The sequence below is a fragment of the Asparagus officinalis genome, unplaced genomic scaffold, assembly GCF_001876935.1.
Source record: "Asparagus officinalis unplaced genomic scaffold, Aspof.V1 AsparagusV1_Un162, whole genome shotgun sequence".
Classification (NCBI taxonomy): domain Eukaryota; kingdom Viridiplantae; phylum Streptophyta; class Magnoliopsida; order Asparagales; family Asparagaceae; genus Asparagus; species Asparagus officinalis.
In genome coordinates, this window is record NW_017972428.1 from 87,154 (window position 1) to 144,121 (window position 56,968).

The window sequence follows — 56,968 nt, forward strand, 5'->3', positions numbered from 1 at the left end:
TACGAGGTTCAAAACCCTAAGGTTAACGCTGGTCAACGCGTAACCCTAGGTCAACGCCAGTCAACGCGTTGCGATCAAAAAGTCAACGTACGACGTTCGAAACCCTACGGTCAACGCTGGTCAACGCGTAACTCTAGGTCAACGCCAGTCAACGCGTTGCGATCAAAAAGTCAACGTACGACGTTCGAAACCCTAGGGTCAATGCCTATTAACGCGTAACCCTAGGTTAACGCCAGTCAACGCGTTACAGTTCAAAGTCAACTCGATGACATGAGCCAAACTCAACTCATCAGTTTTAGATTTGAGACTTCGACGACGGCCAGACGATAAACGTAGCGCCGGAAAGACTTCAGCTATTCGTCAAAGCATCGAATAGACTGAAAATCGAAGGAGTCGAGAATTGAAGCTAACTACAGGTCCTTCACGCCGACTGAAGGCTGGACCAATCACATCCAAAGTATTCCAGCCTCTTCTACAAAAGAAACGAGTCTGGAATGCTTTGGAGGGGGTATCTGTAGGCATCGAAAATTACCTATAGGTCTCCACGAACGGTTCAGTGTTAAGAAAAGATGATGAACGTCACTATCCAGTTTACAGAAGCTTGATTGACGTTGACAAACGCTTGAAGTGAATCGACGAACTACGTGAAGCATCGGAGTTTCAGAATAACGAGGATACGAATTGATCGAGAGCCCCGCATCGCCTAAAAAAGGTGCTACGCCCCTCGTGTTCCAGTTGATTCCACAGATGATCTAATCATTAGAGCTTATAGAACTCCTCGTCAGCTTTCCAACGCACTTGGAATCACTTAAATCCGAGTTCGGACGAAGAATTTACGGCGGAAACAATCAAAATAGGCATTGGAAATGTCTCAGGCCAAACCGAGACACCCTTGGGTGTCGTGTCTCGGCCCAGGATGAGACACCCAAGGGTGTCTCCAAGCTGTTTTTATCCCGTGCCTATAAATAGAAGCCCTGGAGCCTCATTTTTGCAGATCTGGAATTTTGAAGATTAGGCGAAGCCCTGCCGGATTGAAGACTGAAGGTGCACGGATTTCAGAGAGGAGGAGGAGAGATCGGATCGAGTTCTTCAACGCAAGAGAGAGAGATTCGTCAGATCTACAGTTTCCCGGATCCGTTCCTTAGGATTATCCCGTTGCGGTAATCTTAAGAAGAGTGATTATCTCGCTTCGCCGAGATAAGAGCTACAGTTTCTCGATCCCTTCGCGGATAGACGAAGTTCTACCCAATTTTTCAGCAAGTAGATCTGATCGACGGTGGTCCACGGATAAACCCCAGCACAGGCAAAGATCCTACGCAAGCAGAAGACCGATAAACGATCTCTGCGTTTGTTTGATAAAGTTGTAAACTTTTTTTATTTTCATTGTGTAAGGAGATCTTATAAAAAGATCAACTTTTTATTTTATTCGAGTTTATTGTAACGACTAAAGTTGTAATAGATTCGGTAGCAATGAAAACAATGAAGAAATCAACTTTCATCGCAAACAATAAGTACTTACTAATTTTTGTTGCATCTTTCATGAAAAATGTTTTTTCAAATGGGACGAAGTTGTTAAATATGTTCTCCAAGTGAAATCCTGTTGCCGCTTCTTTGATCGATACGTCTTTTGTTAATACTAATTCAAGTGACTTGTGGATACTTGGATAAGCTGGGTTTATTCCATTCTCTTCTCCATTTGAAATGAAAATAATTTGATTTTTTCGAAGCATATCTATAAACTTTTCGATAGTCTCTCCGTACATTACTCCTTGTATTTTGTTACCTTGCAAATATTATTAAGACAAGAGATCAATGCATGGAAAATATAATTAATTAATAGTAAGTTATATATTATATTTTACTTAGTTATATGTTAACAGAAAACATGTGACTGGAATTTCTGTTACTCTGTATTTGACATTGAAATTTTTTATCAGATTTACTTCTATCTTGCAAAGGAGGTTTTTTTACCCTTCTCTTAGGTTTCTCTTGTTGGAGTCTGATTATTATTTTTTATATATTACATTTTTATTGGTACTGCTACTGTTCTGCATTAGATAATGAGGCTTTATTTAGATTTGGGAATTTTTATTTAGCTTTTGAGGACTTATTATATATTCTTTGTCGCGCGCCTTTGCGGAAGCCTTGCACGAACTCACAACGAACCTGTGATCACGAGTAGAAGAAAGCCAAACACTTGCACAAACCAAGCCAATTACGACAAATCAAACCAAACACAAGGATATACGTGGTTCGGCAATTGCCTACGTCCACGGGTTCAGGATGGGGAGATTTCACTATATGGAGGAGAAATACAACGGGTTACAACTCACAAAATCACTCAAATATAACCCTAACCAAAGCTCTCAACTCCCTCACAATATCTCCCTCTCAAAGTGCTCAAAACAATGCTAAATCTCTTCTTTTCTCTCCTTAAGAAACCCTAAAAAACGTGGTCCTATTTATAATAAAACACAATCCCAAACAAAGGAGGATTCCTCAACAAATAAGGATTCTAAAAACGAGTCTGCCACACCCTGCACCATGGGTGTGGCAGAGGGTGTGGTGCAGGAGTGGTGCAGGACAGATTCTGCCACACCCTGCACCGTGGGTGTGGCAGAGGGTGTGGTGCAGGACAGACTCTACCACACCCATGGCAGACACCACACCAGGGTGTGGTGGAGCCTGTTTTGAGTTATTCTTCACGTTTTTCACAATTCCTTCGCCGTTTTCACAATTCTCCACCTCGGCAAAGTGTTCCCAACAATGAGCCGACACAAACATGAGCACCAATGTGTCGTCTCTCCAAACTCGGCTACACCAATGTGGTTGCCTACGTACCCCCTCTCCCAAGGGATCAAGCCGCCCGTAGTTCATCCAAATGGCCGCCAACGGCCTCAACAATTACGAATGTGCAACAAGTTTCGACAATGATCAAACTTGTTGCTCGGAACCACCTTAGTGAGCATATCTGCCGGATTATCCTTCGTGTGGACTTTCACAATTTCCACATCGCCATCTTCAAGAACATCCCGAACGAAGTGATAACGAACGTCAATGTGCTTCGTCCTCGCATGAAAAACCTGATTCTTCGCCAAATATATAGCACTCATGCTATCGCAATGAATAGTGACGGATCGCTGCGATATACCAAGTTCTTCCAAAAGTCCTCGAAGCCAAATAGCCTCCTTCACAGCCTCCGTAACTGCCATATACTCTGCCTCCGTCGTAGACAAAGCCACCGTCGACTGTAAGGTGCATCTCCAACACACCGGCGCACGGGTCAAAGTGAACACATACCCCGTAGTAGACCGGCGCTTATCCAAATCCCCGGCATAATCCGAATCAACATAGCCAATGCATAGCTGCCCACCTGTAGTGTCCCGCTCATAAACCAAACCAACATTGAGCGTACCTCTAATGTACCTCAAAATCCATCTCACGGCGTCCCAATGACCCACTCCTGGATCGTGCATGTATCTCGACACCATGCTCACCGCCTGTGACAAATCCGGCCTCGTACATACCATCGCGTACATCAAGCTCCCAACTGCGCTCGCATATGGAGTCTTCGTCATCAACTCACGGTCTTCAACTGACTTCGGTGAAAGGCCAGCTGAAAGCTTCAAATGGGCTCCCAACGGTACACAAACTGGCTTCGTATCCATGCTAACATGGAATCGCTGTAGAACCTTCTTCAAATAAGCCACCTGTGTCAAACAAATCCTGCCCTTCTTCTTATCTCTGCCGATCTCCATCCCTAAAATGCGCTTCGCCTCGCCCAAGTCCTTCATCTCAAACTCATTCGAAAGCTGAACTTTCAACTCATCTATAGCTGACCTGGAACTAGAAGCAACCAACATGTCATCGACATAAAGCAACAAATAAATGTACGCACCTCCTCTCAACTTGCGAAAATACACGCAAGGATCAAACTGGCTCCGAGTGTACGAATGACCAAGCATAAAACCATCAAATCGCCTATACCACTGTCGAGGAGACTGCTTCAAACCGTATAGCGATTTCTTTAGCCTGCAAACCAACTTATCTTTCCCTGCAGCTCGGAATCCCAATGGCTGAGTCATATATATTTCTTCATCAAGATCACCATGAAGAAATGCTGTCTTCACATCCAACTGATCTAACTCCAATCCATACTGTGCCACCAAAGCTAGCAAAATCCGAATCGACGAATGCTTCACCACCGGAGAGAAAACCTCATTGTAATCAATACCTTCCTCCTGTGCATAGCCCTTCGCAACCAACCTAGCCTTGAACCTCACTGGAGTGCCCTCAATGCCCTCCTTCTTCGTGTACACCCACTTGCACCCAATCGCCTTCCGCCCCTTTGGAAGCTCTACAAGCTCCCATGTATCGTTCTTGTGAAGAGACTCCATCTCCTCCTGCATAGCCACCTGCCACGAATCAGCCTCCGAACTCTGCTCGGCCTCTCTGAATGTAGTAGGCACCATCTCATCGATACTCTCCACCGGAAGTGCATATGCAACTGTGTCGGCATACCGTGCTGGCACCCGTATGTCTCTCCTCTGTCTCCGTGCCGCAATAGAATCCTGAACCTGAGCCGTCGGTCCCTGATCCTGCTCATGAGTACCCGTATCCTCCGCATCACCGTCGTGCTCGCCTGGCGTCACCTCAGTCGGCACTCTCATGGATACTGCACTATCTGGACTCTGTGGAGCTGCATCAATCTCCACCACCTGCGAAATCTCCTCTGTCGGGTTGCTCTCCACCTGATGAGAGCTGGGAAGCTTCAAGATAGAAGCCTCATCGAATGTGACGTCCCTACTCAGCACAATCTTCTTATCAACTGGATCCCAAAGCTTGTATCCCTTGACACCACGCTTGAATCCTACAAATATGGCCTTCCTAGCTCGAGGTTCCAACTTATCAGTTCTAACATGATAATATGCAGGGCAACCAAATACCTTAAGCTGGTCATAGTCATGTGCTGTCTCTCCCGACCACATCTCCATAGGGGTCTTCCCCTCAATCGCAGATGAAGGCAGCCTGTTAATGAGGTGGCTCGCATAAGAAAGTGCCTCAGCCCAAAAGATCTTCTCCAAACCACTATGCGCCAATAAACATCGAATCTTCTCCAGCAAAGACCGATTCAATCTCTCCGCCACCCCATTCTGCTGCGGTGTATGACTAACTGTGAAGTGCCTCTCTATGCCCTCGTCTCGACATAGCTGCAGAAAGGGGTCTGAGGTATACTCGCCGCCGTTGTCGGATCGCAACGTCTTGATCTTTCTCCCAGTCTGCAGTTCCAATCTCTTCTTCCACTCCACAAACAAATCTAGGACTTCACTCTTATGCTTCATGGTGTACACCCAACATCGCCTAGAATAGTCATCAACGAACGTGACGAACCAATGTCGACCACCAAGTGATGCCGTCTTAGTGGGACCCCAAACATCTGTGTGCACGTAGTCCAAGATGCCCCTCGTCCTATGAATGGCCGTCCCGAACTTCACCTTCGTCTTCTTGCCAAGTACACAGTGCTCACAGAATTCTACTTTACCACTCTTGGCTCCCTTCAAAAGCCCCTGCTTGCACAATGCCTGCAGTGACTTTTCACCTGTATGCCCTAGCCTGTAGTGCCAAAGTCTGCTCATGTCCGCCTCTGAAATCGCCGAAGCAACCTGGCCAATCTCGGTGCTCCCCTTCAGATAATATAAATTATGATTTCGGACTCCCTTCATCACCACCAAAGATCCCTTAGTAACCTTTGCTACAGCATCCTCAAAGGTCACCCTGAATCCCTTCGCCTCCAAAGCCCCCACTGAGATAAGATTCTTCTTAAGTTGAGGAACGAATCTCACCTCCTTCAGCTCACGGACTACTCCATCGTGCATCCGAATCCTCACAGTACCTATCCCACGAACGCCACAGGATTGATCATTTCCCATGACCACAACACCCCCATCGAGTCTCTCAAATGATGAGAACCAATCTCGCCTAGGAGTCACATGATAAGTAGCGCCAGAATCAAGCATCCACTCCGATGCATCCAAATGGTTCACCTCCGGAGTAATCAAAAGAGAAAAGCTCGAATCATCGGAATCATCGCCTTTCGCAACATTCACCTCATTGGCCTTCGGGCCCTTATTCTTGCTATTCTCCTTTTCTTTGACTTTCGGGCAATCTCTTTTCCAATGTCCCTGCTCCTTGCAGAATGCACATTGATTCTTTCCAAGCTGGTGACGACCTCTTGACTTTGACCTCCCTCTGTTTCCACCTTTCTGATATGAGCTTCTACCTCTCGCCGACAAGGCCTCTCCTGAAGTACTAGCGCGGGAAGTCTCCTTATCCTTCCTCCTCAAATCATAGTTCGTCAATGCGTTAGTCACTTCACTATAAGTGATAGAAGATCTCCCGTTCAGCAACGTAAGCACGAAGGTATCATACTCCTCATCCGGTAAGGAGCCCAAAAGAATAATAGCCTTGTACTCATCTGTGATCTTCTCATCCACGTTCGCCAAGTCCGACAACAACTTAGTGTAGTTGTTCACATGAGCCGCAAGCGAGGTACCTCTGGACATCTGGAATCTGAATAATGGGTGTGGCAGAGGGTGTGGTGCAGGACAGACTCTACCACACCCATGGCAGACACCACACCAGGGTGTGGTGGAGCCTGTTTTGAGTTATTCTTCACGTTTTTCACAATTCCTTCGCCGTTTTCACATTCTTTTCATGAAATTTAATTCAATTTATGGCTCTTCTAGTGTATCTTCTCCTCAACGATAACCACTTGAAAATTCTGAGCTAGGAAAAAATATGATGAGATTATCAACTTGCAACATGTGTTATGCTAATCCTCATGCTTTTTTCAATGAGCTGAATATAAAAGTTATGAATTTTTTTTGGCTTCAAAAGTTTGTGTTAGTTGTAATAATTTTTTTCGAAAAATTTTCTGGTTTTAGTTTATTCGACCGAAATTGTATTACTCTAACCGGCCCCTACGTATGATACATGTGGATGTTACTTATGATGTGAAGTGGATACTGGGAACGACAGATACATATCTGATTCTTTACTAACATGATGTGAACTGCAATGTTCATAAATTTGGCGCAAATAGTTCTGTTATTTTATATTGTATTTGTGATCTTCATCCTGTTGTCTTTAAGTAAGGAGTTCATTTATCGTTGTTCTTGATAGAGTCTACTAAAATTTTAGTTATCCTTTATAGGTTGCAACTATCTTTCAGAACTGTGCTACTCTGAAACTGAAGTAATGGCTTTTGCTTCATCTATTGGTAGTGTTGCTTTCATTAGTCAACAACAGCAAGGTTTATGGAAGGGGGATCAGTCACTGTTCAGTCTTAGCCACTCACGATGTAAAATATTTGAGAGAAATGATAGGTCCAGGTTCCACTCTCTGAATGTTAGAGCTGCTGCTGTCAAGCCTGAGATAGATTTTACAAATCCCATGAGACCAACTAATGAAGCTGATACATCAATGACTCGCATTTATAGAATTTTTGGCAAATTCTCAGCCATCAACGGGTTTGATAAGCCTTTACCGACTACCGTTTGAGTCGGGCATCTAAAATTTGAAACTCTTGAATGAGTAGAGTTTAGAAGAGCTTTCAGAGGACTGGAACTTGAAGAAGAAACCAGACATTTTCTTAGTTCACCACATTTGAAGGACATCCTTGATGTAAAGTCAAGGCCGACTACTTTCTCGCTTGTTAGCAGGTAACCAAAGGCAATATTGAACTGCATATTTCTTTTAGTGTTTGTGTGTGTTTGCTTGTGCTGGCGTGAATTGAGTGGGTGCACTTTTTCCACCTACTTAGTTGAATATGATTAGGGAACAGAAGAGATGCCGGAACATTTCTTCTGTATTTTTCATGAATATCACCCCCGCCCCCTCTTTTTAGTGGAGCATATGTAATATATGCATCTCTTATGATGATACACTTTTTTCCCCCTAGAAGATGGCAATGGTGCACTGCATGATATGCAATTGGGCTATGTGAATGATGATGATAGAGCACTTCTAAAGGTCTCTCTCGTAAAGATATGGAAAATTCTTGTCATTTCCTTAAATAGTCATTATTTTATTTGATTTAGCCATTTACTTGATAATACACACTTGGAAAACAGGAAGAACACAAGTAGTTTATATATCTTTCTAGCGACTTCCATTTGTCTCCTGGCCTAATTATGAATCTGCAGAGCAATTCCCTGTCAAAATACTGGGGTCAAAGGGTTAATTCACTTGCCTCCTGTGCTATACAAATTTAGCAATCAAATGTTTCATGATGGCTCTTCATATTTGGCCATCACTTGCCTCTTTGCTTGCAATTAATTTTCGCCTGTGCACCAATCTATCTTTATTCTTCAAGGATCAAACATTATTAACCTGATAAATCTTTATCGGAGTTAAAAGATTTTAGAAACATGTCCTATCCCAGTGTAGATATTTGGCATTCTTTCATATAGCGAGGTTTCTTGTAGGTGTAGAGACATGTGAAGTTATGTGTTGTAGTTACACAAAGCAATTCACAATAGATTTATTAAACTGTAGATATTGTTTACTTTTGACTATAGCCACATCAAACTGTTATAAGGAATAAAAATTTTACGAACATTATACATTTCTATTAACTCTGTTGCTTATTATTTACATTAAAACTTATATGGTTAAACTTCCACTAAAATAAATGTAAGCTCACCTTGGAATAAGTTTTCTGTTGTAGCCCAAGTATTTTGTTGTTATCTTTTTCTTTTTGTTCTATGCTGAAAAGCAATGACCATTTATCTACTGCTGTATATTTCTTGTCCTAATACTGTACTGCTTTCTATTGTTAATATGATCCATTTCTATTGTTAGACTCTAGCACTGGTCATCATGTTCCATTTCTCCTTTTAAACTCGTTCATAACCTCTGTTCTATTTGTTTCAGGTTATAAAATTTGCTTCACCAACTTCTGCTGGAGCTGAGTGCGTTGATCCTGAATGCAGCTGGGTAGAACAATGGTATTGTAATTATAAAATTAATATATTTTTCGAGTGAAGGTGCTTGATTTTGTCTGCTTACAAAAGCAATTGTGTTTTTTTCATTAGGGTTAGGATTCTTTGACAAATCTATATGTAATTATTTTTCAAGTGAAGGTGCTTGGTTTTGTCTGCTTACAAAAGCAATTGTGTTTTCATTCATTAGGATTCATTAGGGTTTGATTTAGAGATAATGCTAAGTTTTGATAGTTATGATAGTTATAATAATCTGTTATTACGGGACTCATGCTCACGACTAAGTAATTTCTCACGAAATTTTTCATTAAATTAAAATATTTAATATTTTAATATATAAGGAATTTTAATATTTTAATTAATTAAAATATTTTGTTGTTTTAAATCATATCATAATCTATTGATCATATGCACTATGAATGCAAACAAACAAACAAATAAATCTACGAAAAAACATAAACTAATTAAAAGCATGCAAAGAAAAAGAAGAAAAAGAAGAAATAAATATAATTAAATAAATCTAAATTAAAATAATATCAAACATTAAGATTTATCTTGATATATGTTAGACCTGCAGCAATCAAATCTTTATTCCTCTAAATTCTGCATGAAAAAAAAACTAATTCAAAGCATGCAAAGAAAAAGAAGAAGAAGAAGAAATAAATATAATTAAATAAATCTAAATTAAAATAATATCAAACATTAAGATTTATACCTTGATATATGTGAGAACCTGCAGCAATCAAATCTTTATTCCTCTAATTCTGCATGAAAATTGAATAATTTTGAAAAAAATATCAATTTCCATAAAAATTAATTGCAGCGTAAAACAAATATCACCATTAAATTAAATACACAATATATTTAAATAATAATCATGAAAATAAAAAAACCATACATGTTGAAGGAGACGGAGAGTTACTATGAAAATTGTGTAATTTCTTAGTATATATATAGGCATGAGGTATTACATGTGATAGGATAATAACTATAATTGGAGTTTTATTAGGATTTGATCATAATTAGAATATTTTAAATGTCGTTGTACTGATCACAAAACCCCGTGTTATATTAAGGTTCAGATAATGTTCATGAATTAGCCCAGGTGCTGATCCTGAACACTTTTATTTTAAACGGGATTTAAAGTTCATGAATGTTAAATGTCGTTGTACTGATCCTGGACACTTTTATTTTATAATCTGTTACAATAAGGTTTTAAAATACATATGCTAAGTTTTGTTGTGGCATCTATTCGGTTTTAAAATACATATGCTAAGTTCTGTTGTAATTACAATTTGAATATTGATAGGATAGTTCAAACTATATAGGGGTAAATTTGTCTACAGAAAGCTTTCCTGAACTCGTGCTTTTAAAGGGAGTATGATAAATAAATAGATTATGATATTCGAAGTTGTACTAAATTTTTGCGAACATAATACATATTAAAATATTTCTACCAAAGCACGTTCTGGTTCCATGGTCTAGCGGTTAGGACATTGGACTCTGAATCCAGTAACCCGAGTTCAAATCTCGGTGGAACCTTTTTTGTTTTCTTCAAAACTTTTCCTTTGCAATCATCTGAAGGGGAGCTTAATCGTGTACGTGGGCGGGTTTTGCTTAGTATTTCGCTTCACCTACTGGAACTGCATACCTTTCGTTTCCACAAAGTGCTGCTTAGACATTTTTGGTGCCCATTTTTTAATCCGTCAAAAAAACTTGGAGATAAAAGTTGCATTCGTAAGTCAGATATTTTTGTTTTTTACTCAGCCAAACATGTCGATTATAATCCACTCAAAAATAGCCAAGAACCCTAGATTATTTTTTAGTGAATTATAAATCAAATAATCCACTCAACCCATGCAAAAATAGATTATAATTCACTTTGGCCAAGTTGCCAAACATGCTCTAAGAATATGATTTGGCAGTGAAAGCTCATAATTCATATCCGCAACAAGATCAAAGGATGCACATCAGATAAGGATATAATATATATTAAAAAAATATTGGTAACAGATAAACTGGAAAATATACAGGTCATTAATACACAAATATTCAAATGAATCAAATTTCTCTAATGAGAATTCATCAGGTCATATAATCATTTCCTCACTTAAAGTGTGTTTGAATTTTTCTATTAAAAATGAAGAATAAGAAGAGAAATTAATAATTTTAAATAGTTCAATTGAGTGTCATTCCGATGTATTCTAGTCGGCTAGGACGCTCGGCTCTCACCCGAGAAACCCGAGTTCAAATCCTTTTTTTTAAATACTTTTTTAAACGGCCTATTTCATGACTAAAGTTTTTTTTATCCTTGGAAGAGAACTTTGATCCAAAACTTGAGAGTATATTCAAGAAACATGTTAGTTGCATTGATCTAATGTCAATAAATCCAAAGCATATGCAATAATCTAATCTCACTTTTGATCTTTCTAATTAGCAAGCCAAGATCAGGCTTAGCTTTCTAATTAGCAAAGCTAACATCAGAATTATACTAACTGAGAAGTTCGACGTAAGAGTTGCCAAAATGAATGCACAGCATTTAGCTCCCAATATATAGGAAGCGAAGGTTACTCTAAATTCCAAAATCTAAGTTTCTTTATATTTGGAGCAACATTTAGTCAAGGAGTAGGTTAGATTACTTTGACTCAATAACTAGGAAACTAACTCGAGTGTGCTTGAAACGATATGTAGATGTTGTTTTCTAGTTTCACTTTATTTATAACTTTCATGTGGTTTTCAATTTTGTGAGGATTATGAATGATTCGATGCAATTATTATTTGGTAAAGCTGGGAACTTTGCAATTGTTAACTTGATTATCAGCAAGTACTTTGAGATTGAATTTAAGCCCCGTTGCTTGCATGCTTTCATTAAAGGAAGCCAAAGGCGTGTAATTTAAGCCTTATAACTGTTGGCTTCCTAGATGAATAGAGAACTGATTCATCCACGTAGACGTTTCAAAATAAAGAATAAGCAAAGAATTAACTTGATGTATCACTTTATTTTATAATACACCAAGCTATTGAAGAAATTACAGAAACTCAGAAGAATCAGTCAAACCAGGCGCATTCGTGCACAAGGCTTCCTGTGCGTCTGGTAGGAGGTCGGTCGACCGGCCCGGTCGACCGCAGATGATTCGGTCGACCGGCCCGCTAGAGCTTTGTTTTAGGGTTTGGTCTGAGAGATTTGTAACCCTATTTGTATTCTCTTGATTTCTAGTAGAAAGAACTCCCCCCTCCTTGCCCCGTGGACGTAGGCAACTTGCCGAACCACGTAAATTGTGTGTTCTTGCTGTGATTGTGGTTTGCATATTGTTTGTGGTTTAGTTCGAGTTATTGTTCGTGTTGCCCTAGAAAGCTTCCGCCGCGCACAACAATTGGTATCAGAGCTAGATCGACAACATGGGAGATGCAAGCACGTCAGGTTCGTCTCTAACAAAGGCGATACAGAGTCTGAGCATCAATAACACGAAGATTGATGTTCCGAAGTTCGATGGCAAGATCAATTTTGGATTGTGGAGGTGTCAGGTGATGGATGCTTTGGATGCACAGAATTTGGAGGAGACTCTTGAGTTAAAAGAGAAACCCGCTGAGTTGGAGGATAAGGTTTGGAGAAAGATGAACAGTAGAGCTTGTGGTGTTATTAGGTCATGCTTGACGCCGGATCTTATTTATGATGTTATGAACGAGACGTCGGCGAAGAAGATGTGGGAAACACTCAATGAGAAATATCTTACGAAGAGCATTGAGAATCGGCTTCACTTGAAGAAGAGATTTTACCAGTTCAAGATGAAGAGAGGGGTTTCCATCAGGGAGCATGTCAACAATTTCACTAAGCTACTTTCAGATATGGCCAATGTTGATATTATAGTTGAGGATGAAGACAAGGCGATGCTACTTCTGTGTTCGTTGCCCGAAGATGATTATGGTACGTTCGTTCTCACTATGATCAATGGAAGAACTACAGTTAGCTACAAGGAGGTGACCTCAGCTTTGGTGAACTATGAGTTGAGGAAGAGTGATGGTGAACCCTCCGAGAAGGCATCGGGAGATGCGTTAGCAGTTCGAGGCCGAGATCCAAACCGTCGTCAGTTTAACCGCTCAAAGTCAAAGAATAGGAGTGCCTATAAGAGTGTTGGTAGAAATCAATGTCGGTATTGTAAAGAAGAAGGACATTGGAAGATTGACTGCCCAAAGTGGAAAGAAAAAGCCGGAAAGAATAAGGGGAAAGCTGCACAAGCTTCAGAAGTGAATGTTGCAAAAGCTATTGGTGAGCATTCAGATTCAGATTCTTCAGGCTATTCATGCCCTGCTTTACCGTCGGTTTGCTATGCGGATTCCACGGAGTGGATGATGGATTCGGGAGCTACATATCACATCTGCCCTAAGAGGGAGTGGTTTTCTAGCTTTGAGGAGCTGGAAAGAGGGGATGTCGTGCTTATGGGTAATGATCACGTATGCCCTATTGGTGGTATTGGTTCAGTCCGGATCAGGATGCATGATGGTGTAGTGAGGGAATTGAAGGAAGTGAGGTTCGTGCCGCAGTTGACGAAGAACATCATTTCTCTTGGGACTTTGGAGGCAGCAGGATATCGAGTGATCTTAGAGGATGCTACAGTGAAGGTCACGAAGGGTTCTATGGTGGTGATGCGAGGTGTCAGGGAAAACTACCTATACTACTTGAAGGGCAAGACAGTTACAGGGGGTCTGGCAGCTTCTATCACTACAGAGGAGGACACTACCACCTTATGGCACATGAGACTTGGACACACAGGAGATAAGTCCCTACAGTCATTGGCTAAACAGGGGCTATTGAAAGGTGCTAAGACCTGCAAGATGGAATTGTGTGAGCATTGTGTACTTGGGAAGAAGACTAGAGTGAAGTTCGGCACCGCTGTTCATAACACCCAAGGTACATTGGATTATATTCACACGGACGTTTGGGGTCCTTCCAAGAACACATCTCTTGGTGGGGCCAACTATTTTGTCACTTTCATTGATGATTATTCCAGGAGGAATTGGGTATACCCGATGAAGCATAAACATCAGGTCCTGGATATTTTTGTGGAGTGGAAAAAGAAAGTGGAGCTGCAGACAGGTAGAAAGGTGAAGACTCTACGTTCAGATAACGGTGGAGAGTACAAGAGTGATCCGTTTCTGCAGTTTTGCCGGGATCACGGCATTAGAAGACACTTCACAGTTCGAGAGACACCGCAACAGAACGGGGTGGCTGAGAGATTGAACCGTACCTTGCTGGAGAAGGTGCGGTGTATGATGACGCAGAGTGGATTGCCTAGATCTTTTTGGGCCGAGGCGTTGGTTTATGCGAGCCATCTTGTGAACAGGTTGCCGTGCACTGCGATAGACGGGAAGACTCCTTTGGAGCGTTGGTTTGGTTCGGTGGCTAGTGACTATGAGTCGCTTCGGATATTCGGGTGTCCAGCTTATTATCATGTCAGTGATGGCAAATTAAATCCGAGAGCGAGGAAAGCAGTCTTTGTGGGATTTAGGGATGGAGTCAAAGGCTTCAAGTTATGGGATCCACAGGACAAGAAGATAGTTATTAGCAGAGATGTCACATTTGACGAGGCGTACATGATGAGGCCTCGAGCCCCTCAGCAGGTGGAGGGAGACCAGACAGGAGAGATATCGCAGCAGGTGGAGGATGATGTGACTCCACCCACTCCAGAGAACACTGTATCCATTGAGGCTCCTACAGAGGTGACACTGGGAGGAGATGAGATGACAGATGGGCAGATACAGGATACAGTAGATCATGGGACTCAGGAACAGGGTCATGTTCAGAGGACCATTGCAGCAGATAGACCGAGGAGAGAGATTCGTCGGCCAGCTAGGTATAATGATGTCATGGTCGCATATGCATTATCAGTGGAGGTCGTTGATGATATGGTTCCAGCCACATTCAGGGAGGCAGAGTCTAGCCCCGATTCGATCAGGTGGAGGGAAGCTATGGAGGAGGAGATGCGGTCTCTTCAGAAGAACGACACTTGGACACTTGCACATCTACCTAAGGGTAAGAAAGCTATTGGTTGCAAGTGGGTATATGCGAAGAAGGAGGGATCTTCTATTGGGGACATTCGGTTCAAAGCCAGATTAGTTGCCAAGGGATATGCACAGCTTGAGGGCATTGATTACAACGAGGTATTTTCACCCGTTGTGAAGCATTCGTCGATTCGGATTTTATTGGCGTTGGTGGTACAGTTGGATTTGGATTTGGTCCAGATGGATGTGAAGACAGCCTTTCTACACGGTGATTTAGATGAGGAGATCTACATGACACAACCACAGGGTTTCAAAGCTGCAGGAAAGGAAAATTTGGTTTGTAAGCTGAAGAAGTCTCTTTATGGTTTGAAGCAGTCACCAAGACAGTGGTATAAGAGATTCGACGGCTTTATGATTGGCCGAGGGTACACGAGGAGCCCATATGACCCATGTGTTTATATGCACAAGCTACAGGATGGTGAGCTCATATATTTGCTTTTATATGTTGATGATATGCTTATTGCTTCCAGGAATTCTTCAGCTATTCGAAAGCTGAAAGAGGAGTTATCATCCGAGTTTGAGATGAAGGATCTTGGAGAGGCAAAGAAGATATTGGGTATGGAGATCGAGCGAGACAGGGTGAAGGGGAAATTGAAGCTTACACAGAAGAGCTACTTGCAGAAGATGTTGAAGAAATTCAGCTTTGATGGCAATGCAAAAGCAGTTAGCACACCATTGGCTCCCCACTTCAAGCTTTCAGCGTTGATGTCACCTGTTTCAGTTGAGGACAGAGATTATATGTCGAAGGTCCCATATGCTAGTGCAGTAGGTAGCTTGATGTATGCGATGGTGTGTACGAGGCCAGATTTGTCACAGGCCGTGAGCATGGTATCGAGATACATGCATGACCCCGGGAAGGGTCACTGGGAGGCCGTGAAGTGGATTCTACGGTATGTTCGAGGCACCGTGGATGTTGGTTTAGTATTTCAGAAGGATGAGAAGGATGGGCAGGCTTGTATTGGATATGTGGATTCAGACTATGCTGGAGATCTAGACAAACGCCGGTCTACGTCAGGTTATGCTTTTACATTGGCAGGTGCACCTGTATGTTGGCGTTGCACGCTTCAGTCCACAGTGGCTCTCTCTACTACAGAGGCAGAGTATATGGCAGTTACTGAAGCAATTAAGGAGGCTTTATGGTTGCGTGGATTATTGGAGGACTTGGGGATTGCTCAGGAGACTATTCGCATATATTATGATAGTATGTCGGCTATCTACTTGGCGAAGAACCAGGTTTATCATGCGCGCACGAAGCACATCGACGTCAGATTCCACTTTGTACGGGACGTCTTGGATGATGGAGATGTCATATTGGAGAAGGTCCACACAAATGACAATCCTGCAGATATGTTGACCAAAGTTGTTTCAGGAGTGAAATTTGGTCATTGTTTGAAGCTTTTGAACATCCTTCAGTGCTGAGGCCTTTGGAGGCCATTAATATGAACTACGTTCGGCTTGATTCCTTGGGCAAGAGGATACGTAGGCAGTCTTTAGATGCAGCCGGTTTGATCAGTTGATCAAGATGGGGGGAGATCGTGTTTCAGCTCGCAGGCGGCGGTCGACCGGTCCGGTCGACCGCATTCGTGCACAAGGAGATCGGTCGACCGGCCCGGTCGACCGACGGTTCTCTGGAGTTTGGGTTTTCTACTGGATGGTGATCGGTCGACCGGGCCGGTCGACCGGAATTGATCGCGGTCGACCGGTCCGGTCGACCGACGAAGCGGATATCAGTTTTTCTGGTTTTCGACCCGGTTCGTTTTGTAAGTTCTATATATACCTAAACCTGTTTGTTTAGGGTAGAGGTTGGACGAATTTGAGCAGCCAAAGAGAGAGAATCATTGCATCCAATTGTAAGAGAGCTTTGAGAGATCTAGAGTTTTGTTTTAGGGTGTAGTCTGAGAGATTTGTAACCCTATTTGTATTCTCTTGATTTCTAGTAGAAAGAACTCCCCCCTCCTTGCCCCGTGGACGTAGGCAACTTGCCGAACCACGTAAATTGTGTGTTCTTGCTGTGATTGTGGTTTGCATATTGTTTGTGGTTTAGTTCGAGTTATTGTTCGTGTTGCCCTAGAAAGCTTCCGCCGCGCACAACAGCTATAAGTTTTTATTGACTGTGTTCACAATGAATAAGGTTTACTTGATTATAATCTTATCTCTAAGTATGATAATAGAGTCAGTCATCTTCGTATCTGACTATCTCTATGTTATAACTTTGATGTAGCATGGAGAATATCGATGTGCTTCCTCCAGTTAAGGATGATGATTCCTCCTCTTGAAGAGCATGGATATTTAAAGAAGATAAGACGATGATTGATTGTTTATCGAACATGCGTAGAGAGGGTAAGTGGAAATATGATGGTAACTCTTCCTCAGGGTACATAAAGCATCTAGAACGTCTTCTAGAAAGAAAGATATCAAGTTACTGTCTGCAAGTTGCTAATATCGATTCAAGATTTGAGAAACCTGAACAGAAAGTTTTATGCAATTCTAGAAATTAAGAGACAAGCTGGTAGATTTGGCTGATAATCAAAAGATGGCGAGGGGCGAACGTTCTGCGTATGCTGAATGGATTAAAGTAAGTCATTGTATTCTTTCCTTCTAATTAATTTTCAATTTGTTTCTGGTCTTTTTTTTAAATGTCTTATGAATTTATACAACTTGTTTTATCCATCTATCCATATTACAGTTTATCTTCCTCACTTTCTTCAATACCAGTGCTTTCCCATGTGCGCACATAAAAGTTATAGTCATGCGGGATCACCGTAATTATATTGCAACTTCACAAGATAAGTTTAAAAAAAAAAACCAGTGTTAAGTTGTGTTCATGTACATATATAGCAATGCTGCTTGCTCACTACCAAAACTGTTAAGTTGTGTTCTTATTTCTTGAACCTTTTATGCCCTGATCCTCTGATTCTCCTCTTTCTACCCTTCAAATTATCTCGTCAAGCCAACCAATTCCAGTATGCTTTTCTTTTATTTCCCTTTTTCTTTTGGCTTATTTATTAAATGTTTGACAGGCTATCTGCTATATTGTCTCGATCCTTTTCGCTTCTCTGATATATTTCACTAGTACTGAAGAAATGAGCACTTGTTGTTACCTGCGATCAGGCATCATATGACAAATAGTGTATTAAGAAAACATTCACAACCATCTTTCATTCCAGTGATATGGAATTTGTTTGTTCATGCACCAAAATTTAATTATTAAGTGCCATTTTATTTCATGTCACTTTGGCTTATATTTATGCCTCGAGAGAGTCATCAGACAAGAAGTTAGGATCTGCGTGGTGTTAGGGATGTATATTTAAGAACCGGAGTGTATCTCTCAAATACAAACACCTTCAGATTCCATGTCTAATTTCAGACATAGTTGTGTAATAAATAGATGGAGAGTTCCATTATAAGAAATCTCAAGCTTAAGTTAGGTAAATTATAAACAATAGTATATCTTTCGTTTCTAGCTTGTTTAGAATGTTGGTGAAATCAACTTGAAGTTTGTCTCACAGGCATCAATTTTTACGGTTTGGAAACTGTTCCCTTAAACTGATGTACTCATTTTGGCAACGATCAAACTGGTTTAGCCATTAAACTTATCTTTTGCTTTGAATAACATACTGAATGTGTTTCATATTTTGTAGAGCCATAAAGAAGCATCTAGGACTATACAGGAAGCCCTGTCCTCTATTCGACGCTATGCCAAGAATAGGGCCGCCTGCGCTAATTTTGCATGGGCTGCAGATCAGGATGATCAGGACATCAGTAGCAATGATACCTCATTTGCTTCTGCAATGAATTATGAGGCTTCTGGGCAAACAAAAGGATGGGGCTTCTGATGCAGGTACTTCTAACACTCGAGGTTTATAAATAAAAAAAATGAATAGCAAAAAGAGACTCGCAAAGGATAGAGGAGTTGATATGCTTCAATTAAAAATTAAGAATGTGATGGGGATGATTATGGAAAGTAACGAGAAGTAGATTACACAAATAGGGGCTGCTTTTGGAGATGACAGAAATGGTAAGGAAGGATTGCACGATGAATTGGGCAATGTGCTAATTAGGTGGTCTATGACAAGCTGAGGAAGAATGAATGATAGTCTCTACACTTGACTCTTTCCACTCAATTTCTTTTGCTATAGATGCAACCCAACACCCTTCAACAAAGAAAACACAAACATGTACCAGAAAAAGAAAAAGAGATGTCAATACTCATACCAAAAGGGGTTAAAAGTTAACGGTTGAATTATTATCCATTTTGTTAAGTCATACCAAACACATGAATAGAAAGAAAGTTTCCCTTGATAACTTTTCAAGGATAAACAATTACCTTGTTAAAGTTTAACCCTCATTCCGTTACCCATGCACCAAAACAAGCCCTTGAAAGAGGTATGAGATAACTTTTCGATCATGTACGCTTATAATCGCTGGTTTCATTTCTAGAAACATAGTCCTCTCAGATCCTCTTAGATTATGGACAGCTCTTAGATTATGGACAGTTATGAGCATTGGTTGCATCCCCAAATACATTTTCAGCGTCCTTCGTCAATTGATAGTAGCATATTTCCAGTAATAGAATTATAATGCAGAAATACATATTGTTGTTAACTTTGTTTCTCCAAATATCTTTGTTCATTTCTCTCTTAACTTTGTGCGCGAGTTACTGCCGAATTCCTTTTCTAATTATTTTTACAATAGTTTATAAAATTTATCTATACGTTGACCAATAAAAGATTTCCAATAGTTTAAATATGATGCAGAAATTGATGTATTAATGCAGAAAATCATGTATTAATTGTTTCTCCTAATAACTTCTTAATTTCTTAATTTTCTGTGTCAGTTTTCGCCAACTTCCTTTTCTTTTCCATTTATTTTTACAAGTTATTCTATAAAGTTTTATGTGTGTACAATCCATGAATGGGGTACACAAGATTTATGCATAAATTCTGTTTCAGGAGTAAAAGTTACATGAGTTCTGTTCAAAATGATAGACAGTAAAGGACTCAAAATTAGTTGCAGTTTCCTATATTCAAAGAGATCAATGCAATAAGCAACTCACTAATAACTTGAATAAAATAATTTATATTGAAAAGCAATGCTAGAATCACCAACAAATTTAGTTGTATCTCAGATAAAAATGAAATGAAAATGTGACTCGAATTTGTTCACAAATTTAGTTGTATCTCAGATAAAAATGAAATGAAAATGCAACTCGAATATGTTCAGAGTTTACCTGCAGATTATCTGAAAGTAGCTGTGTTTAAAAAGACTTATCAATTTTTCAACAAGCAATTCAACCAATATTCTCTCTCTATCTAAAACAAATACTTAATAGGTATCAAAAACTACGATTGTTTAATTTAATTACAGATGTTCATTTACTCCTTAGACAAGAGTATGAACACAAAAACAAACAAACGCTTATCATCAATAGATGACTTTCCCTTCCTCCATAAAAAGACAGTAACCATTCAAAATGAAGCTGAAGAAGCCTTCAACTTCTCTAACATCTTCAGTGCTGGTTGATTCAATGCCACATTTCCAAATTCAATGCTTGAGTATTTCTTGTGCACTGCTCTCAATTTACTCTCAGGTGCAGTTGAGTGAGACTTAAGCAAAATTTGAGCGCAATCCCTGCACAATGCAGCAAAATTGAATTAAGAAAAATTCGCAAGACATAATTTGGACTTATACAAGTTGTTAAGAAAAATTACAGCAATTGGGGCTCAGAGAAGCCAGTATAGTGCTTGAGGGATTCAGTCCAAAGAGGACTCTTCTTTAATGTGCATCGAGCTGCATAGACTGCTGAAGCCGCAACCGTTGAAGGAGAATACATGATCATAGAGTACTGTATCAGACCCAACTCAGCAAAGAAGTAGACCATATGCTCCATCTAGAGCAATAAATTGAAAAGCAAACGAGTAATTTTAGCACTTCAAACTAAATTGAAGATTGAAGATGAAGAATATGATACATTTTAATTTTTACCTCTTTATCGCACATCGCAGCTTTTATGAAGCGAACAAGGAACACATACGGAGTAGGAACAGTAAGGCTCCATTCAAGCCTGTTGAGAATTGATTTTTCCATGGCCAGGATCTGTTCTTGGCTGTAAGCTCGGTCTGATATGCATATGAAATCCTCTACCTATGCCAATAAAATGCACAGTTTATTTATCATTGTTGCTAGGTGAAAATGTAACAACACTTTGCAAGGAAAAAGCACAACAAATTTACATTGCATTGGAGAAAAAGCCAGGTATATAGTATAAGTGATTCATAGTGCCATAGAATCAGAGAACTTTACTGACAGTTATAGAGTAATATAAGTGCAACAAATTTACATATGCAGAAAAGTATCAGGTATAATTAATGGGGAAAAGTTGAGATAACTACAATAATCTAAGATTCCTATTACAATAGAATCAGCCAACCAGAAGAAATACACAGTTCAATTTACTGGCAGTCGTGGACTCATTTATGCTGCAAAATAGTGATAGCAGTAACTTGTGAATTTTTTTGGAACGTATCTAGCAAAATGAAAGATGTAACTCGAGAAAAGAATCAAAGAACCGAGAGCAAACATACCTGTGGAGCCCAAATTTCCTCATACTTGGAGGCAATGAGCATGGAACTCACACCAACAAGCTGCAATTCTCTCCTCAGAACTTTTTCCATTGACAAATATCGATCAATTATATAGAAAGTAAGGTAGAGAGTCTCTGGCATCAGCTCAAATTTGTGATGCACTTCAATCAGCCAGTCTCCAAGAATGGCCCTCATTTTCTCATTAATCTCTGTCTGAGAGTCTATATAGTCATGAGGCCTGCTAGATTGCTGCATAGATGTTACAAACAATCACAGTCAATACTTGAACAGGCAAAATTGTGGTACAATCACCTAAAATGAATGAATAATCAAACCTCAGAAAGCTTATAAAACTTGTAAAGATCCTCAACATAGTCAACAACAGCGAGTTGATCACCGATATCTGATGCATCAATGTCTGGGATAGAATCTTTGAGTTTTTCAGAAACACCGCAAGCAGCCTACATGAACCCAAGATAGATGCAAAAGATTAACTCAAAACCTTAAACATGGTATTGATCTAATTATCTACTTTACTTTGTTACTCTAATTTCTTTCAAATTTGGTTTTTTTCGTGGGCTAGGCTATTTTAGGAGCATTACCTTTTTAATATTTGATTTAAATCCACGTCCGGTAAGATTTGAATCCAAAAATTCACTGACAATTTGTATCGCGTTATAATTTTATACTCTACCAATTACCCATTGACCTGCAACTTTCTATTTAAGTCCGTTACTCATTCTAATTCTTCCAAATGTGGGACTATAAATACAGATCATTGATCAAGAACAAAAATATTTTTACCTTACTACGAGCACTAAGCACCGAGCTCATCGTGTTGATCTTCTTCCTCCCATTCTTCCTACTTGCATCAGGTCTTTCCTTCAAATTCTCATGGGTATCGGGACTGATCTCAATTACAATCTCAGGCTTGGGCTTGATTGCAACTGCCTTTTGCTTAACTTCTTTGATATGGGCTTTTCTTATATCTCCATCAACAGCAAGAACCACTGGCTTCTGCGCAAAAATTACCATCAAGAATTCAATTATAAATTTCTTGAAGAAAAAAGGGTGTACTCAGTAGGCCCCCAAACTTTCAACATTGTTAACAGAAAACCCAACTTCAACCATTAATTTCAGAAAACACCCACGAACTTCTGATAAAATTTCAGAAAGTCCCCATTATATGCCATTGGGAGTGTACGTTTAAAAAAATTGCAAATGTTTGGAGAGTTGATTGACATTTAGAATGCTTAGAGGGTTAATCGACATATAGAATATTTTAAGGGTTATCAAGAAACGGGTCTAACTTTAGGGGGGTTATGTGAAATCTACCGAAAAACAAGTTATGGAAATAAATTTACCTTGTTCTGGACAGCATCAGCTTGAGCATTCGCTAGGAGTTGAGCACGAAAGCTTCTGCGAATAAAGATTGGTACTAATTAGAGGATAAGAAATTGAACAATAAAAATTTTTTGATTGTCAAAAAAAACAGTACCTGGTAATTGGACGCGAAATTTGATGCAATGGCTTCCCTTCGACGATGGCAGGCCGAGCGCCGACAACATTGCCTATGTCTCCGAGGGGTCGGCGATTCTTGTCATCTTGAGCAGCAGCAGCATTCTTGGCTTTTGCTTTTGGTATACCTCCACCTTAAAATTAGGAAATAAAATTATAATCCATAAAAAATAATGGGAAATGAAGAAAAGTAGATGAACCAGATAGAAAAGATCATAAAAAATTAAAAAGAGTGTACATCCTCACAATTTGACAAAGATTAGCGAAAAAAGAGCAAAAAGGAATAAACCCAGATGGAAAAAGAGCAAAAATGATTACTATTGACAAATATTAGTGAAAAAAGAACAAAATGACGAAACCTAGATAGAAAAAGAACATAAAAGAGTAAATGATAAGTGAAAAAGAACAAAAGAGAACTAAAATAAGGAAAAAGCATGAGCCCATATTGCTAAAAAAGCCTCTCTTGTGAAACAGATTAAGACCCATTATAGGGGGGGAAATCCCAAAAGAATTTCAAATTTCAAATTAAAGAAATTGAAGAGCAGAATAAAAAAGACCCACATCTCACATTGCGTGAAGAGGGCACAAGAAGCAAAAATTACTGGTTTTTTTTCCTCAGTAATCAAAAACAGTGAAAGAAAAGAGAAGGTTCAAAAAAATTTCCCCTTCTCTTCTCTCTCTTCTTTCTCTCTCTCCCCCTTTCTATTTCTCTCTCTCTGACTGTTATTATTATTATTTTATTACTTTGCAATGATCTTGGGGTTAATTTAACAAGGGGGACTTTAATCTATAGGAAGCGAACGAGAGGCGGTGTGCCTCCAACGGTCGAATTTCGTTTGAATTCTCAACGGTCATATTCCTCTAGACTGTGAGTCTGTGATAACGGGTTTGGTAGGGTTCACACCCCGGTTCCACCCATTCGCATAACAGAAATGCTATTTGGCTCGCGTTTAAACTCGCAAAAACAACTCGCGCTTACGTGGAACGAGACAGCTCAGCACCCAGCACCCGTGACCTTCTCTTTCTTCCCCAATTTCTGATCTCTCTCCTCACTTCAGAAAAAAACCCCAAAAGAGAAGGAACTCCCCCTTCCCAACCCTAGCAACCCAACTCCCCTGTCGTCAACTCTGTCGTCCGACGTCCGCCGTCCGCCGTCACACCGCCGCCATCACATCGCCGCCGCCTCCTGAAGCAGATCCGCTCCTAGACTGGTCGCCGCCGCCCCCTGAACCAGATCCGGTTGCCGCCGCCCCCTGAACCAGATCCGCCTCCATCGTGACTGGTCGCCGCCGCCCCCTGAACCAGATCCGCCTCCACTTCAAAACAGGTACTTTTCCTCTTTTGAAATCCATCAAAAACCCTCCAAAATCGTGCAAATTTCACCGCTTTAACTCTGATTTGATATGATTTCTGTTTGCCTCTTGTTTAATTGAAATGGTGAAAATTGTGTGCAAATTGTTTGACTGAATTCTTGGTGCAAATTGTGAAAATTTAACCAAGTTTAACCAAGTTTCAACTCTGTGTTGTGTTCATTAAAACTCGTTAACAAGATAAAAATTCGTGGGTCTTTCCGTAAAATTTTCCGCGGGTCATTAAAACTCTGTGGATATTACTGGTTAATTGATCTTTCCATCTAGTTCCTTTACTGGTTAATTAAAAATTCCTTTACTGGTATGTTAACTCTTTGTTCAATTTCTGCCAACTATTTTTCTGTAAAGTTTATTGATGATCAATTTGAACAGGCATGGCAGATATTGAAGAGTTTGATGATTCAGTTGGTGATGACTTGAATAATGACTCGGTTGATGAGAGAGATGAGTTGCCTCAGCACACTGATCAACAGATTGAGCAAAATGAGCCGAAAATTGGGATGGAGTTTAATGATCCAGATGAATTGTTTGAGTTCTGCAAAAACTATGCAAAGATAAGTGGGTTTCCAATTAAGAAACATACAAGAAGGAAGAATGAAATGGGCATTGTTAGAAGTGTGACCTTAGTATGTGGTCGAGCTGGCAAACATAATAGTACTTGTCAAAATCCCCTAAAACCACAAGCAAGCTACAGAGTTGGGTGTAATGCAAAGATAACAGCTAGGTTAAATCTGGACGGAAGATGGGAAATATCTGTGGTTGTTCTGGAGCATAATCATGGACTTAGCCCTAGTAAAAGTCGTTTCTTTCGATGCAACCGAAAAATTAGTGCACATGTTAGACATCAAATTAATCTGAATGATCAAGCCGGAATCAAAATGAACAAAAATTTTAGCTCACTGGTACACGAGGCTGGTGGATATGAAAATATGTTGTGTGATGAAAAGGCTTGCAGGAACTTGGTTGATGAATCAAGGCGTTTACGTCTCGGCGAAGGTGATGCTTCAGCGATTATGAAATATTTTTCAAGGATGGTGGCAGAAAATTCAGGTTTCTATTTTGATATTGAATTGGATGAGGAAGATCATTTGAAAAATGTATTTTGGGCAGATGGTAGGAGCAGAGAAGCTTACAAAGAGTTTGGTGAGGTCGTCACTTTTGATACCACATACTTAACAAATAAGTATGATATGCCATTTGCACCATTTGTTGGCGTTAACCATCATGGACAATCAATTTTACTTGGATGTGGGTTGATTTCAAAAGAAGACACAAAGACTTTCATATGGCTATTTACGAAGTGGGTTGAATGCATGGATGGATGTGCTCCGCAAGGGATAATAACTGACCAAGCAAGAGCCATGAAAAATGCAATTGAGATTGTTTTTCCAAACACTAGACACAGATGGTGTTTGTGGCATATAATGAAGAAGTTGTCAGAAAAGTTAGGAAGATACACTGAATATGAGGCCATCAGTTCTACCATGAAGGGAGTGGTGTATGACACACAAAGTCCACAAGAGTTTGAAAAACAGTGGAATGAAATGGTTGACATGTATGGATTGGAGGATTGTGATTGGTTAGGTGAATTGTACGAGGAGAGAAATCGATGGGTTCCATGTTTTGTCAAAAATTGTTTTTGGGCAGGAATGTCAACTACTCAGCGAAGTGAAAGCATGAATGCTTTTTTTGATGGATATGTCAATTCAAAAACAACTCTGAAACAGTTTGTTGAGCAGTATGAAAATGCATTAAGAAACAAGGCGGAAAAGGAGATGCGGGCCGATGCAGAGTCATTTTCAAAGGTAAAAGCTACTGCAACAACTTATGATATGGAGAGTCAAATTCAGGGAGTCTACACTTTAGCAAAGTTTAAAGAGTTTCAAGCTGAATTCACGGGAAAGATATATTGTGATATTGTAACCTATCAGGAGGGAGCAGGGGTGCTTGAGTATGTCATTCGGGACTTGACTTTGCGGTTGGAGGGCGGCAAAAGGATTCCTAAATTCTTCACAGTATCCTTTCGTGAAAAGGACAATGAAGTTCAATGTAGTTGTCAGTTGTTTGTGTTTAAAGGCATAGTATGTAGGCATGCCCTTACCATTCTTATCCGTCACGAAGTCAGCTTTCTTCCGGAAAAGTACATTTTAAGAAGGTGGAGAAAGGATGTGAGGCGAGCCTACTCGAAGATGAAAGTTAAATTTAATACTTGGGTTGTCACACCTGAACAATTACGCTATCGCGAGCTATGTCTTGCATTTAGTGAGGTTGCTGATCTTGCTGCTCAAAACAACCATGAATGTGAGGTTGTTAAAAAATGGATAGACACCAAATTTAGAGAATTACAACTTGCTGAACCAAGTCAGAAAGGAAAAGAAGTACTGATGAATCATGATTTTGTGGAAGAAGAAAAGGAATATGAAAAGGAGGAAAATGAAAACATATTGGATCCTCTCTCTCAGACTCGTAAAGGTCGGCCTAGGCAAAACAGAATTAAGCCAACAAGTAGGCGAAGAAGGAAGAAAATTGATCGAGATGCTAATATGCCCATCAACAATCCATCACAGTCTCAAGAGGGTGTTCTTTCCTACACACAAGATAGCATGGTTTCGAATGCTTACATGCCACTACCAAATACTATGCATCAATGGGGGATGTGTTGGCCGGCACAACAATTAACAAATGAAAATATTTTGATGGATTTCAAAAGAGGAAAAGTACCTGTTTTGAAGTGGAGGCGGATCTGGTTCAGGGGGCGGCGGCGACCAGTCACGATGGAGGCGGATCTGGTTCAGGGGGCGGCGGCAACCGGATCTGGTTCAGGGGGCGGCGGCGACCAGTCTAGGAGCGGATCTGCTTCAGGAGGCGGCGGCGATGTGATGGCGGCGGTGTGACGGCGGACGGCGGACGTCGGACGACAGAGTTGACGACAGGGGAGTTGGGTTGCTAGGGTTGGGAAGGGGGAGTTCCTTCTCTTTTGGGGTTTTTTTCTGAAGTGAGGAGAGAGATCAGAAATTGGGGAAGGGAAGGGGGAGTTCCTTCTCTTTTGGGGTTTTTTTCTGAAGTGAGGAGAGAGATCAGAAATTGGGGAAGGAAGAGAAGGTCACGGGTGCTGGGTGCTGAGCTGTCTCGTTCCACGTAAGCGCGAGTTGTTTTTGCGAGTTTAAACGCGAGCCAAATAGCATTTCTGTTTTTTTAAAGACGAGTGATTTTCAAAATAATTATGACTATCAGTCTTATCCCTTATTATCCATATACTAAGAATTCAAATAATTGGTGGGTAAGCCACTCCCACGACGTCAACATCAAATAAAATTCAGCAAACTCAACACTTACCGATGACAATATTAAGGGAAAATTGTGTCGAGGCCCCAGTATGAAAAAAACCGATGTGACCAGCCCCTTAAATTTTTTCCCATTGTCGATTAGATCCAAAAAAACTCAATTAACGTATTTGAGCGCCTCCACATCAGCCGTATAGAGAAAAGATAATGTATTTCCTCATAAACCCTAAAATGTCATTCTCCTTCCCGATAAGACAACTCCCCACAATCGTACCTGCATAGCGGATATATCGCGTCCTATTAACGGCAATCTGATGGTGAAATTGGAGGAAAATTCCCCCCATTTTTCTCTATCATGAGCAATAACGCTTTATGTAATTTTTAGGGCTTTTGCTCTTCAAGTATGAATACTCCTTTTGTCCTAAAATTCTCTCCATTACTCCTTCTATCTTCCCTTCATTAATGTCTAAAAATGCTATCATCTGCATGGTATCGTCAGGTGATAAAATAGTTTTCTTAAAGAATTAACTCTTCAACCACCATGATGAAACTGAAATTTTATGCATCGTAGAGGTTAAAAATTCCATACGATTGACATTCAAAGGTGAAACAAACGACAACTTCAGTTTTGCGATTGAGAACGAAGATAATTTGTGGTCTATGGTGGAATATAACCGTAATATTGGGTTATGGTCATATGAAAGCTTTTCAAAAAGCAGAATTCGACTTTTCATAACAAGTAGCAAGTTCCACAAGACCTGTAAGTTATCAATTTTTTTTAATTTGTAATTTATGTTTGAACATCTTGGAAAGATGAAAGTTTAAATAAATATTGGCTAAGTGTGATTTCTGTTTGAAATTTTTTAATGTTAAGTTCAATAGGTATGATGTTAAGTCTAATGAGTTGGAAGTTAAGTCTAATGGCTTGTATGTTAAGTCTATTTGGTTGAATAATAAGTCTATAGGTGGAATGTAAGTGCAATAGATTATATGTTAAGTCTAATTTATTCAATGTTAAGTATAAGTTGTTACACATTAAGTCTAATGTGTTATATGTTAAGTCTAATTGGTGTGATGGTAATTCTAATTGGTTCAATGTTAAGTCTATAGAGTTGAGTATTAAGTCTAATCGATTGATGTTAAGACTAATTGGAAGATGTTTTAGTCTAATGAAAAACATGTTAATTGTAATGAAAATAATGTTAAATCTAATCTGTTAAATATTAATTCTAATGAGAGGAATTTCAAGTCTAATGAGTTGAATGTTAAGTCTATTCGGAAGATTGTCAAGTCTAATAAGTTAAATATTAAGTCTTGTTTGTTAATTCATATTGGTTCGATATTAAGTCTTGTTTAGTTTTTATTATTTATTTAATTTTTATTATTTGTTGTTGATTTTGTGTTTTGTTTATTTTCTATATATTTACAACGTTGCCCCCACTTTGAACTCAAAAAATAAAGATTGTGGTCCGCCGACGTCAACATGTGTTTCAGATAGTATTCCCGATGATAGTCTGTCTGGGGACAATGTTATGATGATTAATGGCATGATTAGCAATTCAGAGAAAATTTTTGCTTGGTGGCACATTGCTTTAATTTAATAGAGATAATCGTTTGACAATGTGATAGAATTAAGATTAATTTTGCTCTACTATTCAATGGCCAAAAAGTTTAGTACGAATTTGAAAAGAATGAACCAAAACGTATTCGAGTTTTTTTTTCCCGATTTAAGGAAACCAAAAGTTACCTATGGCTGTTATTTGCCTGTCCACCTAGAAATGAAATTAGACTTGCTATAAAAAAGTGCGCGAATAATTACACTTGTGGGCAACATGATAATAATGCCGGTCATTCAAGAACCTCTCAAAACTTCATTGTGACCCAGTTACAACCTTTGTTGAAGATCTGGCTAGACATATGCCCTATTAATTTTCAAAAAGAGTTTCTAAGTTAGTATGAGCTAAGAGTCGAGCATAGTAAGATATGATGGGGGTAAAGAAAGAGCACAAGAACAATTATATGGTGATGCTTATGAGGCCTATGATCAATTATGATGGCAAGAGATAATATTTTCCATATTAATGTGCAAAAAGCATTTAATTTTTTAAGTTTTAATAGTTAAGTATTTTCTGTGAATTCTTTTAATGTAAAGTATAAGTCAATTCATGTTGAAATAGAAGTAACTTCATGTTAAATTGTATGGAGTATAAGTAATTACATGCTAAGTCTAATTATTTCATGTTAAATGCAAAACATTGATGTGAAGATTAAGCAATACCATATTAAATCTAAACTATTTCATGTTAAGTTTAATTCCTTTCCTGTTAATTGTGATGTAACTACTGTTAAGTCTAATTTGGTTCTTGTTAATTTTAACATTTATTTTTAAATTCACCAAATAGTCGATATGTAGACAATGTTAAGGAGATAAATCTAGGTAGCTATATTCATGTTGAACAAAGTGAGGGAATGTTTACAAGACTATGCATTTGCAATGCTGCTTGTATAAATGATTTTTTGCGTGGATGTCGACCACTTATATTTTTGTATGTGGCCTTTCTGAAAGATGATTCAAAGGTATACTCCTCACGGTTGTAGCATACAATGGAAATTAAGGGATATTTTCACTAGCCTATTGCACATGCGATCAGAAAAATAACATTAATTGGAAGTGGTTCTATAAGGTTTGTGATATATACTCTATGAAAGGCTAGATTCATACAATCCTCCACATCAGCTAATTATAATATCAGATGCGTATAAGGGAATTAGAGAAGCTTTTAGAGAATTTTTTCAGATGCCCTACTCTAAATGTGTTCTACATATCGTGGAGAATTTCAGATTAAAATTGAAGGATTTGGGACTAAAGTCGAAGGATACTCATGTATTGGAGAATCTATTGCAATTAGCTTGTTACAAGTATACTAAAGCAGAATGGAATGATTATATGGACGACAATAAACTGATAAACGAAATGGCATATAATATTATCACCAAATACACTCCAGAGAACTGGGAAAACGTGCTCTTTCCTAGAATTAGGTAAAGTATAAGTCATCTCATGTAAAGTACAAGTAATTTTCTTATTAATCATAGCTCATTTACTGTGAAGTATAAAAGAATTAATGTTAAAGTATAAGTAATTTAATGTTAAATCAAAAGTTAGTTCAAGTAAATTCATGTTGAAGTATAAGAAATTTCATATTAAGTATAATTAATATCATGTTAAGTGTAAATCGTTTGCTATGAAGATCAATTCATATCATCATAAATCTAATTTACTTCCTGTTATGTTTAAGTCATTTCTTATTAATTCCAAATCGTACTTGTTAACTCCATATCACTTCTTGTTTATTGTAAGTAAATAATTGTTAAATACATTTCACATCCTACTAATTGTAATGAATTCCCTGTTAGTTTACGATATGGACTTGTCATCTCTAATGTTGCTGAGTCCTCCAACAAGTGAATACGTGAGGCTAGATTGCTATGGATACTACAAATGATGGACAAATTTTCAAAACCAACCTATTTGGATTTTTATTCCCAAAAAACGACCCCATTCAGTTTTATTTGCAAAAACCGACCTGGTTTCAGCCTCAGCGCTGAAACCAGGTCGGTTTTTGAAAAAAACTCTCCGAAACTTCACGGGAGTTGAACTCCCGTGAAGTTTTTTGAACTATGAAACTTCACGGGAGTTCAACTCCCGTGAAGTTTCGGAGAGTTTTTTTCAAAAACCGACCTGGTTTCAGCGCTGAGGCTGAAACCAGGTCGGTTTTTGCAATTATTTTTGAATGGGGTCGTTTTTGGGGAATAAAAGTCCAAATAGGTTGGTTTTGAAAATTTGTCCTACAAATGATAGAGTATATACGTAAGTAAATTATGGTTCGCATGAATGATTGACGAGACATGGCTAAAAATTAGAATGGATTTTTTTGTCCTAAAGCTGAGCTTGTCCTCAAAGAGAATATAGAAAATGGGTGCCCATTAGATGTGCGTCAATCTCATAAAGGATTATATGAAGTACAATCTCACAAAACTTATCAAGTGATTTGGAGCATAACACATGCACGTGCCAGGCGTGGGATATAACTCGTATGCCTTGTAAACATGCATGTGCAACTATTATGTTTATGAATAGAGATATTTACCAAATCTGCGATTGGTTTATGATGGTTGAAACTTTTAAAAAAGTTAGGAGCCAATCCTTTACCTCATCCCTGATTATGAGAAGCGCAACATACCATGGGATCATATCTATATCTTACCGCCACTAACAACAAAAGAAAAGGGAGAAATAAAACTAGACGGTTCAACAACAGAACTGTTTATACATGGCCAGTTAAATGCTCTCGATGCCATATGGAAGGTTATAATCGTGCAACATACAACAAGCATGTCGCTGATTAAGTGTTTCGTAGGCTGTTAAGTGTTTTGCTTGTATAGTTATATACTATGTATTTTTATGTCATTGGCTGTTAGTTCTATGTCAAGTGTTTTGTAGGATGTTAACTTATAAGTAATTTCATATTTCATGTTAAATGCGATTTGTTTGCTATGTAAGTAATGTAGTTCATGTTAAACATAAGTCATTTCATGTTAAGTATAAGTCATTTCATATTAAGTCTACATAATTTCCTACTAATTTTCAGTACTTTGTTGCTAACTCTAAATCACATAATGTTAAATTTTAGTCATTTTTTGTTAAACACAGTTCACTACCAGTTAAATATATGATAATGAACCCATACCACTCCCTATTAAATATAGTTAATTTTCGATTAAATCCATTCCACACTTACTCTTAAATGAAGGTAATTTACATGAATCTAATTAGGATTAACACTAACTTAATTATACTTAACATGAATCTAATTAGACTTAACATGAAAAAACTAAAACTTCATAATAAATAATTTACGCTTAATAGGAGATGAAATAGACTTAACATGAAATATATTATACTTTACATGAGGAATTATACACCTTAACAGAAATACTTAAACATGGAACAAAAATCATTCATATAAATTTTACTACCTTAAGGGCCTGTTTGAATTTGTAAGGGGTGAAGGGAAGTTAAGGGAAACTGAGAGAAGGGAAGGGAATGGAAGGGAAGGGAATTCCCTTCCCCTTGGTTACACCCCAATTTGGGGGTAACAAATTTTATACTATTAGGGGGTGAACCAAGGGGAACTAGGGTGAATTAACTTAACAGGTGAATGGAAGTGAATGGTTCCCCTAACTTCCCTTCACCCTCATTCCCCTCAATCCAAACAAGCCCTAACAATTTAAACATGGAACTTACGGGACTTGGTTAACTTTGACTTGGATTTAACAGAAATACTTTACCACTTCGCTCACGAACTGTGATCGACAATGAAGATTTTGCTTTATTTTTTTTGCTTAGACCGTCTTTCATGACCGCCATCGTCTTGCCCCTGCCGTCCACTCGATGAACGACTTTGAAATCGTGATCAAGTTCTTTCTTAGACAACATTTTCGCCGCGCAAACCCTACTCTAAATTGAAATTCGGTAGAGAGAAATAAAACTTGAGATTTTTGGGTTCCGGTTAATAGTAGAAGAGAGAGGGAGAGAGTACTTGAAAGGAAGATATACTTGGGGCCTTGGAGACAAATTTCCCTAAAATATTAATCTCAATACAAAAATATGTGAATCAACAGAAGCTGCAGCAGTAGCATCGAGGATACCTAGCCCCCGCCGTTGTCGCCGACCAAGTTCCAATGGTACTCATACTATTTCTCACTTTCAACTTCCTTAAAAAAAGTAGGAATTTGGTAAAAATGTTTGCTTTTTTGTTTTGTCTGTTTCAGGCCTCGCAATCTCAATCTTTGCTTAGGTCGGCGATCTCGAGCATGGAGAAGGCATATTTGAGTAGGAATCCGACCATAAGATCTATCATCGAAGCTGTGAGCTCAGCCGATGGAGGTCCTGTTTGCTACGATCACTTCACTTTCCGAACACTCGCGGTAAGAGATTAAGGATTCATCTTCAAAAGGTACATTTTGTTTTATTTCTGGGTTTATAACAAAATATTCATATGGAACTACTTATAAACCCAATTTCTATTTCAGTTGCTACAGTTGTTGTATATAAGTAGGTATATTTGGGTGAAAGGTGCTTTATTTGTTGTATGAGTAGCTTTATTTGGATTTTAGAAATAATTCAAAAAATATATTTTCGGTTTAAGAATGATTTTTGGATGGGGGTGATTTTAAAAATAACTAAGGTAAAACGATGAGTTTATATGCAAAAAGAGGCCGTAAAAGTTTTCCTTGATTCTATTTTGTTGTTTATATTTTTTTTGAGTTTGAAGATAGATGGTCATGGGATTGATTCCGTTGCAAAATTCTTCTTGGATTGTGGTTATACTCAACGAGACGAACTGAGGTTTCCAGCAAAAAAGCTGAAATGTTTTTGGTTTGCCCCTCCGGAGACCGAGTATAGTAATACTATTAGCTTGCCTTTGCCTCGGGTTTTTATTGCAGAGCTTCTTGTGGATGAGTTGAGTTCTCAAAGTCAGGTATTCACTGTCAACAAATTGCAATCATTTATAGTTTCTATGCTTTTTGTTGTGATATTGTGGCAAATTTTAGTTTCTAGTTTCATGTTTTTCTTTTCATCGATGACTATTGCTTATGCATATAGGAAATAATAAGAAAATATGTTAAGATGGATGCAAATGGAAACAAATATGCGGTCCTCGCAAGTATTTTGGGATGTTTAACCTGGGAGAAACCAACATTTGCTGATTATCAACAGTTATCCAGGTAGACTTTTCTTTTTTATATACTTCTATGTGATTATCCAAGAGTAGTTGTGCATGCATTCAGTCATTCTATATGTTTGCTTTGGAATATTGAACAATATGTCGAAGAAAGTTGATGTGAGTATTGATGTACATTGCTATTGCAACAACTCAATAACTCGAATTTTAGGTGACGTTGTTTTGTATATGGCATCTGAGCCCTAGGAGTAAGAACTCCTTGTTCAAGTCCTGTTTTAAGCATAGTGTTAACTGGATGAAGTGGTCTTCCAAAAGGTCATCATTATTGAGTTGATAAGAGTAGTAATATTCTGTTGTTCTTGTTCTTTTTAATTTTCCAGGGAAAGTGAGTTTGCTGCATGGGTACTTGTTCATGGTTATTTAGTGAATCATTTCGCTATATCTGTTCATCGACTGAAATCACATATTAGGAGCATTAGAAATCTTAATCAGTTCCTCGAAGATCAAGGGTATATATTAAACTCCGAAGGAGGGACACTGAAAGGTTTGCCACCAAACTTTTTTTTTCTCCTTTTTCTTGCGGTTTGTTGCCCACTATTTTCATTAACCTTTTAGGAGCTTCTATGTAATGTTCACAGAGTAATCTCATTTATGGATGTTTTACATGTATTTATTATTCATTCACCTGGAAATACTATGAAATTCTCTCGGATTTCAGTAATACAGCATAAAATATGTGCTATGAAGCAACAGAAAGATGCATATTATATTATATTTCAATTTCAATTTGTTGTTTGACTGGACCTGAAAATTGTCATAGTTTGGAAATATATACGATTCTCAGATCTTTTTGTTTTTGCCTTTTGCAAGCAGTGAGCCCTGATGGCCTTCTGTTGCAGAGTTCAGCTGTGGCTGATTCGACCTTGTTCACTTTTGCTGATGGTGTTACTGAATCTGTTCCTTGTTCGTACATTGAATTTGCAGAACGCCTTATATTGCCTCAGAATGAAAAATTAGCAGATGAAGAGGTTTGAATTCTTCTCCTCTCTTTACATCTTCGGTTCACATTGCATCATCCAGTCTTTTTATTACTATTACTAGAGTAACCAAGACGGTAGCTATGTTCTTGTTTCCATACAGGATCATGCTCACTTGTTGAGGTTTCAAGTCTCAACAAAATGCTGCTCTATCGTCTAGCATCGTAAATAGTTTCCTGTGTTTAAGAGAACTGTCTTTGTTTGGTGCAGATCGAGGAGTTTCATAGACGAGATGGTTTTGATGTGAGCAATGCCTACGGAATCATGGAGAGTACAAGGATCAACTTTCAAGAAAAGCTGCATAAATGAGATTACCAACATCAGCATCATAGCCATGTATCCTTGCATAGTTGCATGTATATAGGTCTTCCTGTATACGTAAAACTGTGTTTGGACATGTAATATGCAATTCAGTAAGCTATAAAGTACAAGCCATCAATAAAACTTGTACTATCCTATCCTGTTATATCTTCAACATCTATTTGTTCATACAGTCTTGTCTTGCAGTTTCATAAACTGATATCCTGATTTCCGATTAAACTGTGTGTAGTTTGTTATTTGCTCAGATATTTGTCGATTTTATTTTCTTCGTCTATTGCTTGGACATTTGCGTAGAAATGATTTCTTTCATCTCATAAATGTGTGCATCAGCACAAAAGGATCTCAGGTGGTAGTACTGCCAATTCTGATGTAAAATGGTGAGGATTTATCATTTTGCTGACTCCTTGCTTCACCCTTTTCTAACTTCCTTACTTTGAAGTTCTATTTTGACAATTTGATACCCAAATTCGATGCCTAAAGCCTTAATTTGTCTCACTTTTTCCAAATTCAAAAAACTAAATTTTGTAAGAAATTTTGTATCCCATACCGTTTGTATGTTGAGATTCTCGAACAAAATAAACATCAGTATTTTGTAATTTGGGGTGTCAAATTATCAAAATAGACTTCAGGGTGCAGAGTTAAAAAGGGTGAAACACTATTTGTGTGACATTTTGCAGAAACTCTTCAAACTTCAGTGGGGTTAGTTGAGGAAATTGGAAACGCTTTGGGAGTTTTCAGAAACACCCAAACATAAGTGACAATTTTAACATTTAGAGGGTTATTGCAAAACCGGTCAAACTTAAAGGGGATTTTGTTAAATTTACCCTTATTTGTTTGAATTATTGTGATGGATTGGTGCTCTCTAACTACCACTTATTAATTACAAGTCAAACATATATTATATGTATTAGAAACATAAACTCCGACTCATGGCCTATTATATAATCAGCAAACTCAGCACATCTTATATAATCTAAGTTCAAAAATATGGAGTCATCATCATCAGCGGCAACAACAGCTTAGAGAATCCCCGTTCCCCATTCCTCTCCTATAGTATTAACACTATTCCTCTATCTTAATTTCTTCAACAGTTATAAATCATGTTAAAAAAAAAGATTACGTTTTTATCTATCACAGGCTCAATCGTTGCTTAGGTCCGTGATCTTGAGCATGGAGAAGGTGTATTTGAGTAGGAATCCGACTGCAAAATCAATTATTGAAGCTGTGAGCATGGCGGAGGGAAGTCCTGAGTGCTATGCTCACTTCACTTTCCGAACACTTGCGTTAAGAGATCAAGGATTCATTTTGAAAAGGTACATTTAGTTTAAATTTTAAATATTCATATTGAGTTATTTATAAGCTCAGTTTCTGTTTCAGTTGCCATACTGACCTTTAAGTTGCTATAGTTGTTGTATAAGTAGGTATATTTTGTGTCAAAGTTACTTTATTTAGTGTACCAGTAGCTTTATTGGGGTTTAAGACATTATAGTTGGGTTTAAAAATAATTCAGCATATATATTTTGAGTTTAAGAATGGTTTTGGAAGTGGGCGAGTTTAAAAATAAATCAAGTTAAAACTTTCCTTTTATAAACAAAAAACCCTTTTAGTTTTCACTGAATATTATTTGTAATTTAAATATATATATTTTTCAATCTGCAGGTAGATGGTCATGGGATTGATTCCATTGCGAAATTCTTCTTGGATTTTGGTTGTACTCAACGAGATGAGTTGAGGTTTCCAGCGAAAAAGCTTAAAGTTTTGTGGTTTGTGAAAGACCCTAGGGGGGTTGAATAGGGTTTATGCTAATTTAATCCCGATTTTATGCCAATTAAAAACTTTCTTGATTAATTAATTCTTGCAAAAGATATATGAATGAGTTATGAGCAAGAATGTAAATTACAAGCACAAAATAAATATACACAAAGCAAACTCAAACACAAGATATGATCACGGAGTTCAGGCAACCCTTAACCTACGTCTCCGCTCCTCACCTCAAGGAGATCTCCACTATATCGACACATCTGGTTTGAAAGCCGGAACTTCTCTACACACTCGGTTTTTTAGTTTACCGAAAACTCTACAAAACACTCACAATGTACACACACAAACTACAATCTTAAGTGTTAGTCCTCACGTATCGCCTCCTTCAAGTGCTCGGCTTTACTACCTCTCACTAGGCTTTACTACCGACGTCACTCCTCTTGGTATCGACTATGTCCTCACCACACACTCCTTTCGGTGTAAATGTGTATTACAAAGTGATACTCACAAATGAAGCTCAAATACAATAATTTATTCTCTAATATGATACTCACAAATGAAGCTCAAATACAATAATTTATTCTCTAATAATGAATGAGAACACAATGAAGCTCACTCTCACAATATCACTCACCACAACCCACAATATAGTGTATGTAATCCTAAAAGCTCAATAGGGATGTGTATGTGATAAATGAGTACAAATAAAATCTAACTCAAAAAGAACTAGTAATAAAATAGATATGAAATTCAAGAATAAAATGCTAGATAATTGAGTTAGGGAAACTTCTCTATAAACACAAAGAGTGGATGATGAAATGTTGAGGATGAATTCCTCAACCAAAGATATAAGCTCCTCTTTGTGAAAACCAAACACCAAACTTAAAATAAACTAAATCAAACTTTTAAACTCTTTTAAAACTTGTTTAAAACTCTCTTGGGTAGTTAAAATAGTTAATGCAAAGGGGTATTTATAGGTTTGAAGAAACCAGCCCAAGAATCCAACAAAAACACTTAAAAATATTAAAATAATCAAAGCTGGAAACTAACCGTTACCATGCCAACAGCTAGTTACAAGTCGACTTAACAGAGCACATAAGTCGACTTGGCAGAGGAAAATAACATGCAGAAGAACAATGTATAAGTCGACTTATGATCGACTTTCTACAAGCCGACTTACAACGCTTGACAAATAGACTTGGTCGAGAGAAAATGCACATCCCAGGGCAGTTCATAAGTCGACTTATCCCACCTGATAAGTCGACTTATGAACATGCACAGGGACTGTGCATGTCCAAAATCAGACTATTGAGAGGCCTTAAAAAATAGTAAATAATTTTTTAAAAATATAAAACTTTGGGAAAAGTTTATAATCATGAATACAAACATGTTGAAAGAAGAATTTTTCAATTTGCATTTATCATTTGTAAAAATCACTGTATTCTGCAAAAACACTAAAATACGTGTTTATGTAAACATGTGATTTTTGATTTTTTTGACTCAAAACAAGTTTTGAAAATTTATGGAATATTTTTATGGACATAATAAAATATGTTTATGATGTATATATAGTCCAAAACATATTAACATAGAATTTGCATAAAAGTACCTATGTTTTGAGAAAAATCACAAATATAAGTGTGTGTATTGAGCTTAAAGAATTGCACACGATATATAAATCCTATACTAGATATACCAATACAATATCATGAGAAGCTTGATCTTGTTTGACTGGATTTGCACAAGCTTCAATGTCAGTATAGCTCATATTCCTGTGTATATAAAACAACACAAAACCAAAATGCTAAAACCAATATTAGTCTTAAATTATTTGTAAAATCATCATCAAAACAAGAAGGCCAACAGTTTGTTCCTCCGAAGACTGAGTATAGTAGTGCCTGTAGCTCTCCTTTGCCTAGTTTTGTTGTAGCAGAGCTTCTTGTGGATGAGTTGAGTTCTCAAAGCCAGGTAGCTACTCTCAAGAATTGCAATTTCTACTTTCTATTTTTCATTGTTCTCGTTTCATCAATGAATATTGCTTATGCATGCAGGAAATAATTAGAAAATACGTTAAGATGTCTGCAAATGGAAACAAATATGCGGTCCTCGCAAGTACTTTGGGATGTTTAACATGGGAGAAGCCAACATATGCTGATTATCAACAGTTGTCAAGGTAATTATTCCTATGTTCTTTTATCTTCACGTGTGATTATGCAAAAGTGGTTTTACTCATTCTATTAGTTTTCTTGGGAATATAGTTGAAGACAGACAGTTACTAGAAGTATTGATATACATTATTAGTGCTCAACTGCTACTTTAAGCATACAAATAAGGCTTTATCAGTTGTACTTCATGTCTCCGATTTCACGTGCTTTCTTTCACACTTAGTGTTTTTGGTTTTTTTTTTGTTTAATTTGTTTTTTTAACTAGTTTTTGTTTTGCTTCCTCACAATTTTGGGGCTTGCACTTCTAGATGAAGTTGTTTCCCAGAAGATCATTGTTAATTGAGTTGATTGGAGTAGTAATTTTTTTTTCCTGTTATTTTTTTCCCCAGGGAAAGTGAGTATGCTGCATGGACTCTTGTTAATTATACAGTGAATCATGTCACTATATCTGTTCATCGGCTGAAGTCACACATTGGGAGCATGGAAAGTCTTACTCGATTTATTCATGATCAAGGGTATATATTAAACTCTGAAGGAGGGACCTTGAAAAATGAAAGGTTTGCTCAACGTTTGTTATCAACCTTTTAGATGAGTAATTTGTCGAAAATTAACTTTGCTATGCCGCAACATAAATAGTTAAATACCAAGTCTATATTGTGTCACCTCGACAATTTGCTACTGTTTTCTCTTGGTAACAGAGAGTGGGGCTGCAACTTTATTATTCTCATAAAAACATATCCCTGTAACAAGGTATGAGGAAGGTCTCAGGCAGAGAGATAAGTGACATCAAGTCAAATTCCACGGACCATGAATTTAAAGCAAATTTAAAAAAGAAAAGATAGCTCTAACATGCTGCGTGAATTCAGGTTTAGGCGCCAAAAGGACGGTCAACCTGCGGGAACATGAAAATATAAAATTATGACCTTCAACCCTCACCGTAACTTCGGGATTAGGTACCTCTCATAAGATGAAACTGATTTTTATTTTCTGGACATTGATTTTTGTTTGTCTTTTTCTATGAAACTATACAAATTTGTTTCGATTGATCGAACATCCACTACAATAAAAGTTGTCATTTATAATATATTTTTTGTCTCTACGTGACACATTTTTATATGGCACAAATAGAGCACGACACATACCAAAAGTGTAGTTAGAGCACGTACGGAGAGCGTCTCTCTACACATGAGAATGTGTCACAAAACTCACGACACATATATATGTCGAGAGTGGTGACACATACATGTATCACAAAACTCATGACACATATATGTGTCAAAAGTAGTGACACGTAGTTATGTCTAGACCATAAACATATAAAGAGTAACATCATTTAACATTATAAATAACTTCTTAGAAGGTCACCCATACTAGTAGTCTCACCAAACTAAAGCACACTTAACTATAGAGTTTTTTTAGATTATATGCTGTCATAAATATTAATCATCATCATAATTAAAATCTAAGATTTATTATTTAAGCTCACTAATAGGTTCTCTCACAATACATGTTAGACTATTAGTCTTTTTCAATTTATATTTAATTGTAGATCAAATAACACAATTATGTGTCGTGATATGCTACATTTTTTATGTGTCACTATTGTTTAATTCTTTGCAAATAAAATGGCACTTTCATATTTCATATGTGTCAAAAAATAAGTGTGGACATCTACAACTTTTGTTGTAGTGAACCAACACTGGTTGAATCACATGCTCCATTTTTTTTACTAATTTACTCACTGTATTTGACATCTTTTCTAACAGTTGATTTCCACAAGTCTTTCAAGTGATTATGGTCTTTAAGCAATGGGGATATATCAGACTCTCTGATCTTTTTGGTTTTGCCTTTGTAAACAGTGAGCCCTGATGGCCTTCTGTTGCAGAGTTTAACCGTGGCAGATTCGACCTTGTTCACTTTTGCTGATGGTGTCACTGAGTCTGTTCCTTGTTCGTACTTTGAGTTTGCGGAACACCGTATATTTCTGCAGTACAAAAAATTAGCAGATGAAGAGATTTGAGATTTTCTCCTCCTTTTATAGCTTTACCTGACTAACCTCTGATCTGTGTGTACTGGAAACTCCTTGAGTTGTGACTGCCTTTTTGTTAGTGCTGGTGCAAAGTGTTCGAAAATATCGCATTGTTAGGAACTTCTATAAGGGTGATATATATCCAAGTATGATTCTTGTGTAGTCAGGAATATTTGAAAGGGGTGAACACCCAAATATCATTCTTTTATAGATAGACTTTCGTCAACTTTTAAGCAAGATATTGCAGAGGCTAGCTTCTAGACTACCTTTGAAGTTATTTATTTGTGTATTTATTATTAGCTTTAAACCTGTTTAACTTCAAAAAAGAGACTTTTTTCCTTCTCTTTTGCACTATCATTGTTTTTAGCTTTATCGTGTTTGCCTTAATTGTTCGCAAGTAAAGATGTTCCCGAGTTTCATCTGTATACAGGTGTTCGGGTGCATGTTTCTTGGTTATTTTATATTGATATGAAACTCCAGTGCTCATCATTATGCATGTGCAAGACATTCTACGATCCATTGTATTTTACTCGCCTCTCAGATTCTATGAATACATCAGCATTTTTTTGAGTGAAGATCGGGAGTTTGACATCTGACATGGAAAAGAGAAGAGGACACGATGATAATGTTTTAACTTGCACACATATATGTAGAAACTTTGGTATGTAATGGTTCAACGAAAAATAAACTAGTGATTGAAGATATCCATACTGTTCTAGTGTGATCTGTAAACTCAGCCTAATGTTTTTGTTGCAAAACATATAGAACTCCAACCAGTCTTTAAATATGTGGAAGAAAATTGCAATTGTGCCCTGGAATCTCTTTTTTCTATCACCTGCATGGTGATGGGCTTTTTGCATTTTATGTCTAAGCTGTAAACTCAGTACAAATTACTGCTAAGGTTTGAAGGTTCACATAATCACATTGTATCCTCTTTCAGCTTCTTGTACGATTCATTACTGTTCCTAGAAAAACCAATTTAGTATCTTTGTTACTTCAAGTAAGTTGTTTTCTGTTTAAGAGAAACCGACTTTTTTTGGTGCAGATCAAGGAGTTCCATAGACGAGATGGTTTTGAGTTGGGCAGTGCCGATGGAATCATGGAGAGCACTTCGATGGGTCAAGTTTCAAGGAGGACTGCATAACTCAACCTGCCAACATCTGCGTTGTAGCTCATATATCCTAACAAGTATATGTATAGGTCTTCCTGAATACTAGAGTGAAAAATGGCAGCATATACTGTGGGTCGCATGGATTATGTAATTAAATAAACCGAAAAAAGTGTATTCCATCATAAAACCTGTATTATCCTATCCTGTTTGACGCTCAACATCTCTGTGTTCACGTATTGCAGTCTCATTTATTGATAACTTGTTTTTCAAAGAAATTATGTAACATATGCTTTTTTCTCTTTCTCTGATCGATCTATTTTCTTCGCGTATCCCTTCCACATTTACATAGAAACGGTTGCTTTCATCTCGCATACGTTGGCTCTGTTGAATATCAAAGTGTGCATCAACATAAAAGATCTCGGGTGGCATGTAGTACTGCAAATTTGTTGTGCGCAGCGGAAATTTCGGCAGAGTTTCTGGTGCACAATAAGAGAGAAAGATCGATAAGAATTCTTGTTTTTCAAATGGAACAAGAATCTGAAGCCTAATTGTTTTCAGCGAAAGTTGACTCCATTGTCGATTCCATTAAACTTTGATTTGTTTACACGAAATTACAATGAAACTAAACAAAAATTACAACTCTCGAGAAAATAACACAGAAATTGTCTATCAACTCCTGCTTTGTGGGACTTTGCCTGTGCCGTGAGTGCTTTGGCTCGTTGACCACCGATTCAAAGATCGTGAGGGTGTTTAGGGATCTCTCCTTCGTTTATCGAAGTAAAGATTTGAAAACGAATATCTTATCGATGTAAGATGTCTGTTCTTCCAAAGATCAAGTCTGAGCTTAGATCTCTAGGAATCACCGAATGATGCTTGTCAAATGGTGAAAGTTCTCTCTCTTCTTCAAAATCACTAAAAGCTCAAGCCTCTTCTGCTCCAAAATGCTCTCCCCCTTTTATTTCGTGTGTAGGGAGGTATTTATAGGGGTCTCAGTGCACCACAGTTGAAACGGGGGCAAAATAACCGACCTGATGTTTTCTCTTTGGCCGCTGCAGTCTACACTGCCGCGGCTATTGGCGCGGCAGTATAGGCTGCCGCGGCCAAAGAGACAGTTATCAGCACGTTCCATCGTGCTTAAAATCGTTCTCCCACGACCTTTAACCACTTTTTTCGTGGTTTAACTGCTTGTCCACGTCAGCACACGTTCTGTTTCTGGTATGCTGCCACGTGGGCCTCAAAAATCATCATATAACTGTTTCGTAACTGCTGCAACACTCCTTTAACATAGCCGCGGCACCCTAGTTAGAGAGGAGTCTGGGACACTTTGGATATGATAAGCTTTCCTTGCAATTTCTCCAGTGCTTTGTTGAGGAAGTTGCGTAGAATGATCTGTGAATGGCTTCAATCCTTGACTTCTTTATCTTTTAGTCTACTCAGTGCTTTGTAGAATAGCTAAAATTCCTCCGGTACTGCGTTTATCGCGTGGCCGTTGTCGAAGTCTTGAATCAGAACTGTTGTTGAAAAATGGAGAAATAGTTTATACTCATATGCTCTATTGGAGTGTTCGGGAAACAGTTTAACCTCATATACCCGTTGGGAGGTTCATGGAGATGTAGTTTATACTCATATACTCATCGGAGTGTTTGGGAAACAGTTTAACCTCATATACCCGTTGGGAGGTTCAGGGAGATGCAGTTTATACTCATATACTCATCGGAGTGTTCGGGTATGTGTTCCAAATACAGCAGGAGATGTATATGTTCAAACGTCGAAGAATTATCGTGCATGCACAGTATTTATACATGCCAGAGTGAACCATGGTGTGTTAGCTGCCGCGGCAGCTTACACTGTCGCGCTTTAGCGCGGCAACATAGACTGTCGCGCTCTCGGCCAGTCAGATTTATAAGACTGGTTTGGGCTGTTTCGGGTCATTCTTCCCCGCCTCTTTGAGTTCGAAACCTTCTCCAAAATCCTATAAAAGGATTTTTCTGGCTTTTCCCCTTTCCACCTCGTCATCTTTGGGCTATTTTCTGTTCGAACGGATCTGAGGTTTTGAATTCTAGGGTTTTGAATTCTCTTTGATTTTGATCTCTTCCTTTGATCAGACTTGATTTCCTCCAACCCCAGGTAAAAACGGCCCCTACGTCTCGTGCTTTAGGGTCCGATTTCATTTTTTTGTTTGGGATTTCACAAAAACCCTAATTTTCTTTGCTTTTCAGGTTGATTTCACCATGTCTCTCAAGAAAGTTCGTGCTCCCAAGGGTAAATCTGCAGTCCCCGCATCTGAAGAGACGGAGGCCGCTGCCGCTTCATTTGGAGGTGAGTTTTCAACACTTCCCCCCTTTCAAAACTACTGTTTTTGCATGTATAACCTCGTTTGCCTCCTTTGAGAGGCATTCGAGAAGAGTTGACATCCTCCATCGAGAGGATTGACGCTTCAAAACACATATCTTATTCAATCAAGACATGTACCACAGTCAAGGTGCGAGTTCTCGTCGAACTTGTGCCTTTTCAAAATCAAAGGCCGCTGTTTAGTTACCGCGGCAGTACGTGCTGCCGCGGCTGAACGCGGCAACATACCCTGCCGCGGTAACGCACGACAGTAAATGGTGCCGCGGTCACTTAGAGCGAGGTTTTGTTCTGTTTAGCCTCTTTTACACAACTGTTTTCCAACTTTTCTTTGTAGTCCCCTTTCCCTCTGTGGCCTTCTCTGATAGAGAGGATCCAGGCCAGAGTGGTACTCTTCACGCCTCCTTTCGCGGCGACTTTCTGGTTAGAGAGGCTCGCCAGTTTAGTGAAGACTGTGATAATAGTGTTCCAGAGTTGATTCGTGAGGGAGGTCGTCGCACTCTGCGCGCTTTGCTGACCGACTCACCCTTAACTCCAACTAGAGATTCTACCGAACCGTTGAAGAAGCCTGACTATCTGTTCGGAGATTCGATAGAAGATCCAGACAATCTCTGCCGTGGCTCTGAAATTTGGTTGAATGAGCATGAAGGTGCTTTTCTATTTCTTCCTCCATTCCCTCGTCAATATTCAATTCTGCAATTAAGGAATCTGGCTGTTTCGAGAAAAATGGCGTGGCATCTAACAGAAGACCATGAGCATATCCATTGTGGATTTATTGGCAAAGATGTCAGCGCTCCTGGCTCCACCGGCAGGCATAATGTCCGTGGCCTTCACCCAGGGATATTTGGACCAGATAGCGGGCCTCAGAACGAACTGATGATAAGGGCCAATACCGTAAAGAATAGGCTCGCTCGGGTTGGCCGAGAACTCCCCATTCCGAAATTTAGATGTTATGGATGGGTTCATTCTCTTCCCGACAAATGGTGGGCTAGGATGACCAAGTATGTACTCAATCGTTGGGATCAAGAGTTAAGGAATTTGGGGTTATATGCTCCGATCCGAGCCAGCATGCATGGTCTTCCAGTCAGCGTAGATCATTTCCTTGCTTTGTTTGAGTCTTATATTCCGGAGGCCAATACATTTCTTACCAAGTATGGGGAGTTAGGGCTTCCGCTCCACGAAATGATGCAAGTATCTGGACTGCCATTGGGGAACACTCCTTATCAAGAATATTTTCCTAACAATCGTCAGCTCATGAAGATGAAGAAGGCTGGCTCTCCTGCTTATGACATACTCTGGGAATTAACTTGTCACTATCAAATAGCGATAGCCAAGATTGAAGTAAAGAGTAAGAAGGCAGCTCGAGTCAGTTTAAAACAGTTCGCTGACTATTTGTTTCAGAATCTCGAGAGCCCGACCGGTGAAGCTGTCTGCGAATCACCGATTCTGACCCCTTCGGACGTTAACAGGCTAATTACGAAGATTAATGCCCAATCTTATAGAACCAAGTCATCTGAAGGCGGTTTTCTTAAGGGCACTAAATTCAGCACTTTCTTATGGCAAGCCACCAAGAGAATGAAGCCTGCGACTCTTCTTTCTGGTTATCTGGCCATATGGCTAAAGAAATGTGTAGTGCCGCATCAGTCTTCCGAGGCGCTTCCTCTTGAGGTTCTTCTTCCCGCCGTGCAACTAGCCGTTGGAGGTAGGTTATCCTTACTCTCCGCTATGATCGCTGACCTCCATAGCGGTTTGCGTAACCTATCTACCACTTTTACCAAAGTGGGTGCTGAGCCTTCAACTAAAATTCCATTGTCGAGCGTCGAACTGCCGTACACATATTTAATGGCGTGGCTAGTTCTCCATCGAGCGGACATGATGTCAGCACCTGACGCGTCTGATCCAGAAATCCCCTTGTTGCAGCTCTTAGAAGGATGTAAGTGGTTATATCCTTCCCGACCGTGGATTGACCGGGTGAAGCAATTCAAGAATGCCAAGTGCTGGGAATTTTACAAGTGTTTCCCTCAGTTTTCTGGTGCCTATAATGATACACTCGTTGACGAGGAAATGCCTGGAGCTAACAGGACTTCTCTCGACGTGGGTAGCTTCCATTGGCTCATGAACATTCGCCCATGCTATAAAGTTTTTCGGTCGAAGAACCTTTGCAGGATTGAGCCTTATTTTCCTTGCCGTTTTGCGCGACAATTCGACTACGGTCAACTGTACGTCGGGAATCCTAACAAATGGTTGATAACCTGCGGGAGCCTCATTGATGGAGTACGAGCTTAGTTCTGGAATGTTGCCGGCTGTACCGGAGCTCAGTTTAGTCTGCCTGTTGCTGAGCCTGAACTCCAAATGACCTTTGTTTATTGCCGGTGGATTTTAGCCGCCAACACTCCTCTTGCGAAGAAGAAGCTTTCCGAACTAGAATCCGAGGCCGTGGTTCGGAGAATTGTATCTAGAAAAGGAAAGGAACCTGCTACATCTTCCCGCAAAGGAAAACAGGTAGCTGATTCCGAAGAAAGTGACGACTTTGAAACATCCAGTGAAGAGGGTGAGAGTAGAGATGAAGCAGAGGCTGATATCCATCTGTCTCCCGTGGCTCATAGGACTCGTCGAACTTCTTCACCCAAATCACCCGGTGCTCCTTCTAAGGGTATTCGAATGATGGAGAAGAATATTCCCTTATCGTCTTCTAACAAGATGACAGTCAGATGGTCTGCGCTTGAAGAGGAAGAAGAAGAAGAAGAAGAGGAATTTTTTTGAATAAGGCGTCGCATTTATTCTTTTATCATTGCAGTTGAATCAGAAGAGGAAGGGGAAATCGTGCCCAAGCCTTCTTCTCCGGGTTTAATGGATGTTGATGAGTCCAGCTTCACTCAACAGGTGCAAAAAGCGATGAGTGAAGAACCCCTCAATGTGGACACTGCCCCTCCTCCGGCCACTACATCGACCTCACCAACTGCCGACACAGGTACAGATGTTTTCTCATTTGGGGGGCATTTCCGGGAGATAAGTGAATCGGAACATGTTCCTCTCCTACTAACTTGTGTGTTTTATCTTCTTTTAGTTAAACTAAAGGAGGTGAGTGCGGGTAGTAGCGCTGCTAATCCCGCAACTATTGTTGAAGGTAATCTCACTTTATTTGTTTTGATTCTTTCATATTTCTTGCATATATGTTGACGGATTCTTCTGCTTAATAGACCTTCCTGTCAACGAACCGAAAGACATAGAACTTACCCATGATATGGGTATCGGAGATTTCGATGAGCGAGACTTCGATCTTGACATTTCTGAAGATGTACACCAGGAGATCTCCGATATACTATCAACTCCGGTTCCATCCGCTACTGCAGGACCAACTACGCGAGTTGATTCAGCTGAAGTAGGTGCATCCAAAGGTATACCCTTTTAGACTCCAGTTTTCAACTGTACTTTCATCTTTTATTGTTCTTGGGGGACTGAAATAAGAATTTTAGACGTAGGACCAACCAACGAAGTTGATGCGTCTACCGTCATTGGTGAATATGATCAACCTGAAGGTTTGGGTTTCTTACTTATGGCAAGTCCCCCAGCTGAAGTTGAACCACCAACCATTGCTCCTTCGACTTTCGCTATTGTCGAAGCTGAACCTGTTGTGCCTTCTGCTCCAACTCTAGTGGATCATGAAGTAGGAGGGTCGAAGGCTACAGTGGAAGAGCAACCTCCTGCTACTTCGGCTCAACTTGGTATGTCTCATCTAGTTGTGCTTCGAAGTTAGATTAATATTTGCGGAGTGTTTATTCATCCTTTTCTCATTGACAGAACTTGTTCCTCAAGATCTTGTCGCTCTGGATCCGAAACCATCAGGGGTTTCAGGTGAACAATCGTCTGGTGTAGTGACTCAACCGACGAGCGTTATTCCTGACAAGAAGGCACAAATAAAGGTAGACATGTATCGTGACTTGGAGTCGCGTCGGGCAGAGATAGCTCATTTAGAAAAGCAACTTGCCGAAGCTAAGGATGCTTGTGAATTTTTGGAGTCTGATCTAGCGGAGGTAACTCAAGCTGAGGTGAATACATTCCGGCAACTGAATCTTCAGGACAAGATTTTTGCTGACAAGGAACAAGAAGCCGCCAAAATCCGCAGCATCGATGAAAGGAAATTTAAAGCCAATCTGATACCTGAGCTCGAACTGGCTTATGCGACAAGGCTTTCCCAATTAGAAAATGAACTCCGCCATTACAAATTATTGTAATTTTGAGAACATAATTTATTTTTTTATGCTGTTTTGTTTGAACTCTTTTGGTTAATACAGTGAACTTTCTTGTTTATTGAGATTTTATTATGATTACTCATTCTTGTTTAGAGTAAATAATCATAATACTTATAGGATTTTTGGCAAATCCTCAGCCATCAACGGATTTGATATGCCTTTACCGATTACCGTTTGAATCGGGCTAGTACGTGAATTATCTAAGTCCGTTTCACATATAACGTTGCGCTAAAAGAATTAAACTCTTTTTGACTTTGAACTATCATATTGAATATGTAGGATACATGTGTTAGATGTAGGCTTATCTCTAATAAGGGATAGAGATAACTTCCCCCATGTGTGAACAACATGGATTTTGGAATGAGAGTAGGTTATATTTCCTATACAGGAAAATGAACCCAGAATTGGAGAGAAAAAGAATTATATATTCCATTTCTCAATCTCTTGTTTGTTGGTAGAGATAAACCCGGAATCGGAGAAGAAGAATTTTATATTCTATCTCCTGGTCTCTTGTTTGTTGGTAGAGATAAACCCCGAATTGGAGAAGAAGAATTTTATATTCTATCTCCTGGTCTCTTGTTTGTTGGTAGAGATAAACCCAAAATCGGAGAGGAAGAATTTTATATTCTATCTCCTGATCTCTTGTTTGTTGGTAGAGATAAACCCAAAATCGGAGAGGAAGAATTTTATATTCTATCTCCTGGTAAAAAGGAAACTCAAAGTGGAATCTCCACTTAGAGAATCTGGATTGGTTTGAATAATCCTAACTGTCATAATGTTTGATTACTCAATTCAAAAGTAGACCCTTCGTTCGTAAAATGAATCGAAAGAAGATTTTGGTTGTGGTCCTAACTGTAGTAAGGTTTGACCAAGTGGGAGTTTTGAGACGATCCTAACCGTAGGAAAGTTTGATCGCTCGATTTGTGGGCCTCTCGTTCATTAAAGGAATCGAGAGGGGATTTTGGCTCTGGTCCTAACTGTTTAAATGTTTGACCGAATGAGGGTTTGAGACGATCCTAACTGTTTAAAGGTTTGATCGTTCAGTTTGGGGACCTCTCGTTCATTGAAGGAATCGAGAGGGGATTTTGATTCTGGTCCTAACTGTTTAAAGGTTTGACCAAGTAAAAGGTGAAAGTTTGAATGATTGTAATCCATGACGTATTTTGGTGTACTTTTTGTCAAACGATTCGATCGATGAGAGATTTTGTGAGGAAAGATTAATTGTTTACAAATTTGAATCTCGTCTCAACAAGAGTTGTAAAAGAACTTTGTGATAATCAAACAATGAATTATTCAAATGACCAGCTTCTCATTTAAAACAGTGAACTGATCTCGGGTTATCCTGAAATATCCTATATAGGATTCTCTAGGAACTTCCCGCTTTACATAGGTTATCCTGAATATATTACGGATAATATTTTTTCAGGAACTTCCCATTTATTGGCATCATCAATTTGTTGCCATCTTGGGTAACCAGGCGATATGCACCGTTCGAATAGACTGTTTCTATCACAAACGGTCCTTCCCATTTAGGTTCAAATTTGCCTTTCTTCTTAGAAGTGAGAATCATAGGTCTTCGAACGGCGAGAACTAGATCTCCTTCTTTAAAGCTTCGTCGTCGGACCTTTTTATCGAAAGCCCGAGAAATTCTAGCTTGATAAAACTCGATTTGTTGTTGAGCTTCCAAGCGTTTCTCATCTAACATCTCTAATTCCTCAAGACGTTTCTGATGATGTTCTTCCGTCGTCATTCCCGTTACGAGAGCGATACGGAGGGAAGGAATCTGTATTTCCAAGGGGAGGACGGCTTCACATCCATATGTTAAAGCATACGGGGTGGCTGCGGTAGGCGTGCGGACGGTCATACGATAAGCCCAGAGAGCTTCGCCGAGTTTGTCGTCCCAATCTCGTTTATTGGTTTTCACCAATTTTGCCAGAATTTTGATGATAGTCTTGTTAAAAGCTTCGGCCAATCCGTTAGCTGTAGGATTATAAGCAGTCGATGAAACGTCCTTAATCCCGAATTTACCGCAGAATTTGATAAATGCGTTGCTCACAAACTGAGGACCGTTGTCGTGCACTATTCGCCTTGGCACACCGTACCGATATATGATATGGTGTTTGATAAATTTGATCACATCACTCGTCTTCACCTCTCGGAGTGGAACTGCTTCTGCCCATTTCGAGAAATAATCGGTGATTGCCAGAATGAAACGGTCCCCTTTAACCGAAGGTGGAAAAATAGGACCTACTATATCCATTCCCCAAGTTTCAAACGGCCACGATGTCGCCGAAGGATGCAGATATTCAGGGGGTATGTGCATATAATTTGCATGCAATTGACACACTACACATTGTCGTGCGTAATCGACTGCGTCTTTCACCATAGTTGGCCAATAATATCCGATTCTCCTAAGTCGGTCGCAGAGTTTAGGACCGGGCTGATGTGCACCGCATATCCCATTATGTGCCTCTTTGAGTGCTTGTTCCGCTTCTTTACTGGATAGACAACGAAGTAAAAGACCATCATACGATCGTCGATATAACATTTGCGCTGTGGCGTTGTAATAAAATCTCGGCGCTCTTCGCCGAATCGATTCCCTTTCTCTTACATCTTCAGGTAATATACCATGTAAGACGTAATCGATAATGGGAAAGCGCCAATCTCGAACTTCGGGTTCAACTCCAGTTGAGTATACTTCTTTAGCATTTGAATTGTAGATTGGAACAATGAGCTGGTGAGTCCTCACTGTAATCAATTGTTCTGTTTCGGGAGGTTGAGCCAAGGATACTGACAATGCTGCCAATGCGTCTGCGTATGCGTTTTGGAGACGCGGAACGTACTCGATGAAAAATTCTTCAAACGAGCTTGCCATCTCAATGGCCACCTGGTGGTATGGAATCAGGTCTCGATTTCTGACTTCATACTCTCCTCGTATTTGATTAACCACCAGTTGAGAATCTCCAAAAGCTTCAAGGTATTCGACCCCCAGCTCTTTGGCGAAATTAAGTCTGATTATTAATGCATTATATTCAGCCACGTTATTAGAGCATGGTTCGGTTAGTGAATATGCTCTAGGCAAGACGTGCTTTTCCGGGGAAACTAAAACGACCCCCACTCCTGAGGAGATTTTAGAACATCCGGGTGCACTTGCCACGTTGGTTGATCGGGAAGCCCCATCGAAGTACAATTGCCACACTTGTTGATGTGAGGTGGTATTAACTTCGTGAGTTTCATCTGGCAGGTCGTCGTACAATTCGACTACATCCTTCGTAGGGTTTTCTGCCAGAAGGTCGCAAATAGCTCGTCCTTTAACAGATTTCTGCTGTTTGAAGTACAAGTCATATTGCGATAAGAGTAAAGCCCATCTGGCCAAACGCCAATTCATGGAAGCCGGTTGGGTCATGAACACTCGGACGGGATTTATGTTGGAAATGACATAAATCGTCTGTCCGACTAAATAATGTCGCATTTTCTGAATCGCGAATACCAAAGCGAGGCATTCCTTCTCAATCATCGGATAACGAGACTCAGCTCCTACCAATGTACGACTCAGATAATACACAGCTTGCTCGTGACCGTTATCGTCGTCTTGTGCAAGTAAGGCACTTAACGAATGGCTCGTCGCTTTGACATAAATCAAAAACGGCTTGCCCGATTTCGGTGCAACGAGAATAGGTGGATTCGCTAGATATTTCTTGATATCTTCGAATGCCTTCTGACATGCTTCATCCCAAATGAACGACACGCCTTTCTTTGCGAGTTTGGAAAACGGTTGACATTTTCCGGACAAGTTCGATATAAACCGACGGATATATGCTAATCGACCTTGCAATCCTCTGAGTTCTTTAAGATTTCTTGGAGGCTGCAGTTCGTTTATCGCCTTCACCTTATCAGGATCAATATGAATACCTTTTGTGGTGACGACGAACCCAAGAAATTTACCGCTCGACATTCCAAGGAAGGATTTAGTCGGGTTCATCTTTAACTGATGAGTTCTCATAAGTTCGAACATTGTCTTCAGATCGTTAATGTGGTCGTTTTTATCACGACTCTTAACGACTAGGTCATCAACGTAGCATTCGACTGTCTTCCTAAGGTGTTCTTGAAAGATCTTCGTCATCGCCCGTTGATACGTAGCACCGGCGTTCTTCAAACCGAAAGGCATAACGGTATAACAAAAGACGCCAAGAGGTGTTCTGAAAGCTGTATGCTTTTCATCATCCGGATGCATCTTGATTTGATTATACCCAGAAAATCCATCCATGAACGACATTCTTTCAAACCCGCATGTGTTGTCGATAATGACGTCCGTAATCGGTAGGGGAAAATCATCCTTGGGGCATGCTGTATTCAGATCTCTGAAGTCAATACAGATTCTGATTTTTCCGTTCTTTTTGAGGACTGGAACGATATTGGCCAACCATTCAGGATGTTGTTCCTCTCTGACAAAACCCGAGTCAATTAGCTTCTTAACTTCAGCTTCTATTGCCTCCATAATTTGCGGACGAAACCGTCTTTGTTGTTGCTTGACAGGTTTAGCATCCGATTTTATGTTAAGGGTATGCATTGCTACATTTGGGTCGAGTCCTGGCATATCTTCGTAGTTCCATGCGAAAACGTCGATATACTCTTTAACGAGGGCAATTAATTCCTCTTTTTCGTCTGGCGGGAGATCACCGCTGATAAATATAGGCTTCGGATTATTTTCGTCACCCATATTAACTTGAACCACTTTATCCTCGGTAGGAGGTTCTCTTTGCTCAAATCGATCACCGTATTGGATATTCATGTAATGCATCCATGGATCTTCCCAAACAGGTAACTGATCGTCTTCTTCTGTTGTGGAAGGGTCAACCGTCGCCATGTTCGACATTAGGGATTTGAATCTTTCACCAATGCTCACGTCAGAATCCCAATTTGAAGTATCGGATGAATGTCCACTCCTGTCTATTAATTGGTTAATAATCTGTTGGCCATAATCGTCTTCGGATGAATCATAACCCAGACCTCTATTACGACTGTAGTAATTATCTGGTTTTCCTTTTGGTACATAGGTAGAACGGGGTGGAACCCTAATACCTTGACCAAAATAAAGGCCTTCACCAAGTGAAAGGTCATAGCCTCGACTCATCATATAATCATTCGCTTGAGAACTATACCGAGAGAAGTGTCGCCCGGGTTTTTCTTCATCCGAATTACTATCTAAGAAATGATCTGGAGTGGGGGATGATTCCCCTTTTCCAAAGATTATCTCTTTTTCACCCCCTGCCTTTGCGGGTAGGATCATAGTTGTTCCAGATGAGCTTTGGAGGTGTTTCGTCGCCGTACAAGACGAACGAAGTGGCATATGTAGACTAGAGTCGTCATACAATTTCTGCATTACGTCATCTAGACAATGCGAGTACTCTAAATCATGGTTTATTATTTCATCGGCAAGCTGCCAGTTACAACTTTCGTCCGACGATTCATCACCGTCAAGATCGATTACAAGAGGTTCAATGTCATTTAGTACAAGACCTTCACTATAATCGAGCCCGGCTTCGGTATCAGCTTCTTCTCCGCTGTCCGTGCCATGGGCCGATGGTTCAGTTTCGGACTCAGCACCATAAAGAAGGGAGTCAGTAAAGTAATTTTCTAACCCCTTGAATGGTTGCTTATCCGCGACCACCGTCTTGACCTCCTCATTAGTGTCAACATACTTCAAACACTGATGGAGGGTGGAGGGAACTATAAGATTACCGTGGATCCATGGGCGACCCAACAGTAAGTTATAGGAAGTCTCCGCATCGATCACATAGCAGGTGACTTCAGACTTCAGATCTCCGAGTTGACACTTCACCCGGATTTTTCCCAACGGTCGTGACCCGCTTGTGTTGAAACCATAGATAACCGTTCCAGTGGAGGCTAACTTGCTGGCGGGAATTCCGAGGTGGTACATCAACCGAAGTGGCATGATGCTAACAGCGGAACCCGGATCAACTTGGATCTGGTTGACAACGCTCGAACCGATATATCCAGTAAAATATAACGGTCTATCATGCTTTGAATTCCTGACTTGCATGTCTTCTTTTGTGAAAGCAATGCAAGGAAATTTGGTGGCTGCCAGATTGCAATGCTGCACTGACGATTCTGGCTCTTCAGGAGCTGGCTTGACCTGAGTTAAGATCAGAATCAGCCAAAGCTTTTTGTAAAGCTTCCCTGGTTTCTTTCGAGAGGCGCAACAACTCGTATAGCGTAATCCTTGCTGGGATATTGGCCAGCTGAGCCATAACGTCGAAACGATATGGTGTGTTCGAACTTTCCGGTTTATCTCGTCCAATTGGTCGGCTGAAACGAGACTGCTTCGGAATTTGAACCTCTTTATGTTGGAGTTCTTTCTCTTTTTGCTTGGCCGGTTGTTGCGGCTTTTCAGCAGCTACTGGAGGAGTTGTAGCTATTCTCAGCTCTTTTAGAGTTGTAGCATTTGGGTTAGAGGTCTCAGGATATTTATAATGATACTCATTCCCACTTCTTGTAGCGAAAACTTCCTGTTCTCCATCAGAAAGTGATAAAGCTGCTATCTCTTCATCGTTCTTCTCAGGAATCGCCGAGGCTCCATAGCAGGACTTCTCCTTTCCCTTGCCTTTTGACCACTGTTCATCTTCAAGCAAATCCGGATGACCCCAAAGGATTTCGCCATTGGGGGTTGTGTGAGATACAAGCCCCTTTTGGCGCTGTCCATGAGGATCATCGTTGATGGTTTACATCTTGACCTTTGATACTGGTTCGGCTTGAAACCAGGACAAAGGAACTGATCCGAAGCTAATTGAGACTGCGTTTGCGCCTACTTTCTTTTCCTTTGGCTTCGGTGTCACAATACCAACATCAATTAAGGTTTGTATTTTGTCTTTTAAGACATAACACGTCTTAGTTGGATGGTGGACCCTTCTGTGATATGCACAGTATTTCGGGTCATTAATCTTCATTGCTTCTTCTTGGTTTGTGACCGGTGGAAGCTTGATCTTGTTATTTTCTAATAAGTATTTGAAGATGACTGGAACCTCATCATCTTTGAAAGAGTATTCCTTCGAAAATCTAGGCTCAGAAGTCTTGGGCTGCCTAGGGGGCTGCTGATTCTGATTTGGCGCCAGTTGGAAGGATGACTGCTGCGGTTGTTGTTACGGCGGCTGTTACGACGTTTGATGTGCGTCTACAGCTGCCGTGGACCCTCTTCCTCTGCCTCGAGGATTAAAGTTCTGCTTTTGATTATTAGCTGGTGGCAGACCTCTCTCCAAGTTCTTCCTCTTGAGAAAGCGTTCAGCCTGTTCACCTCTCACCTTCAATTCTTTCCAAGTTTTAGAGGGCACAACCCCCATGACCTCTAATACATCCA

The 56,968-nt window shown here is 39.4% G+C and overlaps 3 protein-coding genes, 1 non-coding gene and 1 pseudogene across 4 annotated transcripts; 4 read left to right on the top strand and 1 right to left on the bottom strand.

Moving 5' to 3' along the window:
* Positions 1-10,472: 10,472 nt before the first annotated feature.
* On the top strand, positions 10,473-10,544 carry TRNAQ-CUG. Its single transcript has one exon. It is a non-coding gene; the product is annotated as a tRNA-Gln (tRNA).
* Positions 10,545-20,501: 9,957 nt separating this feature from the next.
* On the bottom strand, positions 20,502-24,438 carry LOC109827358 (G2/mitotic-specific cyclin S13-7-like). Its single transcript, XM_020394354.1, has 10 exons — positions 24,325-24,438; positions 23,511-23,523; positions 23,145-23,298; positions 23,011-23,062; positions 22,451-22,663; positions 21,982-22,107; positions 21,647-21,895; positions 21,048-21,206; positions 20,774-20,952; positions 20,502-20,693 (listed from the first exon to the last, which is right to left on the bottom strand). Exons 1-10 carry the CDS (start codon positions 24,436-24,438, stop codon positions 20,531-20,533), a joined length of 1,422 nt encoding a protein of 473 aa, XP_020249943.1. The 3' UTR covers positions 20,502-20,530.
* A 470-nt stretch (positions 24,439-24,908) lies between these two features.
* LOC109827359 (protein FAR1-RELATED SEQUENCE 9-like) lies at positions 24,909-27,428 on the top strand. The gene has a single exon (XM_020394355.1). It carries the CDS (start codon positions 24,909-24,911, stop codon positions 27,426-27,428), a length of 2,520 nt encoding a protein of 839 aa, XP_020249944.1.
* A 5,700-nt stretch (positions 27,429-33,128) lies between these two features.
* On the top strand, positions 33,129-36,079 carry LOC109827361 (annotated as a pseudogene).
* Positions 36,080-37,095: 1,016 nt separating this feature from the next.
* Positions 37,096-43,209, top strand: LOC109827360. The gene is made up of 5 exons (XM_020394356.1): positions 37,096-37,238; positions 39,417-39,654; positions 39,738-39,859; positions 40,241-40,408; positions 42,926-43,209. The coding sequence occupies exons 1-5, from the start codon at positions 37,096-37,098 to the stop codon at positions 43,095-43,097; spliced, it is 843 nt and encodes a 280-aa protein (XP_020249945.1). The 3' UTR covers positions 43,098-43,209.
* The last annotated feature ends 13,759 nt before the right edge of the window (positions 43,210-56,968 follow it).

Coding starts and splice junctions, on each gene's coding strand:
- LOC109827358 (XM_020394354.1), bottom strand. CDS start 24,438: ATGGAGGCGGATCTGGTTCAGGGGGCGGCGGCAACCGGATCTGGTTCA. Junction 22,108..22,450: donor TGCTTAGTGCTCGTAGTAAG/GTAAAAATATTT, acceptor GGGTTCATGTAG/GCTGCTTGCGGTGTTTCTGA. Junction 21,896..21,981: donor AGTTTTATAAGCTTTCTGAG/GTTTGATTATTC, acceptor ACATCTATGCAG/CAATCTAGCAGGCCTCATGA.
- LOC109827359 (XM_020394355.1), top strand. CDS start 24,909: ATGGCAGATATTGAAGAGTTTGATGATTCAGTTGGTGATGACTTGAAT.
- LOC109827360 (XM_020394356.1), top strand. CDS start 37,096: ATGGAGAAGGTGTATTTGAGTAGGAATCCGACTGCAAAATCAATTATT. Junction 39,655..39,737: donor AGTTGAGTTCTCAAAGCCAG/GTAGCTACTCTC, acceptor TTATGCATGCAG/GAAATAATTAGAAAATACGT. Junction 40,409..42,925: donor GGGACCTTGAAAAATGAAAG/GTTTGCTCAACG, acceptor TTTTTGGTGCAG/ATCAAGGAGTTCCATAGACG.